The following is a 72,089-nucleotide window of genomic DNA, read 5'->3' as shown; positions in this document are numbered from 1 at the left end:
GAGGGAAATCGGGCAGGGTGTATGAGGGAAATCAGGTGGGGTGTATGAGGGAAATCGGGCAGGGTGTATGGGGGAAATCAGGTGGGTTGTATGAGGGAAATTGGGCAGGGTGTATGAGGGAAATCGGGCAGGGTGTATGAGGGAAATCGGGCAGGGTGTATGAGGGAAATCAGGTGGGGTGTATGAGGGAAATCAGGTGGGGTGTATGAGGGAAATTGGGCAGGGTGTATGAGGGAAATCGGGCAGGCTGTGTGAGGGAAATCAGGTGGGGTGTATGAGGGAAATCGGGCAGGGTGTATGAGGGAAATCGGACAGGATGTATGAGGGAAATCAGGTGGGGTGTATGAGGGAAATCGGGCAGGGTGTATGAGGGAAATCGGGCAGGGTGTATGAGGGAAATCGGGCAGGATGTGTGAGGGAAATTGGGCAGGGTGTATGAGGGAAATCGGGCGGCGTGTATGAGGGAAATCGGGCAGGCTGTGTGAGGGAAATCAGGTGGGGTGTATGAGGGAAATCGGGCAGGGTGTATGAGGGAAATCAGGTGGGCTGTATGAGGGAAATCGGGCAGGGTGTATGAGGGAAATCGGGCAGGGTGTATGAGGGAAATCAGGTGGGGTGTATGAGGGAAATCGGGCAGGGTGTATGAGGGAAATCGGGCAGGGTGTATGAGGGAAATCAGGTGGGGTGTATGAGGGAAATCGGGCAGGGTGTATGGGGGAAATCAGGTGGGTTGTATGAGTGAAATTGGGCAGGGTGTATGAGGGAAATCGGGCAGGGTGTATGAGGGAAATCTGGTGGGGTGTATGAGGGAAATCAGGTGGGATGTATAAGGGAAATCAGGTGGGGTGTGTGAGGGAAATCAGGTGGGGTGTATGAGGGAAATTGGGCAGGGTGTATGAGGGAAATCGGGCAGGCTGTGTGAGGGAAATCAGGTGGGGTGTATGAGGGAAATCGGGCAGGGTGTATGAGGGAAATCGGGCAGGGTGTATGGGGGAAATCAGGTGGGTTGTATGAGGGAAATCGGGCAGGGTGTATGAGGGAAATCGGGCAGGGTGTATGAGGGAAATCAGGTGGGGTGTATGAGGGAAATCGGGCAGGGTGTATGGGGGAAATCAGGTGGGTTGTATGAGGGAAATTGGGCAGGGTGTATGAGGGAAATCGGGCAGGGTGTATGAGGGAAATCGGGCAGGGTGTATGAGGGAAATCAGGTGGGGTGTATGAGGGAAATCAGGTGGGGTGTATGAGGGAAATTGGGCAGGGTGTATGAGGGAAATCGGGCAGGCTGTGTGAGGGAAATCAGGTGGGGTGTATGAGGGAAATCGGGCAGGGTGTATGAGGGAAATCGGACAGGATGTATGAGGGAAATCGGGCAGGGTGTATGAGGGAAATCGGGCAGGATGTGTGAGGGAAATTGGGCAGGGTGTATGAGGGAAATCGGGCGGCGTGTATGAGGGAAATCGGGCAGGCTGTGTGAGGGAAATCAGGTGGGGTGTATGAGGGAAATCGGGCAGGGTGTATGAGGGAAATCAGGTGGGCTGTATGAGGGAAATCGGGCAGGGTGTATGAGGGAAATCGGGCAGGGTGTATGAGGGAAATCAGGTGGGGTGTATGAGGGAAATCGGGCAGGGTGTATGAGGGAAATCGGGCAGGGTGTATGAGGGAAATCAGGTGGGGTGTATGAGGGGAATCGGGCAGGGTGTATGGGGGAAATCAGGTGGGTTGTATGAGGGAAATTGGGCAGGGTGTATGAGGGAAATTGGGCAGGGTGTATGAGGGAAATCGGGCAGGGTGTATGAGGGAAATCTGGTGGGGTGTATGAGGGAAATCAGGTGGGATGTATAAGGGAAATCAGGTGGGGTGTGTGAGGGAAATCAGGTGGGGTGTATGAGGGAAATTGGGCAGGGTGTATGAGGGAAATCGGGCAGGCTGTGTGAGGGAAATCAGGTGGGGTGTATGAGGGAAATCGGGCAGGGTGTATGAGGGAAATCGGGCAGGATGTATGGGGGAAATCAGGTGGGTTGTATGAGGGAAATCGGGCAGGTTGTATGAGGGAAATCGGGCAGGGTGTATGAGGGAAATCAGGTGGGGTGTATGAGGGAAATCGGGCAGGGTGTATGAGGGAAATCGGGCAGGGTGTATGAGGGAAATCAGGTGGGGTGTATGAGGGAAATCGGGCAGGGTGTATGGGGGAAATCAGGTGGGTTGTATGAGGGAAATTGGGCAGGGTGTATGAGGGAAATCGGGCAGGGTGTATGAGGGAAATCGGGCAGGGTGTATGAGGGAAATCAGGTGGGGTGTATGAGGGAAATTGGGCAGGGTGTATGAGGGAAATCGGGCAGGCTGTGTGAGGGAAATCAGGTGGGGTGTATGAGGGAAATCGGGCAGGGTGTATGAGGGAAATCGGACAGGATGTATGAGGGAAATCAGGTGGGGTGTATGAGGGAAATCGGGCAGGGTGTATGAGGGAAATCGGGCAGGGTGTATGAGGGAAATCGGGCAGGATGTGTGAGGGAAATTGGGCAGGGTGTATGAGGGAAATCGGGCAGGGTGTATGAGGGAAATCGGGCAGGGTGTATGAGGGAAATCAGGTGGGGTGTATGAGGGAAATTGGGCAGGGTGTATGAGGGAAATCGGGCAGGCTGTGTGAGGGAAATCAGGTGGGGTGTATGAGGGAAATCGGGCAGGGTGTATGAGGGAAATCGGACAGGATGTATGAGGGAAATCAGGTGGGGTGTATGAGGGAAATCGGGCAGGGTGTATGAGTGAAATCGGGCAGGGTGTATGAGGGAAATCGGGCAGGATGTGTGAGGGAAATTGGGCAGGGTGTATGAGGGAAATCGGGCAGGGTGTATGAGGGAAATCGGGCAGGGTGTATGAGGGAAATCGGGCAGGGTGTATGAGGGAAATCGGGCAGGGTGTATGAGGGAAATCAGGTGGGATGTATAAAGGAAATCAGGTGGGGTGTATGAGGGAAATCGGGCAGGCTGTGTGAGGGAAATCGGGCAGGCTGTGTGAGGGAAATCGGGCAGGGTGTGTGAGGGAAATCGGGCAGGGTGTGTGAGGGAAATCAGGCGGGGTGTATGAGGGAAATCGGGCAGGCTGTGTGAAGGAAATCGGGCAGGGTGTATGAGGGAAATCAGGTGGGATGTATAAAGGAAATCAGGTGGGGTGTATGAGGGAAATCGGGCAGGCTGTGTGAGGGAAATCGGGCAGGCTGTGTGAGGGAAATCGGGCAGGGTGTGTGAGGGAAATCAGGCAGGGTGTGTGAGGGAAATCAGGCGGGGTGTATGAGGGAAATCGGGCAGGCTGTATGAGGGAAATCGGGCAGGCTGTGTGAGGGAAATCGGGCAGGGTGTGTGAGGGAAATCGGGCAGGCTGTGTGAGGGAAATCGGGCAGGGTGTATGAGGGAAATCTGGTGGGGTGTATGAGGGAAATCAGGTGGGATGTATAAGGGAAATCAGGTGGGGTGTGTGAGGGAAATCAGGTGGGGTGTATGAGGGAAATTGGGCAGGGTGTATTAGGGAAATCGGGCAGGCTGTGTGAGGGAAATCAGGTGGGGTGTATGAGGGAAATCGGGCAGGGTGTATGAGGGAAATCGGGCAGGGTGTATGAGGGAAATCAGGTGGGGTGTATGAGGGAAATCGGGCAGGGTGTATGGGGGAAATCAGGTGGGTTGTATGAGGGAAATCGGGCAGGGTGTATGAGGGAAATCGGGCAGGGTGTATGAGGGAAATCAGGTGGGGTGTATGAGGGAAATCGGGCAGGGTGTATGAGGGAAATCGGGCAGGGTGTATGAGGGAAATCAGGTGGGGTGTATGAGGGAAATCGGGCAGGGTGTATGGGGGAAATCAGGTGGGTTGTATGAGGGAAATTGGGCAGGGTGTATGAGGGAAATTGGGCAGGGTGTATGAGGGAAATCGGGCAGGGTGTATGAGGGAAATCGGGCAGGGTGTATGAGGGAAATCAGGTGGGGTGTATGAGGGAAATCGGGCAGGGTGTATGAGGGAAATTGGGCAGGGTGTATGAGGGAAATCGGGCAGGGTGTATGAGAGAAATCGGGCAGGGTGTATGAGGGAAATCAGGTGGGATGTATAAAGGAAATCAGGTGGGATGTATGAGGGAAATCGGGCAGGCTGTGTGAGGGAAATCGGGCAGGGTGTATGAGGGAAATCAGGTGGGATGTATAAAGGAAATCAGGTGGGGTGTCTGAGGGAAATCGGGCAGGCTGTGTGAGGGAAATCGGGCAGGCTGTGTGAGGGAAATCGGGCAGGGTGTGTGAGGGAAATCGGGCAGGGTTTGTGAGGGAAATCAGGCGGGGTGTATGAGGGAAATCGGGCAGGCTGTGTGAAGGAAATCGGGCAGGGTGTATGAGGGAAATCAGGTGGGATGTATAAAGGAAATCAGGTGGGGTGTATGAGGGAAATCGGGCAGGCTGTGTGAGGGAAATCGGGCAGGCTGTGTGAGGGAAATCGGGCAGGGTGTGTGAGGGAAATCGGGCAGGCTGTGTGAGGGAAATCGGGCAGGGTGTATGAGGGAAATCTGGTGGGGTGTATGAGGGAAATCAGGTGGGATGTATAAGGGAAATCAGGTGGGGTGTGTGAGGGAAATCAGGTGGGGTGTATGAGGGAAATTGGGCAGGGTGTATGAGGGAAATCGGGCAGGCTGTGTGAGGGAAATCAGGTGGGGTGTATGAGGGAAATCGGGCAGGGTGTATGGGGGAAATCAGGTGGGTTGTATGAGGGAAATTGGGCAGGGTGTATGAGGGAAATTGGGCAGGGTGTATGAGGGAAATCGGGCAGGGTGTATGAGGGAAATCGGGCAGGGTGTATGAGGGAAATCAGGTGGGGTGTATGAGGGAAATCAGGTGGGGTGTATGAGGGAAATTGGGCAGGGTGTATGAGGGAAATCGGGCAGGCTGTGTGAGGGAAATCAGGTGGGGTGTATGAGGGAAATCGGGCAGGGTGTATGAGGGAAATCGGGCAGGATGTATGAGGGAAATCAGGTGGGGTGTATGAGGGAAATCGGGCAGGGTGTATGAGGGAAATCGGGCAGGGTGTATGAGGGAAATCGGACAGGATGTGTGAGGGAAATTGGGCAGGGTGTATGAGGGAAATCGGGCGGCGTGTATGAGGGAAATCGGGCAGGCTGTGTAAGGGAAATCGGGCAGGGTGTATGAGGGAAATCAGGTGGGGTGTATGAGGGAAATCGGGCAGGGTGTATGAGGGAAATCAGGTGGGGTGTATGAGGGAAATCGGGCAGGGTGTATGAGGGAAATCGGGCAGGGTGTATGAGGGAAATCGGGCAGGGTGTATGAGGGAAATCGGGCAGGGTGTATGAGGGAAATCAGGTGGGATGTATAAAGGAAATCAGGTGGGGTGTATGAGGGAAATCGGGCAGGCTGTGTGAGGGAAATCGGGCAGGCTGTGTGAGGGAAATCGGGCAGGGTGTGTGAGGGAAATCGGGCAGGGTGTGTGAGGGAAATCAGGCGGGGTGTATGAGGGAAATCGGGCAGGCTGTGTGAAGGAAATCGGGCAGGGTGTATGAGGGAAATCAGGTGGGATGTATAAAGGAAATCAGGTGGGGTGTATGAGGAAAATCGGGCAGGCTGTGTGAGGGAAATCGGGCAGGCTGTGTGAGGGAAATCGGGCAGGGTGTGTGAGGGAAATCGGGCAGGGTGTGTGAGGGAAATCAGGCGGGGTGTATGAGGGAAATCGGGCAGGCTGTATGAGGGAAATCGGGCAGGCTGTGTGAGGGAAATCGGGCAGGGTGTGTGAGGGAAATCGGGCAGGGTGTGTGAGGGAAATCAGGCGGGGTGTATGAGGGAAATCGGGCAGGCTGTATGAGGGAAATCGGGCAGGCTGTGTGAGGGAAATCGGGCAGGGTGTATGAGGGAAATCTGGTGGGGTGTATGGGGGAAATCAGGTGGGATGTATAAGGGAAATCAGGTGGGGTGTGTGAGGGAAATCAGGTGGGGTGTATGAGGGAAATTGGGCAGGGTGTATTAGGGAAATCGGGCAGGGTGTATGAGGGAAATCGGGCAGGATGTGTGAGGGAAATTGGGCAGGGTGTATGAGGGAATTCGGGCGGCGTGTATGAGGGAAATCGGGCAGGCTGTGTAAGGGAAATCAGGTGGGGTGTATGAGGGAAATCGGGCAGGGTGTATGAGGGAAATCGGGCAGGGTGTATGAGGGAAATCAGGTGGGGTGTATGAGGGAAATCGGGCAGGGTGTATGAGGGAAATTGGGCAGGGTGTATGAGGGAAATCGGGCAGGGTGTATGAGGGAAATCGGGCAGGGTGTATGAGGGAAATCAGGTGGGATGTATAAAGGAAATCAGGTGGGGTGTATGAGGGAAATCGGGCAGGCTGTGTGAGGGAAATCGGGCAGGCTGTGTGAGGGAAATCGGGCAGGGTGTGTGAGGGAAATCGGGCAGGGTGTGTGAGGGAAATCAGGCGGGGTGTATGAGGGAAATCGGGCAGGCTGTGTGAAGGAAATCGGGCAGGGTGTATGAGGGAAATCAGGTGGGATGTATAAAGGAAATCAGGTGGGGTGTATGAGGGAAATCGGGCAGGCTGTGTGAGGGAAATCGGGCAGGCTGTGTGAGGGAAATCGGGCAGGGTGTGTGAGGGAAATCAGGCAGGGTGTGTGAGGGAAATCAGGCGGGGTGTATGAGGGAAATCGGGCAGGGTGTATGAGGGAAATTGGGCAGGGTGTATGAGGGAAATCGGGCAGGGTGTATGAGGGAAATCGGGCAGGGTGTATGAGGGAAATCAGGTGGGATGTATAAAGGAAATCAGGTGGGGTGTATGAGGGAAATCGGGCAGGCTGTGTGAGGGAAATCGGGCAGGCTGTGTGAGGGAAATCGGGCAGGGTGTGTGAGGGAAATCGGGCAGGGTGTGTGAGGGAAATCAGGCGGGGTGTATGAGGGAAATCGGGCAGGCTGTGTGAAGGAAATCGGGCAGGGTGTATGAGGGAAATCAGGTGGGATGTATAAAGGAAATCAGGTGGGGTGTATGAGGGAAATCGGGCAGGCTGTGTGAGGGAAATCGGGCAGGCTGTGTGAGGGAAATCGGGCAGGGTGTGTGAGGGAAATCGGGCAGGGTGTGTGAGGGAAATCAGGCGGGGTGTATGAGGGAAATCGGGCAGGCTGTGTGAAGGAAATCGGGCAGGGTGTATGAGGGAAATCAGGTGGGATGTATAAAGGAAATCAGGTGGGGTGTATGAGGGAAATCGGGCAGGCTGTGTGAGGGAAATCGGGCAGGCTGTGTGAGGGAAATCGGGCAGGGTGTGTGAGGGAAATCAGGCAGGGTGTGTGAGGGAAATCAGGCGGGGTGTATGAGGGAAATCGGGCAGGCTGTATGAGGGAAATCGGGCAGGCTGTGTGAGGGAAATCGGGCAGGGTGTGTGAGGGAAATCGGGCAGGCTGTGTGAGGGAAATCGGGCAGGGTGTATGAGGGAAATCTGGTGGGGTGTATGAGGGAAATCAGGTGGGATGTATAAGGGAAATCAGGTGGGGTGTGTGAGGGAAATCAGGTGGGGTGTATGAGGGAAATTGGGCAGGGTGTATTAGGGAAATCGGGCAGGCTGTGTGAGGGAAATCAGGTGGGGTGTATGAGGGAAATCGGGCAGGGTGTATGAGGGAAATCGGGCAGGGTGTATGAGGGAAATCAGGTGGGGTGTATGAGGGAAATCGGGCAGGGTGTATGGGGGAAATCAGGTGGGTTGTATGAGGGAAATCGGGCAGGGTGTATGAGGGAAATCGGGCAGGGTGTATGAGGGAAATCAGGTGGGGTGTATGAGGGAAATCGGGCAGGGTGTATGAGGGAAATCGGGCAGGGTGTATGAGGGAAATCAGGTGGGGTGTATGAGGGAAATCGGGCAGGGTGTATGGGGGAAATCAGGTGGGTTGTATGAGGGAAATTGGGCAGGGTGTATGAGGGAAATTGGGCAGGGTGTATGAGGGAAATCGGGCAGGGTGTATGAGGGAAATCGGGCAGGGTGTATGAGGGAAATCTGGTGGGGTGTATGAGGGAAATCAGGTGGGATGTATAAGGGAAATCAGGTGGGGTGTGTGAGGGAAATCAGGTTGGGTGTATGAGGGAAATTGGGCAGGGTGTATGAGGGAAATCGGGCAGGCTGTGTGAGGGAAATCAGGTGGGGTGTATGAGGGAAATCGGGCAGGGTGTATGAGGGAAATCGGGCAGGATGTATGAGGGAAATCAGGTGGGGTGTATGAGGGAAATCGGGCAGGGTGTATGAGGGAAATCGGTCAGGGTGTATGAGGGAAATCGGGCAGGATGTGTGAGGGAAATTGGGCAGGGTGTATGAGGGAAATCGGGCGGCGTGTATGAGGGAAATCGGGCAGGCTGTGTGAGGGAAATCAGGTGGGGTGTATGAGGGAAATCGGGCAGGGTGTATGAGGGAAATCGGGCAGGGTGTATGAGGGAAATCAGGTGGGGTGTATGAGGGAAATCGGGCAGGGTGTATGAGGGAAATTGGGCAGGGTGTATGATGGAAATCGGGCAGGGTGTATGAGGGAAATCGGGCAGGGTGTATGAGGGAAATCAGGTGGGATGTATAAAGGAAATCAGGTGGGATGTATGAGGGAAATCGGGCAGGCTGTGTGAGGGAAATCGGGCAGGGTGTATGAGGGAAATCAGGTGGGATGTATAAAGGAAATCAGGTGGGGTGTATGAGGGAAATCGGCCGGCTGTGTGAGGGAAATCGGGCAGGGTGTGTGAGGGAAATCGGGCAGGGTGTGTGAGGGAAATCAGGCGGGGTGTATGAGGGAAATCGGGCAGGGTGTGTGAGGGAAATCGGGCAGACTGTGTGAGGGAAATCGGGCAATGTGTGTGAGGGAAATCGGGCAGGCTGTGTGAGGGAAATCGGGCAGGCTGTGTGAGGGAAATCAGGCAGGGTGTGTGAGGGAAATTGGGCAGGGTTTATGAAGGAAATCAGGTGGGGTGTATGAGGAAAATCAGGTGGGGCGTATGAGGGAAATCGGGCAGGGTGTATGAGGGAAATCGGGCAGGCTGTGTGAGGGAAATCAGGTGGGGCGTATGAGGGAAATCGGGCAGGGTGTATGAGGGAAATCAGGTGGGGTGTATGAGGGAAATCAGGTGGGGTGTATGAGGGAAATCGGGCAGGGTGTATGAGGGAAATCAGGTGGGGTGTATGAGGGAAATCGGGCAGGGTGTATGAGGGAAATCGGGCAGGGTGTATCAGGGAAATCAGGTGGGGTTTATGAGGGAAATCAGGTGGGGTGTATGAGGGAAATCGGGCAGGGTGTATGAGGGAAATCGGGCAGGGTGTGTGAGGGAAATCAGGTGGGGTGTATGAGGGAAATCGGGCAGGCTGTGTGAGGGAAATCGGGCAGGCTGTGTGTGGGAAATCGGGCAGGTTGTATGAGGGAAATTGGGCAGGGTGTCTGAGGGAAATCGGGCAGGCTGTGTGAGGGAAATCGGGCAGGGTGTATGAGGGAAATCAGGTGTGGTGTATGAGGGAAATCGGGCAGGCTGTGTGAGGGAAATCGGGCAGGCTGTGTGAGGGAAATCGGGCAGGCTGTGTGAGGGAAATCGGGCAGGGTGTATAAGGGAAATCGCGCAGGCTGTGTGAGAGAAATCAGGTGGGATGTATAAGGGTAATCAGGTGGGATGTATATGGGAAATCAGGTGGGATGTGTAAGGGAAATCGGGCAGGGTGTCTGAGGGAAATTGGGCAGGGTGTGTGAGGGAAATCGGGCAGCGTGTATGAGGGAAATTTGTGATAAGGGACATAGGACGATTATAGGAAAACGATAGTGGATTGTGGGATGGCGGAAGATTCTGGAATAGACGAGGATTGCGGGATAGAGGATGTTTGTGGGATCAAAGAATGTGTGGAAAATTGTGAGGAGAATGGTGGGAAAGAGGAGGATTGTGGAATATAGACGGATTAATTGGCGAAGTATAAAATGAAAATCTGGTGGGTTATATACAGAGCCAGCTGATCTGCTACTGCCTGTTCTGTGACTCCGCCAAGTTGAAACTTGCCCCCTCCCAATCTGTATTCATCAGCCATTCTTCGTACACAGCCTGCAGCTGTCAGTCATACAAACATCCCAAGGTCAGAGGGAAACAGGGAACTTCCTGTACTTAACTACAGATATGAAGTTACACTAATTCTGATACAGCTTTTGCAGTGCAGTTGCATTCGTCTTTTTCCAAGTTGCTAATACTCAATCCAACATCAGCACCAGAAATGTTTCTATTCTCTTTATTTAAACTGCTAAAGTAACACCCCTCTGGCATGTTATAAGCTTCAGTAAGTATGGCAGAGAACGAATAAAGTCAGCAAGAGGAAGTAGCGATTGAGACTGTGATCTGAATCGAAGCACTGGAGAAAAGTTATGGAGAGAGAAGGTGAAATGCCCAGTTTTTGGAGCAGTGAGAAGCAAGATGATGAATGAGATACTCACCTTTAAAGATCTCTGTTTGCAGATTTATAGAATCCAGCTATATTTAGACTCCATTTCATTGTTCCGACGTTCCAAGTAATCACCTATTCTTACCTTTTAAAATCTTTTAAAATGATATTTCTAAAAAGATTACATTGAAATTCCCTTAAAAATAGGCTTCTAACTGACTGCAACTTTCTGAGTTATGTAATGTGTCTTCTTTGCCTTTCCTCCATTTTATGTTTTATTGTCTTTTCCTCTTTAACCTCCCCTTCTCCATCCTCTCCTTCCCTTCTCCATGCCATCCTTCCCTTCTCCATCTCCCCCTTCCCTTCTCCTTTCCCCTGTGATCATACACAGAGTGCTGCGTCATTCCTCATTGGAGAAACTCCGTTCCTACTGATGCAAAAGCTTCTTCAAAACTGGATGACGTGTGATTTGGTCCTTTTATTCCAAAGAACAGCATGCCACCACTTAAGAATGGTATAAAAAGTGAGAGAGACTGGAGAACGAGATAAATGAAAACTTTGAACAATTGAGAACTTTTTAAATCGTTCACAAAGAAAATTCCATCACATCCCTGAAAATTAACTTCAAAAGTGCACACGTTGGGATTGAGGAGGAAACAACTTTCGTACATTTACAAATACATTTGTTGAAAAACAAGTGATGTTATTGTAGGGATGAGAAAGAATGGTCAAGGTTGAAAGACAAGACTATCAGCATGTACCATCATAAAAAATCATTATCATCCTAGATGTTTATCATACTGAAAGGACAGATGGGGAGCAACCTGTAATCATCTGTAGAACATGGCATGGAAAATGAAGTCATTTATTACACTAATTATGTGCAGAGATGACTAACAATAAAGCTTTCTCCCAATGACTGATTGATATCTGTTGACCATTCCATGTTAATAAACAACAAACACAATCCATAAACATCTACACATGGTACATAGCCTGTGAGGTAACTGCTTTCTGTTTGTGAAGCAAAATTATTTGATCAGCACAGATAGGGTTATGTAAGGAATTAAAGATGGAATTTTCTTCCCATTTGGCAACATATATTACTTTAAATTTGTATCATTGGATTTCTTTGCCATTGTGGAGAGTACAGGGACAAGCAAATCAACATTACTGAAGCTGGGGAAGTGCAGCAATATAACGTGACAGTATCAGGAGATATATGGACCACAGGTTCAACAGTATCACTGTTCATACCATGTTGAGATAATGGCTGAGATTTCCCATTCTGCCTCTGTCGACTTTTGGCACAATGGAGGCAGCTGGGGCATGAGAAAGGGGTGGGGAAGGCACTCCATGGCACGATCCAATTTCTAGACTCGTTGCACTAGATTGATTCCTGGGATGAGAGAGTTGTCCTAAGAGGAGAGATTGAGGAGAATGGGCCTATACTCTCTGGAGTTTAGAAGAATGAGAGGTGATCTCATATATAAGATTCTGAGAGAGCTTGACAGGGTAGATGCTGAGAGGCTGTTTCCCCTGGCTGGAGAGTCTAGAACTTGGGGGTATAGTCTCAGGCTAAGGCGTCGGCCAATTAGGACTGAGATGAGGAGGAATTTCTTCACTTGGAGGGTTGTGATTCTTTGGAATTGCCTACCCCAGAGAGCTGTGGATGCTGAGTCATTGAGTATATTCAAGGTTGAGATCGATAGATTTTTGGACTCTAGAGGAATCAAGGGATATGGGGGTCAGGCGACAAAGTGGAGTTGAGGTCAAAAATCAGCCATGATCTGATTGAATGGCGGAGCAGGCTCGAGGGGCCATATGGCCTACTCCTGCTCCTATTTCTTATGTTCATATGTTTATTGAAATCTCGCCATGGTAAATTGTGAGAATTGAATTGAATAAATCTGGTCACTTGTGCACTAGCAGTAGAAAGAATGGCCTCGATTTTATCCTCCCGATGAGTGTGATAGGATTGGGGGTTTTAAAATATCGGTATTGTGTAATTCAACTCCAATCCGACCCCATTCCCGGCTGCTGTAATATTTACGGTGGTGAGTCAGGTCCTGGATGAGGCTCCCACTAAAAGCAGACAGGGGCCTACTTAACATGCAAATATCGTGGCCTGATGATGTCATCGGCATCACAATGTAGTATTAACCTGACCAAAGGGGGAGTCCCACGCTGTATGTTGCCCGGTGGCAGAAACATGGCGGAAGGAGCCGACTGGCCAGAAGAGGCCCAGGCAAGATTTAAAACTTTGCATGTTTTTAAGCTCCTTGTGCTGCCCCTAGGACTCACAAGGAAGCCTTCGGCCTTCCCAATCCCGATTGTGGCCCCGATCTCTCAAGCTCTCACCCCACTTCCCCCCAACTAGGGATGGGCAATAAATGTGGCATTGATGGTATCACCCACATCTCAATAACAAATTAAAAATTATTTTGCAGAAGTGCATGTTTTACAAATTACTTTTTAACTGCTCCATCAACATCTCTATATTGTTGATTATTACTACATGTATCCCAATCAGTTGGTTTTCTGTCATTCCTACTAATGGAATCATATTGTACAAGATCACCCATTGCAAAATTGTGCACCTGTCATTTTGTTTGGGGGTCTTAAAAATGATTGAAAAGGATACTTATTTCCTTTTTCAGAGGAGAGGATAATGCAGTGGTTTTCCATACAATTGAAATCCGTCTAACAGATACTCTTGTTTAAACGCATATTTTTACACACAATACTTCACTTGAACTAACTTCTAAAAGTCTAGTGCAACAGCCACTATAACTGCACTGAGTACAAGCACACTGAAAGGTTAGAGTTAATTGGGATTTACTCTGAATTACAGGTCTTGGGATCACATTCACAATATACTTCATTTTTGATGACTTTCTTAAAGTGAAATAAATCTCACACTGAATTGCCTTTGTAAGTAGGTTAGTACAGAAACATATACATCACACAAATACATAAATTTTATAAATATAAACAAAACCGCCACATTTGGACTATTACAATTAGAAATTAAAAGGAGATTTAAAGCATGGAAACAGCTGGAAGAGTTATCTTAATCCTCCCAATGCTGATCTCTTCTGCTTTATCTTATTTTACAAAAATGTAATTTGCATTCACTGGAGTAAGATGATATCTCCTTTAACTCAGATGCTTTGAAGAAATAAAGACTTGCATTTACAGAGCGCCTTTTTATGACCTCAGGGAGCCCAAAAGCGCTTTATAGCCAATTAAGTACTTTTAAAGTTGTAATGTAGGAAACGCGGCAGCTCAATTTGCGCACAGCAAGGTCCCACAAATAGCAATGCGATAATGACCAGATAACTGTTTTGGTAATGTTGGTTGAGGGATAAATATTGGACAGGACAACAGAGAGAGCTCTCCTGCTCCTCTTCAAAATAGTGCCATGGGATCTTTTCCATCCACCTGAAAGGACCTTGGATTAGCATCTCATCCAAAAGATGCCACCTCTGACAGTGCAGCACTTAATCAATGTTGCACTGAAACATCAGCCTAGATTTTGTGCTTAAGTCTCTGGAATGGGGCTTGAACCAACAACCTTCTGACTCAGAGGTGAAAGTGCTACAGCTGAGCCACTTGGTCTCTGTGCTCTAAAAAGAATGCTATGTTTTAGTTGAAGTCAAGCCAATTCAGAGCATTTCAATGAGATGTTTTATTTCTTCATGAAGGACAACAATGAATAAATCAAACATCATAAAGGGCATTTACTTCAGAAACATGGAAAGCAGTGGGAGATGAAAATTCACTAATTAGGCAAGCTTTATTTAGTTATTTAGTTCCACAGTTATAGTGGAAATGCAGCCAAAATCCAGTGTGAAGGCCTGAGCTGACATCGGACGGAAATAAATCAAAACTCTTTGGAGGATTTGCACTGCACAGATTTAGCACTTATGCTAAACTTGGAGTATGAATGCACAGCATTATCTACAAAAGATAATTTGTAGATAATGTGTGTATTTCTACTACAAAATTACCCGGTCAGACAGACCATAAAGAGAGAGAAACATTTAAGCATATGTTTTGCTTAAATACCATTAAAGGCATATTCTCATTTGATAAAATATTAAAGATACTTGTTGAAAACAAAGTTGGTTGCAATAACATTACTCATGTCATAGTGTCATTTTGTCACATCTTCTGTGACAAAGTTGTAGACTTTAGATATATGAAAGTTTGTGCTGTAACAGATATGGGTGGAGGATTTCCCCTCTATGCTACGTGTAACTGAATCAGAAACCTAATTATGTAGAAAGTATTACAATTTCACTAGACACAGCCCAGAGACTCTCCTGCAGCACGGCGTTTAGTGTGCAAGCATATGGGGGGTGAAATTCGACTTGGGCAGTTACGCAAAATGTGCACTACTGAATTGGCAGTGTGTTTTCCACTCCGTCCAATTGAGGATAAAACAGGTGGCCGATTCGCTAGCACCCCATTTTTGCACCACAGCCCAAGACAGGTTTTGCCCCCAGCTACTTTTAGTGGAGTTTTCGAAGCAAACTGATCTTATTCCAGCAATTCTCTCTGAAAGTTTCCCATTTTTGCAGTGACTGTGGCTCTGTATTATTCTTTGACTGTAAGAATTTATTTTAATATCATTTCAAAAATATGATGTCCTTTTAAAAGAATTAATTGGATTCCAAAAACCCTTAAGCATGGCACTTAATTAATCAATCTATTGCATGTTAGCTTTAATTGCTTTCCCATTTTCCCCAATAATCTGAACTCCTATGGATCGAAATCGCACTCTGCAATATTAGTATCAAATGTGTTCACACGTTAGTATGAAATTCCTCTATCCATTATTTTAAAGAAGGCATTAAAATGAACAAGTTAATACCTTTGTTAAAATATTGGACAAACAGTGTTATGTCCCAGTGTGATTTCAACCGTGTTGTTGTATTGCAGCTTTTCACTCTCTCCATCACTTTGAGAAATGGGAACATTGGTTTGTTCGGGTTTAACATCTTTCCTCAAAAAGAAAGGGTTGTCATTTGTTCCCAAGAATCCAATAGGCCACAGAGGTAGTTGGTTGTCAATTTTTGATAGCTTAGCCAGTGGCATTCCTCTAGTCAGACCGTGTCCTGTTATCGACTCTGTTTAGTAGCATGGTTACTGTTGATTAAGGCCTTTTGTTAAGGAGCAGTACTATTACCAACAACTTTAATTAGCATAGGCAACTCCAGACAAATCACCCATGGTCTTTAGCAAAGGGCTAGTGATATCCACAACTATTAATTAGTATGAGGGCTACTGTTCATTTAGGTCTGTCACATTGCATCAATCTGCTAGTTATCATGCTATTCTCAACTTCCTTTCCTCTGATGCAACATACATCGCACCAAGTATGTTATGTCCCATTTTATGAAAATCGGATAGATTTTCCGATTGTGTCTCTGATAGAGTGTTGTTCAGGTGGTGCATTATGACTACCCACCCGACTGCTAGCCCCATTTGATTTAGTCGAGTCAGCTTCATTTACATAATGTGGATGAGCTACCAGCCCAGGAGTTGGTGTTAGGCGGCTGCCAGAGATGAGGGGAAGTTGGGAAATCATTATGGTGTGATGTGTAGAATTAAAAGTACGTGGCCACTTAAAGATAATTGTGCACATACTGGGACAAAAGTGCTGGTCAATTTTACAATGGTTTCCAATATTTCTAATAGTATGTTTTAGCCTTTGCAAAGGGTGCAAGGGTAACAAAAATGGCTGGCATAACCGTGTAACTCTCTTGATAAATGTGGAAGGAGGAAACAGACTATTTTGCCAAAGGATGGAGCAGCACAACACCGAAGGCTCCTGTTTGATGGATCGTAAAGAAGAGATGGAATGATTATTGGGCACAGCTGATTATTGCTGCCACTGGTAGTACCAGCTCTATGGTGCATGTTAGCTCCAGGTGTTCAGATGGTAGAGTTCCGTTTCGACCTTCCTCGTGACTTTGACCAGAAAATTATGTCAGCTGCTAAACAGGCAGAGATCTGGACATTTCTGATCATTTACTCCCTTTTATCAAGTGCTACAGATTGTAAAACCTACCCTAGTCTCTTTAAATCCATTTTTGGATGTGTGCGCTTACATTGTTTTAAGAATCAATACTACCATTTTACTGAATACTCTTATAGATACTAAGCAATATAAAAATTCTGCAACAAAGCAAAGAAATTCATTTATGTTGAAGAAAGTTGAGGAACCAAAAGCTTATGGCTTTTGTAAATATGCACTAAGCCCCCTATATCAGTGTATTTGTAATGTTAAATGTTATTATAATCTAAGTTATTATTGTAATGCTGTAAGGGAATTAGCTCAGCTTTACTATTCACAAACAGAAGACATTCAAAGAGTAGTATCGGAGACCTCCGGTCTCAGCCTTTAAAGCTGCACAAACATACAGAATACCAAATAATGTAATTTACTTGTTATCGTGGTCACAATAATATCCATGTAACAGTCTATGATCAATGCTTTCATAAGAAACTATTTAAAAACATGAGCCTCAGTTTGTTCATGCAGGTAGGCTGTGAAGCATGCACAGAGGTAAATTAATTGTGCCTGATTCTCCCTATATAGGGTATTACTACTGCATATTTACCATTGCTGCATTATCACTGGTAGGAACCAATAACTTATGGTAATAATGTCGCTGTATCCAACATTTTTCACGTTATTATTAGATGCGTTACATTCATATACCACACCTTGTCTAAAACAATAAATGGACAATAGTTTGATTGCAGATTGAATTAAAATAATGGAAAAAGCTTTAAGGGTTGGCCACGTTGCCTGATGCATCAGTCACCTGTTTGATACATGTAAGGGCAGCACACATTGACTGATACTGCAATTGTTTCCTATGCTAGCAGGGAAGAAGGTGGAACCATAGATGTTTCCTCCCCGTAGCCTTGTATCATCTTCTGCTTTAAATATTTAACTACTTTTCCCTTAAAAGATACCGAGCCAGTGGCAGAAAAGTTGAGGGCTTGGATGAACTTGATTGCCACTGGTACTGTGTTCCCTAAGGCACAGGTTGTCCTGCAGATGGCACATTTTGCAGCTTGCTAAAACATGGAGAGCCAATTCCCCTTCATCATTGCCAGCAGATGAGCCAAGCCTGCATATATAGTTTGTGGCATCATGTTAGATGCAAGTAGTCTAGTTCTGATGCCTATTGATCTCCCTGGGATGCTGTCTTTCATCTTGCATCATTTTAACCATGAAATACTATGCTTGGAGTGCTTCAAAACCACCCCATTAATAATTTTACATCTGTATTTTTCATCTGTCCCTGCACTGCTGAAGCCTTCAAAACTTGAATTACAGTTGGACCAAAACTTCCTTGATGTTACGACAAAATAAAAGCCATACCAGCAAAACAAAAAATCCAAAAACATATATTAAAAAAATTATCAAGGAAAATTAAAAACTAATATTAAAAACATGCCAATACATGAAATATTGATTAAAAAGATTCTTCTCCTTTAAGAGCTTCATCACACATAGAGATTCCCTTAGGGCCAGTCCAGATGTGCTCAGAAAGCAAACAGAAAGCAATCTGGCACGAAAAGCAGGAAATCGCACCTTCGGTATATTTAAATATTTTGACGTAATTTTGTATCCTTTAATGAGGCTTTCGCACATTTTGTGCTCACCCAATCTACGCCTGCACAACTGGCAAAGCAAATCATGAAATCTATCCTTTTGGGTTCAAATACATGAGTGCTTTTGAAACAATTGATGGTACAGATATGGAAAGTGACAAATGGCCCTTTCTTCTTGCAAATGACTATCTCCTGCATCCCAATATTACTTTTTAGTTGGTGACTGGCCCGAGTAAGAAAAGGTAGCTTTAAAATATTTTTCATTTACTTATCTTTATTGGTGGTAGTCTTTAGAGATGCCTGGACCTTGGTGCTCTCGTGGATCCTTTAGATTGCCAGTGGTCTACTGGTTTTAAGGTACCCAATTCGCTGTTTAGTGCTTATTTAATGTTAGGAATTCATCCCTTATCTCGGACAGTCGAGGTTAATTTGAGGGATCTATGCCAGGTATTTTCTGGTGTACTGGTGTTTGTAACTGTATCACTTGGTGTTGTCTTGTGAGATGGATGAATTTATGATTACTTACTGTTTGGTGTCAGCTGTGGCTCAGTTGTTCGCACTGTTGCCTTTGAGTCAAAAGGTTGTGGGTTCAAGTTCTACTCCAGAGACTTGAGCACAAAATCTAGGAGTGCTACACTGTCAGAGGTGCTGTCTTTTGGATGAGATGTAAACCATCTCAGGTGGACATAAAAGATCCCCTGGCTCTATTTCAAAGAAGAGCAGGGGAGTTCTCCCTGGTGTCCTGGCTAATATTTGTCACTCAACAAACATCACTAAAACAGATTATCTGGTCACTATCACGTTGCTGTTTGTGGGAGCTTGCTGAGTGCAAATTGGCTGCCGCATTTCCCTACATTATAGTGACTGCACTTCAAAAGTGCTGTAAAGTGCTTTGGGATGTCCTGAGGCTGTGAAAAGCACTATATGAATGCAAGTCTTTCTCTTTTTTTCTTTTTCTAAAGTTGCATTTACAGTACAAGTTTAGTGTGATTTCAGTTTTGGAGTGACACTAAACTTATGTGGTATAAATCGGGTGCTTTGTTATGGTGGTAGGTGAGGTCTGAACATTGGATTTAGGTTTCATTTACACTATAACTGCAGCATCAGTGTGAGCCAAAGCCACTTTGTACCAATGCTACAGTTGCAATTTAAGCGCACCTTAGGAAGACCTGCATGGCTGGTTGATGCTATCAGAATTGGTTTTAGCTTGACAAGTAGTTGAATCTTATGATTTCCAAAGTAAAACAGAGTTGAACTGCTCGTCTCTAAAACTGGTCATTCCTTTGGACGAAGCAGGAGCTCTCCTTCAGGCAATGCATGATAGGAAACAAAAACGTTTGAGTTGTAGCCTGAGAGTGAAGAGTAAAGAGCTGAACAGTAAAAAAGCAAACTGAAATTTCTATATAAATAAATATATATTCTGTATTATATTTTAAATGGCAGTCCAGAGTAAAACTATTTTACTCTTCCTATTGTCACTGCTGCGCCATCAACCAAAGGGAAAGAGCTGCATTAAATTTAAAGTAATCCACGTGTTTACAGCCCTATAAGTCCTCACCCCTTCCTATATCTGTGATATTCTCCAGCCCTACATCCCCTCCCGATTTTGGCATTTTGTGCACTCCCTCTCTTTTTGTGGCTGTGCCTTCAGTTGCCTAGGCCATACACTGTGGAATTCCCTCCCTAAACCTCTCCACATCTTCATATCCTTCTCCTTCTTTAAGACCCCCCTTAAAACCCATCTGTTTCACCATGCTTTTAGGCAACCCTCCTAATATCTCTTTTTTTGGCTCGGTGTCTATTTTTCCGATTATGCCTCTGTGAAGCTCCTTGGGGCATTTTTCCACATTAAAGACCCGATATAAGTTGTTATTATTCTGATTATTATTATTATTATTATATTGCAGGCAAACACAGCAGTCATCCTTCACCTGTCACAATGTCCCACAGACATTAATGAGGTGACTAACCAGTTAACCTCTTTTCTTTTTGGTGGTATTCGTTGAGAGAGGAACATTGGCCAAGATGACCGGAGCATTATTCCTCAAATAATGCTATGGCATTTTTAATACCTGCCTCATCAGATAAATAGGACTTTGGTTTAATGCCTTCCAGTTAGGCCATTTAAGTGACATGAATTATGTGGAACTGCTCTGGAATGCAGAGTAGGCCAACCCTAGGAAACCACACTACATGATGCGAAATTCCTGCTCCCTGAAGTCAGGAGGCTCTGGAGCACCAGATTAGCTAAATGAGAATGTTAGACAAGCACTGGCTGCTTTCAAAAGGGTATTATGTTTTGTTGGGGAAATTTGAAAATTACAAAATGTTTTCTGAAATCTTTGTGAGCAGAATGTGTTCTGAGTGTATTTGGCGACCCTGAAATATTAGTGGACAATAATCCCAATGTTGGTCTTTGGGCCAATGCAGTTCATTGGAGGGTGGTCATGAATGTTAATACAGGGGATCAGAGATTGTTCAGGCTGCCTATTTCGAAGATCACTTGAAGAGCCTCTGCCTTGATTTGAGCAAGAACTTTTCAGGTTTTTGTCCTATACATTCGCCCTCATACATTCTCCCAGTAACAACAATGCCTATTCATGTGGTGCCACGTGTACCTGACTGTTCCAGTAATGGACTCTGCCCACAATACTTTTCACTGAGAAGACAACACTCTTCAAAGGGTTATTATAGTCATGCATGTGCTTGCTAGAAGTGTATCAAAACTTCTTCAGAATCATAATTGGGTCATGTCATCTCCACATCAAACACAATACAGCTCTGTGAGAGATCAATGAGTTTCTTATGCTTAAGGCACAAAGTAGGAAAGGGACTACAGTTGATTTGACTCCTGCACACCTCCAGTCGTTACCCTGACTGCCATGATTGTTGCTGTCACAGACCAGAGAATAATTACGGCACATTTCAGCTCAGGTTGAAGATGGTGACTGTGTGAGGCTATCAAAGGAGGATCGCATCACAAGCTCTGTGATGTTTTCCATCAGTGTGCCCTGTTTTTTGATTCAAAATAATATAAACGTTGTTTGTCTTTAAGAAAAAGTGTTGAAGTCGAAATTTAAACATGAATATGAAATTCTTTTGGGATGTATTGTAGCGGATACGGCTAATAACAAACCACTGCATGAGAAGGAATAGGTGATTCATCTTGGGCCATTATAATCCTCAGTAAATGTGAATTCACATCATACCAATGTATAGACAGCAGTTGTGTGATGTGAATTCTCGTAGACCAAGAGATATTATTCCAACAGCACAGAAGTGGAGTCAGAGTTGAGAAGAGAATTTCTTTTGCATGTGACTCATCCCAGTGAAGACAGAAGCAGGAGGTGGGGGGTGAGGGGTGGGGGTGAGGATGGAATCACAACCACTTTACCACTAAGCTACTGCTGACATAAATGCCTCCCTAGTTAACACAAAACTGTACACAAAGAATCTGGGGTGTGGCATCAGTATTTTTTTTTTAATCATGATAACTATGCTTAACATATCACAAAGAAACATTTAAGCTAATAGTAGATCTCACTTAATGTTGCTCATAGATAGTTTGTGGTCTGGAACATGGTTCCCAAAGCTTTCCACCACTGGGGTTGGTCAGAGTACTAAAGGAAGTGGCCCTGGAAATAATGGATGCATTGGTGATCATCTTCCAAAATTTTATAGACTCTGGAACAGTTCCTACAGATTGGAGGGTGGCAAATGTAACCCCACTATTTAAAAAAGGAGGGAGAGAAAAAACAGGGAATTACAGACCAGTTAGCCTAACATCAGTAGTGGGGAAAATGCTAGCGTCTATTATAAAAGATGTGATAACAGAACACTTGGAAGGCATTAACGGGATTGGACAAAGTCAGCATGGGTTTATGAAAGGGAAATCATGCTTAACAAATCTACTGGAGTTTTTTGAGGATGTAACTGGTAGAATAGATAGGGGAGAACCAGTGGATGTGGTGTACTTGGATTTTCAGAAGGCTTTTGATAAGGTCCCACACAAGAGGTTAGTGTGCAAAATTAAAGCACATGGGATTGGGGGGAATATACTGGCATGGATTGAGAATTGGTTGGTAGACAGGAAACAGACAGTTGGAATAAACGTGTCTTTTTCCGGGTGGAAGGCAGTGACTAGTGGGGTACCGTAGGGATCAGTGCTTGGGCCCCAGCTATTCACAATATATATCAATGATTTGGATGAGGGAACTAAATGTAACATTTCCAAGTTTGCAGATGTCACAAAGCTGGGGTGGAATGTGAGCTGTGAGGAGGATGCAAAGAGGCTCCAATGTGATTTAGACAAGTTGGGTGAGTGGGCAAGAACATGGCAGATGCTGTATAACGTGGATAAACGTGAGGTTATCCACTTTGGTTGTAAAAACAAAAAGGCAGATTATTATCTGAATGATGATAGATTGAAAAAAGGGGAGGTGCAACGAGACCTTGTACACCAGTTGCTGAAAGCGAGCATTCAGATGCAGCAAGCAGTTAGGGAGGTGAATGGTATGTTGGCCTTCATTGCAAGAGGATTTGAGTACAGGAACAGGGATGTCTTACTGCAGTTGTACAGGACCTTGGTGAGACCACATCTGGAGTATTGTGTGCAGTTTTGGTCTCCTTATCTGAGGAAGGATGTCCTTGTCATGGAGGGAGTGCAACGAAGATTTACCAGACTGATTCCTGGGATGGCAGGACTGACATATGAGGAGAGATTGGGTCGACTAGGCTTGACTAGGCCTATATTCACTAGAGTTGAGAAGAATGAGAGGTGATCTCATCGAAACATATAAAATTCTAACAGGACCAGACAGACTAGATGCAGGGAGGATGTTCTCGATGGCTGGGGAATCCAGAACCAGGGGTCACAGTCTCAGGATACGGGTTATGCCATTTAGAACCGAGATGAGGAGAAATTTCTTCACTCAGAGGGTGGTGAACCTTTGGAATTCTCTACCACAGAAGGCAGTGGAGGCCAAGTCATTAGATATATTCAAGAAGGAGATAGATGTATTTCTTCATGCTAAAAGGATCAAGCGAAATGGGGAAAAAGCGGGAAGAGGGTACTGAGTCAGACAATCAGCCATGATCATTTTGAATGGCAGAGCAGGCCCAAAGGGCCGAATGGCCTACTCTTGATCCTATTTTCTATGTTTCTATGTTTCTATGTTTGCCGCGTGTCTGGGAGGCAGATTGGGGGCGGGTCTGAAATTGTTGCAATTGTCTGTGTGTATGTGTGCGTCTGTCTGTCTGAGCCTGTATGTGTGTGTGTCTGTGTCTGTGCCTGTGTGTGTGTCTGTCCCCTTCTGTGTGTGTGTGTGTGTGTGTATGTCTGTATGTATCTGTCTGTCTCTGCCTGTGTCTGTCTGTTTTGGGATGTTAATGCTTCCCAATTGGAATTGCACTGGCTGGCACAAATCTCTTTAAGCAACTGTTCTGAACCACGATCTAGTTATAGATTTAAATATTATTTTGCTGGGGGTACTTTTAAGGGGAATTTCACTTGAACTGTATTCTTGTACTGTGACTCAAGGAATGAGAAACGTGACTGTAGAGGTGTTTACTTGCATGTAATAAATCTACTCCAAAGAGAAGCAAAATGAAAATGTTAAATTTGTAGTGCCATTTCTAAAGTAAAATATAAAATAACTAAGCTGCTAAAGACAATGTGAGTCACTGGGAGAAAAAATTGACAGACAGATTGTGATAATACATAAAATGGAAGTGTGATGCAATAGATGACCTTTTCAACTTTGCACGGGGTCTGCCTTTCAATACCATAAATTATAAAATGCCCTCGTCTGTGGGTTATAAATTAAAACCAACATGACAGTCATGCGAGGAGTGCCATTTACAGGACTAAAGGAGTAATGAACATTAACGTTTATTGTAAGAGAACTTTACATTTTCCTGATAATTGCGTGCTTATTAAAAACATTAAGGGAACATTAATTTTGAACAGGAGCTTTCAATATGGCTAAAAATAATTTTGTGACCGAGTCAGAATGAGGGTGCGTGAAGCTTGACATCGTGGGCTCGATTTTCAAGCTGAAGTGCGGGTGCGTTGGGAACGGGGGGGGGGGGGGGGGTCTCTGAAAATCGGGGAAATTCCGAGCGGGTGAGGAAGCCGGCACCAACATACCGACTTTTGGGTTCCCCACATACGCGTCTGTGTGCGCGTGCCTCACGGATGCGGAAGTCCCACCGGCAATTAAAGCCGGCGGGATGATAGTCAACACAGTTATTTAGATAGTTTAAGTATTTGAAGTAGTTAATTTCATGGTGATTAAGGCAGGGGAACGATTTTAATTCAGCCTCAGCATGTTTCCCGTGCTGTGGGAAACACTTCATGTTTTAGGAGATGTGTTTCAGCCGGCAGCCAGTTGGATATTGAAATGCTTGTTTGACAGATGGGGATAAAAGGTGAGTTATTGCAGCAGGGCACTCTGGTCTTTCAGACAAACTTTTGGCTGGGAGATCTTTGTGTTTACAATGAAAATTCTTGGTTTCCACTCAGAATTGTTCTGTTGACACATACTTACCAACTTTTCGGACCCCCTCAAACTGACACCATCAGGATGGGGGGCGCCATGGCTGCATTCACCAGAACAACCCAGGACAAGCAACATTACCATCCTCACCAGGCACGGCGTGCACTTCTGCCACTTGGAGCTCCGCAACACAGTGCTGCGCCACAGGCACCTGCACAAGAGCACAGAGGGCAACAACGGAGAGCGCAACGTCGCAGGAGGCACCACCCTCGTCAGAGATCTACAGACCAAGGCTCAGCTTCCTGGACCTCTCTGAGGAGCAGTGCATACGGAGGCTGAGAGTGAGTCACCAGGTGGTCGCAGACATCTGCAACCTCCTTCATGCTGAGGCTGGGCCGAGTGGCATCTCATTACTCGTCGCTGTCAAAGTCACCACTGCCCTCAACTTCTTCACTTCCGGATCATTCCAAGGTGCCACCGGAGACGTCCCCGGGGTCTCTCAGTCATCTGTACACAAGTGCATAAGGCAGATCACCAACCGCTTGTTTTGCAGGGCCTCGCAATATGTCAACTTCCCCATGGACAACCTCGGCCAGACAGAGAGGGCAGTGGGATTCCACTCTGTGGCTGGTTGCCCACAGGTGCAGGGTGCAATTGATTGCACTCATATAGCAATCCGAGCACCTCCACACGAGCCAGGACTTTTCATCAACAGAAAGGGCTATCACTCCATCAATACTCAGCTCGTTTGTGATCACTGCAAAAGATTCCTTCACGTGTGCGCCAGATTCCCTGGTGCTGCCACGATTCCTTCATCCTCTGGGAATCCAACATCCTGGGGCTCTTCCACGCACCAAACAGCCTTAAGTGTTGGCTCCTCGGGGACAAGGGATATCCCCTGCACACGTGGCTCATGACACCTCCGAGGAACCCCATCACCGAGCAACAGAGTCGATACAATGACAGCCACGTCGCCACCAGGTCTACAATTGAGCATGCTATAGGGCTGCTTAAGATGTGATTTAGGTGCCTTGATCGTTCTGGAGGAGCGCTTCAATACGCACCAGACAGAGTGGGTCACATTATAGTCCTGTGTTGTGTCCTGCACAACATGGCACAACAGGGAGGGGTGCTGCTTGAGGAGGCCCCAACCACATCTGCCATCCACATTGAGGAGGAGGAGGAGGCAGAGGAATCCATGGCCAGAGCAACGGCTCAGCTAGCTGCTCGTGAGTCACAGGAGTATGATTCATATGGTTCATACTCCTGTGACTCGGCCAACGTTGTCTACCTCATACGTTGCAGGAAAGGATGCCTTGGAGCATGGTACATTGGCGAGACCATGCAGACACTGCGACAACGGATGAACGGACAACAATCGCCAGACAGGAGGGCTCCCTCCCAGTCGGGGAACACTTCAACAGTCAAGGACACTCAGCCTCCGATCTTCGGGTAAGCGTTCTCCAAGGCGGCCTTCGAGACACACGACAACGCAAAATCGTCGAGCAGAAATTGATAGCCAAATTCCGCACCCATGAGGACGGCCTCAACCGGGATCTTGGGTTCATGTCACGCTACATGTAACCCCACCAGGGGGGGAAAAATAAGTTATCTGTTTTTAATACAACTGGCCATTCTTTGTCTCTCTCTCTCTGTCTTTGTAATCTGACCGCTTGCGTATTCAGTGGTCTTAGGTGTAATGTTCCCCTGTCTGAACACCATCCATGCAGAGGTGTGATAACAGGCAGTTGGAAAGATTATCTGTAATCACCAGGCATTGTTCTGTGACTATATATGCGGTGCTTTGATGGAAACCTTCACACACCTGATGAAGGAGGAAAGCTCCGAAAGCTTGTGATTTTCAAATAAAACTGTTGGACTATAACCTGGTGTTGTAAGATTCCTTACTATTGTGGAGAGTGTGCGTGGCACCTGTTCTAGCACCTCGCAAATGTGCTGCTGTCCCTCAATCATTCTCCTTTTAAAGAATGGTCCCAAGGGTTCAGCATCTGCGTCCAGCTGAGCAGAGCCTGGAGTGGAGCGCGCCTACCGACGTGGACTCTCCGCAGCTGCCCCCGTCACCAGTGTCTGCTCATGCTAACTTGTGTGTGGTGACTCACCAGGTGTCAACCCAACTAACTGACTACTAGGACCCACCGAGGTGTGAGTATCTGCGTTGGTGGATGGCTCACTATGATATGAAGGTGCGCCCTCAGGTGCCGGGAGCTCCTCTGACGAATCACCCTCTGCCGTCACTGTGGTCGCTGAAGGCCCTGTAAGAGAACAGAAGGCAATATTAAGCATCATCACAGATGTGTCATGTTGTGATGAGCATACTGAGGTGTTGAAGATGGCAAGCATTGTTGACATCAATTCATGTTGTGTGATGAATGTTAAAGTTGTCTCACCAGACATTTGTGGGTACCAGTCTTGCCGTCCCTGACAGACAGGCACTCGAGGGTGCGGCTGATCTCCAGCGCCTCCTGCTCCACGTCTGCGAGGTCCACTGTTTGTTGTGGCCCCCTCCACTCCTCGCCCTCTCACGTGCATTTTGCGCTCTCTTCTCCGAGAAGGGGAGAAAGTACAGACGTGTGAGTGAGTGATGGTGAAGTGGTCAGCCGATGAATGAATTGCTTTGAGTGAGGCTGACCATGAAAGAGATGCATCAGAGGGTGAGTATGAGACAGAGACATCACATTGGGTGAGGATTGGGGTGAGTGGTGGTGGTGGGGTCACAAATGGGGAGATGAGGAAGTGCTGAGGAAGTGCAGGTAAGTTGAGGATGAGCCTTAAGTGGGTGTGAGGAGTGATGTGATGGAGTAGTCTTGGCAATGCAGAATAAGTTGGTGGGGGGAGGGTGATGTGGAACACGAAATGCAGGAGAATCAATAAGTTTACTCACTTTTGCTGACCTAGTTGGGTCATTGAAGCGCTTCCTGCACTGGACCCAGGTGCGGGAGATGTTGCTGCTGCTGGTGACCTCCTCTGCCACCTCGAGCCAGGCCTTCTTCGTGGTGGAGGCAGGGCACTTCCTGCCATCTGTGGGGTAAAACACTTCCCTCCTCCTCCTCACCCCTGCCAGTAGCTGCTGCACTGAGGCATCATTAAATCTTGGAGCAGCTTTGACCCTGTGCTGCTCCATTGTGCCTTTTTGGTCTTTGCTGCAGCAAAAGCCTTTGGAGCAATGGCCCTTTAAATAGAGACACTCCAGCTGATAGCCTGTCATGCGGGTGCGCAGTCCGCCCGCTGCGCAGCTTTCGGATGGCAAACCCAGAAGCCACGTTAAGGGCCACCAATTAACTCGCGATCACATGGGAAATGGTAAGGTTTTATTGGTTGGGTTACCCGTGCGCCCATTGACCCCCCCTTCCCCCCGCTGCCATCCCGCTGCCATTTGAAAATCGAGCCCCATGTGTTTTTCACCAAATAAAAAACTCTTGAATGGATGCCAATATTGGTGGAAAGCAGAACAATTTCAGATTCACTTGCAGTCTGTGCAACCATTCATTCTCAGAGCTCATCAATGAGACTGCATGTTTCAGTCAGCAAGCACAATATCTTTCTATATAAAGGCTGGCACAGCAGCCCAGAATAGAATAATATTTTTGCACTTAGTTATATCTTGATTGCAATGCAAGATACCAAATGATATTTACATGGTTCTGTCCACAAGGCCCTTCAGCCTGCTGCCATTAGAATCAGCCTTTTATATACATTAAAAGATAACAACTTAATGACAAACAAGCTTCCTCATTCTTTTTTTTTAAATGTCGAACTCTTCTACATTTACTCACATAACAACAATACTCCTTTGCTTAATTCTAATGAATATATTTTACAACCATTACAACCGCAGGTGTTTCTGCGGCCGCAGACTTGATTCCAGGATGGTATGTTGCCTCCCTGGTGCCAGGGTCAAGGCTGCAGAATATTCTAAGGGGGGAGGGTGAACAGCCAGAGATTGAGGACCATATCAGATCCAGTGATATAGGTAGAAAGAGGGATGAGGTCCTGCAGACCGATTTTAGGGAACTAGGAAAGAGATTAATAAGCAGGATCTCAAAGGTAGTAATCTCCAGATTACTCTTTGGGCCACATGCTAGTGAGTATAGAAATAGGAGGATAGTGCAGATGAATGTGTGGCTGGAGGTGCAGAAGGGAGGGCTTTAAATTTGTGGGGCAATGGGATCGGTTCGGGGGAGGTGGGACCTGTACAAGCCGGACTGGTTGCACCTCAACAGGACCAGGACCAATATCTCCATGGGCAGGTTTGCTACTGCTGTGGGGGGAGGGTTTAAACTAGCTTGGCAGTGGGATGGGAACCTGAGCGTAGATTCAGAAAGGAGGAAAGCAGAGCTGGAAATGGAAGGCAAAAAATTAGTAAGTGAGTTTGGAAGGCAGAGGAAACAAAGGCTGAAAAATTGACAACAATGGAGTTTGGCAGTGCTTAATGGTATATACTTCAATATCAGGAGTCTAGTGAATAAGGCCGATGAGCTGACGGTACAGATGGACACGTGGAAGTATGATATCATAGCTATTACTGAAACATGGCTTAAAGAAGGGCAGGAATGGCAGCTTAACATTCCTAGTTACAGGGTTTTCAAATGAGATAGAGAGGGGGATAAATAAGGAGGGGGTGGCAATATTGGTTAAAGAAACAATTACAGCTGTGAGGAGGGATGATATGTTAGAATGATCATCAAATGAGGCCCTCTGGGTTGAACTGAAGAACAAAAGGGCAATTACACTGCTGGGAGTGTACTATAGACCCCTGAATAGTCAGAGGGAGATAAAACATCAAATATGTCGGCAAATTTCTGAGAAATGCATAAACAATAGGACAGTAATAGTAGAGGATTCAACTACCCTAATATTAACTGGGATAAAATCAGTGTGAAAGGTATAGAGGGCGTAGAATTTTTAAAATGCGGAGAACTTTTATAGCCAGTACGTAGCAAGCCCAACAAGAGAGGGGGCAGCTCTGGACGTAGTTTTAGGGAATGAAGCTGGGCAGGTGGAAGGGGTATCAGTGGGAGAGGATTTTGGTGGTAGTGATTATAATTCAGTTAGATTTAGCATAGTTATGGAAAAGGACAGAGCTAGACCGGGAGTGAAAGTTCTCAATTGGGGAAAGGCAAATTTTACTAAGCTGAGATGTGATTTAGCAAAAATGGACTGGAAACAACTCCTTTGAAGGTAAATCAGTGTCAGAGCAGTGGGAGGCATTCAAGAAGGAGATAGTGAAGGTTCAGAACAAATATGTTCCAACAAAGAAAAAGGGTGGGACTCCCAAATCTAGAGCCCACTGGATGTCAAGGTGCATACAGGCTAGGATAAAGCAAAAAACTGAGAGCTTAATGCTGCAGAAAGCCTAGAGGAGTATAGAAAGTGCAGAGGTGAAATTAAAAAGGAAATTAGGAAATCAAAGAGAGGGCAAGTAAAATCAAGGTAAGCCCAAAGATGTTTTATAAAGACATAAAGAGCAAGAGGGTAACTAAGGAAAGAGTAGGGTCTATTAGAGACCAAAGAGGTAACCTGTGTGTGGAGGCAGAAGCCGTGGGTATGGTTCTTAATGAAAACTTTGTCTCTGTCCTCACAAAAGAGGGGGACGAAGCAGACATTGTAGTTAAGGAGGAGAAGTCTGAAATATTGGATGGGAAAAAAATAGTGAGAGAGGGAGTATTAAAGGGTTTAGCATCTTTGAAAGTAGATAAATCGCCAGGTCCGGATGAAATGTATCCCAGGCTGTTAAGTGAAGCAAGGGAGGAAATAGTGGAGGCTCTGACCATTATTTTCCGATCCTCCCTGGCTACAGCCATGGTGCCAAAGGAATGGAGGGCTGCTAACGTTGTACCATTGTTTAAAAAGGAAGAAAGGGATAGACCGAGTAATTACAGGCCAGTCAGTCTAACCATGGTGGGGGGCAAATTATTGGAAAAAATTCTGAGGGACAGTATTAATCATCATTTAGAAAGGCACGGGTTAATCAAGGGCAGTCAGCATGGATTTGTTAAAGGAAGATCGAGTCTGACTAACCTGATTGAATTTTTTGAGGAGGTAACAAGGTGGGTCGATGAGGGTAGCACGTTTGATGTAGTCTACTTGAATTTTAGCAAGGCTTTTGACAAGATCCCACATGGCAGACTGGTCAGAAAAGTAAAAGCCCATGGGATCCAAGGGAAAGTGGCAAGTTGTATCCAAAATTGGCTCAGTGGCAGGAAGAAAAGTGTGATGGTCAACGGGTGTTTTTGTGGTCCATTGTGGTCCATTGCTTTTTGTAGTATATATCAATGATTTAGACTTAAATGTAGGGGGCATGATTAAGAAGTTTGCAGATGATACAAAAGTTGGCTGTGTGATGGATAGGGAGGAAGAAAGCTGAAGACTGCAGGAAGATATCAATGGACTGGTCAGGTGGGCAGAAAAGTGGCAAATGGAATTCAATCTGGAGAAGTGTGAGGTAATACATTTGGGGAGGACAAACAAGGCAACGGAATACACAATTAATAGTAGGATACTGAGAAGTGTAGAAGAACAAAGGGACCTTATAGTGCATGTCCACAGATCCCTGAAGGTAGCAGGACAGGTAGATAAGGTGGTTAAGAAGGCATACGGGATACTTTCCTTTCTTAGCTGAGGCATAGAATATAAGAGCAGGAAAGTTATGCTAGAACTGTATAAAACACTAGTTTGGCCACAGCTTGAGTACTGCGTACAGTTCTGATCACCACATTACAGGAAAGATGTGATTGCACTAGACAGGGTACAGAGGAGAATTACAAGGATGTTGCCAGGGCTGGAGAATTTTAGCTATGAGGAAAGATTGGATAGGCTGGGGTTGTTTTCTTTGGAACAGTGGAGGCTAATGGGAGATTTAATTGAGGTGTACAAAATTATGTGGGACCTAGATAGAGTGGATAGGAAGGACCTATTTCTCTTAGCAGAGATCAAAAACCAGGGGGCATAGATTTAAAGTAATTTGTAGAAGGATTAGAGTGAAGTTGAGGAGAATTTTTTTCACCCAGAGGATGGTGGGGGTTTGGAACTCACTGCCTGAAAGGGTGGTAGAGGCAGAAACCCTCATCACATTTTAAAAGTACTTGGTTATATACTTGAAGTGCCACAATCTACAAGGCTGCGGACAAAGAGCTAGAAAGTGGGATTAGGCTGGATGGCTCTTTTTCGGCCAGCATAGACACGATAGGCCGAATGGCCTCCTTCTGTGCCATAAATTTCTATGATACTATGAACATCTAATTGCATATCATTGTCTATATTTTTAAAAGAATTTTCTGATATCCCCCTCATACTTATTACAGGATCACGACTGAGGCAATTTATCTACGCAAAAGAAAGAGTTACAATCACAGTCTTAAAGATCTGTCAAATGCCACTTGAAAGGAGAGACAAAATCACTCACTCTGGTTTAAAAATATAATCCTATTTTTTATTGACGTCACTCTGAAAAACAAACGCAGCTGAGTCTGTTTCAATGTGGTCAATCATAACTCTCACTCCTTAATATTTCCTTGACATTAATAGCTCTATTTTAGGTACACGTTCTTGAGTCATGTACTTCTAGCATACACCTCTCATTTCCTTAGTCCTTGTCAGCTACATTATCCCAATTAATGGTATAGATCTACGGAACTACTTTATGGACAACTTAAAATTCGAAGCGTTCACTTCCACCATTACTAATGCTGCAAACACAGTATAATATCTATTCATTTTAATATGACAATCTTATTATAGTCCCCATTGAATATCACAATAATGTCCTATGGAATGCTAATTTATATAAAGATTTATGGAAAGCATTTGTCTCATAGGACAATATCTGGGAGGATTCTGGTAGATTCTCTTGTGGTTTCCAATACCTCTTTGATAATCATCTTTTTTGTCAGAGAAGAACACAGATTGGTCACAGAGTGGATTTTGAGGTGGTGGGCTTCCAATTGCTGATTGTCTTTTTTGATCTTTTAATTGACCCACTCTATAAGTTTCATTTTCCAATGATCATTTAGAGGCTTTGGCAACCTTGCACAGCAGGCTTTATGTCCACTGGAGTCATACATGCCTGATCCCGTCGAATCCTCTGGGATCCAAACTCATTATCCATGCGTAGGAAGATCCTGGCATGTAATATGTCAGTGATTAGGAGCTCAGATCTGACTGGACCACCTTAATCAATGACATGTCACCCTCTCCATTGCCAAATCTTCCTTCTACTCCAAAATTATCCTGGAGAGCAAAGATAATCTCACCATCTCAAAAACAAACCATGCAGTCTGGGATAGAAATTGTTCCTCGTTACACCCATTTTCCAGGCAGCAACGGGGGTGCAAAGGAACAATTTGGGGGCGCAAAGTCTCATGCCCGATCAGCGCCTATGTTACGGACGGCGCTATATTAATGTAGGCCGCTTTGCAGGTGTTCCATGTGCTGCCTAAAACAGGTGTTAGGCCCTTTACATATGTAAATAAGGGGCCTGATACCTGTTTTAGTTCCAATTTACCAAAACTGTTTGCCGATCTGAGGAGCAGGTGCTGGGCCTTGCCTACATATGATTTTTCAGCGACCTCTGCCCCCACCACCAAAATGTAACTTTAAAAAAAAAGTATCAATAATCAATGCTGTGGAGCCAGGAAGGGCAAGAGTGCTCCCCTGACTCCACAGTGCTCACGATCGATCCCCCCATTAGTTGCCACTCCACCCATTTCTCCCAGGCCTCGTCAGCTGTGGACTGATAGTATTTTTTTCAACAGGACAAGCTGCTTGCCTCGATTATTGAAATGAGGCCCAAGGCCCAATTTCCGGCCATCCTGATTGTGACGTGCATTGTCGAGGCGGCACTGGTTATGAGAATCCCTACGTGGTCAGTTTTCAGTAAAATATTAAAATGCCTACGTAGTAAAGAAGCTGAATGCAAAATGGTTAGAAAGGGTTAATTAGTTAGTAACTGAGATTGATACAGGTGGCCTGGCCTCCTGCTGGGCCATATGTTTGCGTAGTCAGTAGGTTTGCATTGTCTTATCAATGTAGAGTCTTTGATGTGATTCAAGGACTGGTCTGAATGTCTCCATGTTTATGGCAGATCAATATAGGTAACGAGCTTAGCCAAAGTTGAAAGACATTCCAGGTTGGGAGATAAGGAACAGAAGGAACAGGGAAGAACATTCCAAGTTGGAAGGTGAGGAAGTATCCCCTTTGATGTCAAACAGCAGCATGATCAGCACATGGACGATTTATGATTGGCCGGAAATAATGTAACCTCGCATGGCAACCTACGCCCGGCTTATGATTGGTGTTGACCCTCGTTAAGTATGTTCCAACCCTATTGATTTGTATAAAAACGTGTGGATTTCTATATGTTTCTTGTTCTTGCTCTGCCAGCATAGAGGGACTCTATCAGGAGTCCAAATCAATGCTGCAGACTAAGAACCCTGCTATTAAAGTTGTGCTGAACTTTAAAATGTATTCGACTTCAGTTTTTACTGAACCAGACTGAGGGGAAAGAATCCGGATCGTCATTTGGTGGCCCGTACGGGGATCTTAACGGTCGTTCACCGAGAGTTCGCGGAGTAAGAGGCGGATTGTCTCAGACACGGAGGAAGGAAATGGCGCCCCGATGTAAGTAGTCTTAATTTACTACGTCGGTTTTCCTCCAATCCGTCAGTCTGACGACGAATCGTCCAATCGCTAACACTCGTGTGGCGTCCTTACAAGATTCAGGTCAGTCTGGAGAATACACAGAAATAGCAGGAAGAGGTCAGTGGTCGAATATCACTGAGGGAATAACTTGTAAGCGGTAGGTCAGTGGTTAATATCACTGAGGGTAGTCAGGGTTTAAGTTCCTGGTGATTGGATATAAACAGGAACTATTGATAAAACTTAGATGCCGCCAAAAAGGCTCAGGAATTAATTTGGAAAAATAACAGAGGTACCACAGCCAAAGAACTAACTGCTTTATGGAGACAGTACTGTAAAAAAAAATATGGATAGAATTAAGTGACTAGACAAATGTTTAAAAGACAGAGACCCGAAAAAGAGACGTTTTGTTGTTTAAGTGTACTGTCCCTTTAAAAAGCCTGTCTTGATCAGTGTTTTTTTTGTCGGTGTTGTGGGCCACGCCCCCTTCTTACTGTGTCTTACGTGTTTTCTTCCTTTGTGTAATGTATCTGTCTTGTCGTGTGTTTAATTCTGATACTGCCGAATTAAAATTGGAGTTATTGAGGTTAAGTGACCTATTAAATTCTGGTTCTTATAAAGTGTGGGCATGTTAAATTCTAGACATAGGATCTTCAAAAAATTGGCATTTTGAATGTTTATTTTGTGATTGGCTGTGGTTTAAAAAGAGGTTAAAAATTAACGGGATAGATTAAAAAAACTATCAGGATCATTGTGATAGGAAAAGTCGGAAAGCTGGAACAGCTCGGAGCGTTGATTATAATCACATCCACTAAAAGTATGTAAAAAATAGTGTGCAAAAATATAGTATAAAGCAATCCACAAATGTGAGAAGTAAAAAAATCAGTCAAACCTGTGTGAAGAGAAATTTTGAAGGTGGGAACTTAATCTCAAAAGGGAGAAGGATCAAGTTACTCCTACCACAAGAGCAAGTTAATGTTAACCCCTTCCATCCCAAGAAGCCAGACTGTCATGCCAAGAGCAGTTCAAACAGATAGAAATGACCCAGTCGGTTGAGAACTGTCTGAGGCTAACCATTACACAGGTGAACATGAGGTAACAATTGGTATAGGTTATATTAGTAAAATTGTCCCAATTACTCGGAAATGCCAAAGGCTACAATTGACTGAGATATAAGTTTTCACGCTACAGTCAAAAATTGATAAGAAAGGAATGTAAAACAAATCATATGAAAAGGAAGCATAGGTTAGACAATTGGAAGTCCATTACTTGAGCTATGTACTGACACAGGGTACTAAACACCTATCAGTTTTACCCTGCCACAGTATGATAAGGAAGTTTTGACAAGTTCTGGGGCTATTCAATTTTATTTGAAATTAATAGTAGAATACAAGATCTGACCAAAGAGGGGAGACCTTCCCTGACAAATTATATAACTCGCATTGAGACTGCTAAGAAAACTCAACAATTAGATCAACACCTCCTAACTCAAATGTTAAAACAAAGAGCGACATGGAATGGAGGTGGACATCGTAAAAAGAGATGGGCAAATATGGAGACGTAAAGATCTGTGATAAGTGATATAGCAACTGCCTTTGCCTCAGTTGTTAACACCATTGATTTGACGACATTAGATCAAAAGGTCAGAGATTTAGGGTCTCACATTAAAGATATATTAAAAGATAAATGAAAATACAGATAAGGAATTGTCTGAGGATCAAATGCTGACCATATATTTGCAAAGGATAGCTACAGTGCTAGAAACACATGCCCAAACCATTAATAAATTAATAAAAGAGGAATATAACGTATCTTAGCAGGCGGCTGCTAATGATATCTGCTTAATGTGGTTACATCTTGAAAACACAGAGATTAGGACTTGGAGTTAGAAATTCCAGTTTGCAGCCCTGCGTACATCTGTATGTGGGAGAGACAGTGTTTATTTCAGACAGGCTGCGTGCTTCAGAGAGAGAGCGAGAGTGGAACTAGGCAATTTCTCTCTCCTGTTTTGTTTTCTAAATTTGTTTCAGGTATAGGGATTATTCCTTTGGATAAATAAATAATAAATGAAGATTTGACAAATTAATCACTTGGGCTCTCAAGAAGAGCCACAATGGATTTTCTGTGTTTCTTTTAAAACAGGTGACCCTGTTTTTTTTTGGGACCACGTGAGTGTTGATGGTGCAGGATTACCAAGAGTAATTACAAAGTTACGGTGCAACCTTTGCTGGAGAAATTTGGTGCAGGAAACGATCCAGTGGTGTTAAAGATTTAAGACTTTAGCTGCAGACATCAGCGGATACCAAATGTCACAGCGTGGTGATATCAACCTGATTCTCTTCTTTTGAAAACATTTTGATTTGTTTTGTTTTAACCTATTTGTTGTCTTCCGAGACAGAATGCTCGAGGTGGGGAGATATGGGAATTTCTCTAAAGTCATTGAATTGGGCATGATAAAAAAATCAATCTGGCATAAATATACAATCTAGTGGAAGTCAGGAAAGTGTAGTTGAGAATAGTAAATTGATAGCTTTCTCGTGGAGATATTTGTGTCCTTGCCTATAATGAATAATGAGAAAACTACACTCAATAGCCTGGCCACTACCCTGACATCGGGACCATGCAGGGGGAGATAAGCACTCTAGACACCCCTGATCTTTTTGATAAGATAACCTGAAAACCTAAGAATGGCTACAGTGGACATAAAAGATACAAATGTATGTTGCCATCATCTGAAACAGAGATCAGGATGAAGAACATGATTACAAAGGCCGATGGCCTGGTGAGCTATTGCAACCACTCTTTAAACAAACCAGTTGGTTTTACAGGACTGAATCCTACAGGACATATGATGTGTGCCATGGAAAATGTTCGGAAATACCATGAGGAAGAAGAGACTGGCCAGCAGAAAGTTAATATCCAAGAACACTAAGCTCATTCCTATGAGATGCTGCTAGTATGCGGAGATACATGAAGAAGATACAGTGAAGAATGAGTCTCAGACAGGCTCAGTTACTTGACAACAGCACAACAGGAAAATGGTTAATGTGGTCCAGGCGAGTGAGAAATCCTTTTAAACAAGGCACTGACACATGGTCCATAGAGAAACCAACTAATTAATGAAACAGTCAGGAAACACTGGTATCAATCAAAAGGACTGAAATTAAAGTAAAGAGGGACACAGTAATTTGGATTTCCAAAATTCAGGGTTAGGTTCCCGTCAGTTAACAATAAAATTGGGAGAAACAATATTTAGAAGATATCCACACGATGGATACAAAATTACAAGATTATGAGGGGCCCAGATAAAGTAGACAGGAAGTACCTGTTTCCCCTAGCAGAGGGTTCAAGAACTAGAGGACGTAGATTTAAGCTGATTGGCTGGAACAAAATTAAAGGGATGTGTTACTAGACATGCTGTCACTGTATGTCCACATAGTGTTGGACACAGCCTAGAAGCACAGTGTGGGTTTAATAATACTGGTACCAATCCGGATATTAACTGTACCATGGAGGCCCTAGAGGCGGATCTAAAACCCACTTAAGTGGTATATGCCGGAGAGGGCGAATACTGTGTTACAACTAATTTGAAAACGTTTAAATATGCCAATCTAACTTGTGATATTTTAAGTCCAGAATTCTACTCCATTTCTGAAGTCCTGGTTCGGATTGGACCCGAGGAACTGGTAGAGATACACCGGCATAACCTCACCACCTTACAAGTTTCTGAGAATGTCAGAAAGGACTTAAAAGCATATCAGGACACATTTGGGTATCTGACACCCCTGTTGCCTAAATACTTGAAAGCATTGCGAATGGAGATACGCCTCTCCCAGAAGGTTTATTATAACCTACAACAGGACAATAACAACATTAAGCATGACATTGACCAAATTAAAGTCACCACCTGGTGAAATGACCTCTGGAATTTGGGACTGAATATACAGATCCATCCTTGGATTAGATTAGTTTCATATGTATTAGTCGTAGTGCAGTTTGTTGTAATGTGCTTCTTGATTTTCATTGCATGTAATAAATGTAAGCAGAGGATGAAGGGTTTGGCAAAGATAGTAAAACAGAGCCTGGGTGAGAATGTCCCCATTGTCTCTGTGATTTCAACTAAGAACACATCTTAATGGTACCGGGAGTAGCACCTGCTGGGGTAAGGTGCATGTAAAAGGGAAGACAATTATAGTTTGATAGGATTATCAGATGCTCTGCCTCTCTTCCACCCGGACTGGTGGCCAACACGAAGGGAACCTGGTTAAGATGAGGTACAGCATCTAACGGGATATTGTAGGGAGAATTTGGATTAAGGGATATAATGGGGAGGGCACCAATTCACAGGTGTAAAATGGTCTGAAAGGTACCATTCAGTCTAGTTAGGCTGGAAACAAAATATAAAGCACCATAAGACATTTGACTATGTTAGCCTTTTCAAACTAACATGAATAGGTTTAGCTGACCAAGGACATTCGCAGCTTACTTGAGAGATATTTAGAAGGAGTCTGTTCCTGAGAACAGATAACAGTACAAAGGCGTATTGATGAAACATGTCTGTGTTCTATTGGGGCTTCTCTAGTTCAAGGGCCAGTCATATTCATTGTTATGATTCTTATAGTTTATTGCTTACTTAAATGTTGCTGCGCTGCAGAACCTGCAGAACCAGTGAGCACCGTAATAATTGGTTATCATGACATGATAAAAGGGGGGAATGAGAATTCCTACGTGGTCTGTTTTCAGTAAAATATTAAAATGCCTACGTGGTAAAGAAGCAGAATGCAAAATGGTTAGAAAGGGTTAATTAGTTAGTAACTGAGATTGGTACAGGTGGCCTGGACTCCTGCTGGGCCATATGTTTGCGTAGTCAGCAGGTTTGCATTGTCTTATCAATGTAGAGTCTTTGATGTGATTCAAGGACTGGTCTGAATGTCTCCATGTTTATGGCAGATCAATATAGGTAACGAGCTTAGCCAAAGTTGAAAGACATTCCAGGTTGGGAGATAAGGAACAGAAGGAACAGGGAAGAACATTCCAAGTTGGAAGGTGAGGAAGTATCCCCTTTGATGTCTAACAGCAGCATGATCAGCACATGGGCGATTTATGATTGGCCGGAAATAATGTAACCTCGCATGGCAACCTACGCCCGGCTTATGATTGGTGTTGACCCTCGTTAAGTATGTTCCAACCCTATTGATTTGTATAAAAACATGTGGATTTCTGTATGTTTCTTGTTCTTGCTCTGCCAGCATAGAGGGACTCTATCAGGAGTCCAAATCAATGCTGCAGACTAAGAACCCTGCTTTTAAAGTTGTGCTGAACTTTAAAATGTATTCGACTTCAGTTTTTACTGAACCAGACTGAGGGGAAAGAATCCGGATCGTCAGTTACGGACCAGAAAATGGGCCATAATCAATTTCTACACGCTCTGACTCCCTTTCTCCGCTCCCTCTACCCTTACACTTGCAATGCAAGTTTCCAGTTCCAAACCCAGCAGTGCTTCGACAGCACATGTATCAATCTGGAGGCCCGAGGCCGGCCTAAAATTGGTCCTCATCAATATTTTTTTCTGTGAGTTGCCAAGGCTTGTCGCACACCACAGGCAGATCGTGCATTTTCTTAGGGGAAGCTAAATCCTTTAGGCGAGGTTGCAATAGCAACGGGGCGGGGGGTGGGGGGGAGGTAGTTAGCGAGGACTGTGGTGTTGGGGGAGCAATCCTGCTCCTCCTGGCTCCTAAGGAACTTCAAAAATATATATTTTTAAAATTTATCTGTTGGTGGTGGTCGCTGCTTAGGCTGCAACAACTATTTAGATAACCCAAGCAAAGCAGGCTCACGTCCTGCTCCACTCCATCCAATTTCTTCAAGGGGGCTTAAAACAAGTGTTCTGCCCCTTACTTATGCAAAGCCACGTTTACCAATATGGTGACACCCACTACAGGTGCAGATCTGGCACAGAACTTTGCGCCTCCTATTGATCCTTTTTAACCCCGTTTTCTGCTCCGAAGTTTTGAAAGGGTAAATAGTGAAAACATTCATACTTTTCTAAATCCCCAATCCTAACTTAGATCCCAGATATCATCCTAGTATTTTCATGGTTCCAATATCCACTTCAAAATGGGATGGCCAAACCTGCACTCAGTGCTCCAACTAGGGCCTAAAAAATGTTTCGTACAGATTCATCATTGCCGGTTGAGTGAATCAGTAACAAAGGAATTAATACTAAAAAGCATAAAGTGGGGGACAAGAAGGTTTCTTTTGAAAAACAGGGTTATTAGACTATGAAAGTTGCTCTTGCAGCTGCATCAATAACAGCATTTAAGAAGTAGTTACACAGCTGAAGAGAAAAAAACATTAAAGGACATGGGAAAAGAAAAGGAAAAGAACATGGGAAAGAACGGAATTAGAGTAGATTACCTCAATGTGTAGCAAACATTGGCAAAGGTTCGATTGACTGACAGGTCTCGTTCTCTGTTGATGTTTCTATGATTGATCATCCACCATCATTGGTCATTCTTTCTGTCACAAAGACATTAGCTTCTAGAACTATCCCAAAATCTCTTCATCTTGCCACTTCCATCATTATCTACCTTCAAAATCCTCTTAAAACTCTTCTTTTGCCCTTCTCCCAAATTCTACTTTTTCTCTTTCTAGCCCTCTGTGTGTCCACCTTTCTGCTTCATCCTGTTAAGTGCTCTGAAATATTTGCTTTATATAAGAAGCACTTCAGAAATGTAAGTTGATGTTGTACATTGATTGAAGTAAATAACACTACTGGATATCAAATAGAACCAGACAATTGTAAGCAGCAGTCAATTTTTGTCATGTCATTGACAGAAATCTATAAACCATTCTTTTAAATGAAAGAAATTAATTACTTATCTGTGTATAAAAATAATCACAGGCATCATATATTTTGTCATCTTAATAATATCCCAATGTTAAAAGCCATTAATTAAGACCCAGAAAGATGGTATGTTGAGGCCAGTTTCCTCTTGAGTCAGATTCCCATCTTGCATGCAAATATTGGTACTTGGAATTAATTACAATGTTAGTGGTTTACAACCCATCAAAATATTATGCAGTTTTTAAATTCAGATTGCTAAGTTAATACAAAAATTCAACAGCAAAACAAAAACATAATGCACACAAATGTAGTTAGGTTGTGCCAATCGAAGTGTAGAGAAACACTTTATTTTTGCCTGAATTAATTCATTGTCATATTGTTCTTTAGGTTAAATTTTCAGAAAGAAAAAGATTTTTTTTAGAAGAAAAGCATCATCATCGTGCATCATCTATGATTCATGGCAGAAAACAAACATGGATGGTCGAAGTGAATGAGTAGGGTGCTCTAACTAAAGAAGAATCAGAAGAGTTGAGAAGTTTGTAACAATTAAATGTAGAGAAGCGCGTGTTATACAGTGAAAGGGATGACTTCACCTTTGTCTGTTGCTTTCTTCCTGTACTTTAGTTTGGTGGTACCCCATGGATCTGCCAGGTTGCTCCCTCAGCCTCCTGGACCTGTTATCTTATGCTTTCAGTGTTCTAGTCCCACCACTTTGCATTCTCTACTTCCTTGATTTACTACTTAAAAGAAAGCAGGCTCTTGATTTGCCACTTCACTTTCTCAAACTTCAAAAACTTTCAGCTATCTTACCTTAGCCTGCTGACTCATTGACCCAGCCAGTTGGCCTTCAAACTCACTGCCTCAACCTCATAATTCTATTCTGCGCCAACTTTCCACTCTGCTGACTTATGCTCCCATCCTCCTGACCCTGTCAGTTCATTGACACACCTTTCCAACCCCTCTGACCCTATGTTACAGCCTGCTGACTCATTTAACCAGCCTTCAACCCTGTCAACTCGCCAAGTTTCCAGAATCTGCTGATTCGTTGCTTCTGTGTTCCTGACACTACTAAGTTGATGCATCAGCGTCATGACCCTGCCAGCTCACTGTTCATGATCCCTGATCTTGACTACAAACTCACTTTCCCAGTCTTCTGGGTCCTGCTGATTCTTTTTATTGTTTTCTTCTGACAAGGTACAAATTCAGTTCAAGACATGGTGACTAACTTTTCTATTTTTTTAAATGAGTGTTAGTAAAAGGAGAGACTTGATTTCAACAGCAAAATCTATGTTAAAATCTTTTCTCCCTTTGTGGATGCAGAAAGGACTTGAATCCAATATCAAAGTCTGTGTTAAATCCTCTTCCCTTGATGAAATATCTGCATTTAATCAAAATTTCATAATATGCATCAAAATGTAGATTATTTAATAAAGCAAAACAAATTAGATACATGAGCAATTTGTGAACCTATTTTTACAAATGAATATTACACTACTATTAAATCCATAGACACTGATGAGCATGTTTACTTTAAAAAGACATAAATGTTTGAAGGGGTGCGCAAAACTTGGAACTTGAATTATAAATAAGTGGAATTTCAGTGTATCGTTATGCTTCTTTGCTGTCACATAGTATTGAATAATAATCCAATATATAAACAATTACTTCAATCTTATCTAATAGCAGCATCAGCATTATATTGAGAGGGAGCTGTCAGTTCTTGCTGAAGGTGTCCCTCCAGAATTTGGTGGGGGGGGACTTTAATTCTCTCTGCCCGGCAGAAACCGGGCAGTACAGGAGTTAAAATCAAAGCAGTCCACTTATCACTCTTTCTCCCCTCTCCCTGCAGCTGTCTTAAACCTGGGCGGCTGAGGTACCCACCTGACCCAGGCAGGGGCCTCACGAATTGATGCTAATCGGGATCCTGTTATGTAGATGGGAGCCTGAAGCAATTTTTACGGCCTTCTAGATGAAGCGTGGACACTCCGCTCAGTGGAAGTTGTCGGACCAGATGAAGAGGCCCTCCGAGGGAAGCAAAGAACTTATTTTTGTGGTACCAGAACTTCTATAGACCCCAGAAAAATGATTTTGGCTGCTACTACTCCCAGGGTTTGCTCCCTCCATATTCCAAAAAAGCCCCATTGGTTGACGTTGCTGCTGGCTGGGCAGTATCCGGACCGTCCCATATTGCACCGGCCCAATTCCCGGTGAGCGGCCTCTAGACACCCTTTTGGGCGGCAAGCTCGCCAGTTCCATTTAAATGAGGCTCGGCCGTTAAGAAAGACATACTTGCTCTCGAGGCAGTACAAAGAAGGTTCACTCGGTTAATCCCGGGGATGAGGGGGTGGACATATGAGGAGAGGTTGAGTAGATTGGGACTCTACTCATTGGAGTTCAGAAGAATGAGAGGCGATCTTATTGAAACATATAAGATTGTGAAGGGGCTTGATCGGGTGGATGCGGTAAGGATGTTCCCAAGGATGGGTGAAACTAGAACTAGGGGGCATAATCTTAGAATAAGGGGCTGCTCTTTCAAAACTGAGATGAGGAGAAACTTCTTCACTCAGAGGGTGGTAGGTCTGTGGAATTTGCTGCCCCAGGAAGCTGTGGAAGCTACATCATTAAATAAATTTAAAACAGAAATAGACAGTTTCCTAGAAGTAAAGGGAATTAGGGATTAGGGGGAGCGGGCAGGAAATTGGACATGAATTTAGATTTGAGGTTAGGATCAGATCAGCCATGATCTTATTGAATGGCGGAGCAGGCTCGAGGGGCCGATTGGCCTACTCCTGCTCCTATTTCTTATGTTCTTATGTTAATTGACCTCCCCGGCGGCCTGCATGCGTGATCTGCTGGCTGACTGCCCAGCAGTCTGCCGAGGTCAACTCGGCCGAAGCTGAGGAAGGAACAAAAGAGGGAGAGTGAAAACACCAGCTTGTCGACGGAGATGCTCGGGATCAGTTGATTGCAGAGTGCATTTCTTTAGCTACTCATTCCCCTCAAACCTTCCCCAACCTCCTTCCGCATTAACAGTCCTCAGTACCTCCTCTGCATGCTTTCCATCCTGCAGTAAAGAACCTCCGATCTCTGAGCAACTATCATGTATATGAAATCCTGACATGGGGGACTCATAACCTGCTATGAAACCACACAACAGTAAAATTTGAAAAGTTAAAAAAAGGTGAATTTTTTAATGGCTAATACAGTAATAGCCTTAACATCATTCGTCACCCATGTGTCAACCCATGATGCTTTTCTTAAATGTTTTTTTCACTCTCCTTCCACACCTAAGAGGTTCTTTCCTGTGGCTTCAGCATGACTGGTGAAAGGCTGCTTGTGGTTGGCAAGTTCTGGGAGTTCGGGCCAGAGAGGCCTTAACTGCAGTCTGTAGCATCTCCGCTGCCAGGGCATCCTGGCTCAACTGGCTGTCCGTTACATGGCGGCAACCATTTCTAACCCACCCACCCACCCATTGACTCCAATGGAAATGAAATCCGTAAGAGATGTATAACGTGCAGCTGATTCATTATGGCCCATTTTACACTATCGGCCAAAGTCAAAATTACCTCCTTAAGCTCAAACTTCACTTTCAACTTTACATATGAGCAGATCATAGGTCTGAGGATCAGTGTGCATTATTCCTGTATACTTGGGCAACTCTTTGCTATCTATGTGAAGTGGTTAGAATGTGAAACTCACTAGCACAAGTAGTAGTTGAGGTGACTAGCATAGATGATTTTAAGGGGAAGTTGGATAAACACATGAGGGAGAAAGGAATAGAAGGATATGTTGATAGGGTTAGATGAAAAAGAGTGAGAGGAGGCTTGTGTGGAGCATAAATACCAGCATGGACCTATTGGGTCGAATGGCCTGTTTCTGTACTGTACATTCTATGTCTATCTACGTATCTGAGTGTACACTGGCTAATTATAGAGATACTGATGCATAATTCCTTCAGCGAACAAAATGTGGTCCATAAAGTCTAAACTGGATTTTTCCTCCCATGCAAAGTAAACTAGATGATGACAGGTGTTTTTTGAAAAAATAGATATAAAGTTTAGGTTTTCCTGAAGTATTAAGTTCAGAAATGGTTTAAATACTGACATCATTATTGTCATAGATTTCTACTATAAACATGTTAAAAAGCTCAGATTTTATTACAGAGGCAGCAAATTGAAAATCTTTAAAAAATGTATTAAACTTAGAATCACAGGATTCCCAGAGCTTTAAGTAAAAGACAGCCATTCAAATTTTATACAGATTTGCAGTCAAAATTAATAAAATTCTTGCAGTGACACCAATCCAATGATTTTTAATTTAATGATTCTGCTGTTTATGGAAAATCTTATAATACTTAGTAGTTTTCTCCTGAGATTAGTAGGTATGGAATAAAAAGCATTTATTTGTTTATATAAGGAATACGTACTGTGTTACATCCAGCGTTTCACTGATTTTATAAGTTTTCATGTGCTTCTCTCAGCTTTAACACAGAGCAACAAGATAATTTAATAAATGATACCAGAAGCTGCATTGGAGATGTCACTGCTATAACTACTACTGCAATACATCTATACACACACACATATATACATCGAGTTACATCGAAACTACAGCACAGAAACAGGCCATTGGCCCAACTGGTCCATACCGGCATTTATGCATCACTTGTGCCTCCTCCCTCCCTACTTCATCCAACCTTATCAGGATACCCTTCTATTCCTTTCTCCCAAAAGTGCTTATCTAGCTTCCCCTTAAATGCATCTATGCTATTTGCCTCAATGATTCCTTGTGGTAGCACATTTCACATTCTTACCACTCTTTGGGTAAAGAAGTTTATCCTGAATTCCCTTTTGGATTTATTAGCGAAGGTTTTATTTTAATGACCTCTAGTTTTGGACTCCCCACAAGTATCTACGTCTACCCGATTAAACCCTAGCATTATCTTAAAGACCTCTATCAGGTCACCCCTCAGCCTTCTCTTTTCTAGAGAAAAGAGCCCCAGCTTATTCAGCCTTTCCTGATATGGATATCCTCTCAGTTCTGGTATCATCCTTGTGAATCTTTTTTAAACTCACTCCAATATATCCTTTCTATAATATGGAGCCCAGAACTGCACACAGTACTCCAAGTGTGGTCTAACCAAGGTTCTATACAAGTTTAACATAGCTCCTTTGCTCAAAAGCAAAATACTGCGGATGCTGGAAATCTGAAATAAAAGCAGAAAATGCTGGAGAAGTTCAGCAAATCAGGCACCATTTGTGGAGAAAGAAACATTTCAGGTTGAAGACCTTTCATCAGAACTGGAGGACGTTAAACAATTAACTGTTTTTAAGCAAGTACAGAGCCAGGGGAAGGTGGGGGAGGGAGGGGAGGAAAGAACAAAGGAGAAGGTCTGTAATAGGTTAGAGGGCAAGAGTGATTAAATGACAAAAGGGATGATAGTGCAAGGCAAGGAGGGTGGTAATGGGACAAGTTAAGAAACAAAAGATGGGTCTAGAGGATCTGTAAATGGCTACAGCAGAACCATTACCAGCAGCTGCAGTGCCACAAAAAAAAAGTAATGAGAGCGGTGGTTATGGTCTAAAGTTATTGAAATCAATGTCGAGTCCTGAAGGTTGTAAAGTGCCTAAATGAAGGATGAGGTGCTGTTCCTTGAGCTTCCGTTGAGCTTCATTGAGCTTCACAGTGTAAGAAGCTGAGGACAGAGAGGTCAGAGTGGGAATGGGATGGCGAATTACTTGTGGACTGAGTGGAGGTGTTCAGCAAAGCAATCACCCAATCTGCGTTTGGTCTCCCCAATGTAGAGCAGACCACACCGTGAGCAGCAAATACAGTATATTAAATTGAAAGAAGTACAAGTGAACCACTGTTTCACCTGGAAGGAATGTTTGGGGCCCTGGACGGTGGGAAGGGAGGGGGTGAAAGGGCAGGTGTTGCATCTCCTGTGCTCGCACGGGAAGGTGCAGTGGGGAGGACAGCAGCTGTTGGGAGTGATGGAAGAGTGGTTGAGGTGCAGGCCATCCATCTTGAACAGATTCCTCCTGCCTCAGAATTGGTCCCATTGCCCCAGGAATCTGAAACCCTCCCTTCTGCACCATTCCTCCAGCCACACATTAACCTCTCTTATCCTACTATGCCTATACCCACTAGCACATGGCACTGGGAGTAATCCAGAGATTACGACCTTTGAGGTCCTGCTTTTTATTAACTACACCCCCCCCCCGCAATTTGGTGTCGTCTGCAAATTTTGATATTGTGCTTCCAATTCCCGAATCCAAATTGTTAATGTAAATTGTGAATAACAGTGGTCGCAGCACCGATCCCTGTGGAACACCACTTCCCAACTTTTGCCAGTCTGAGTAGCTACCCTTAACCGCTACTTTCTGTTTTCTGTTTTGCAGCCAACTTGCTATCCATTCTGCTCCCTGTTCCCTGACTCCACATGCTCTAACCTTAGCCATGAGTCTACAATGCAGTACCTTATCAAAGGTCTTTTGAAAATCCAAATATATTACATTTACTACAAGCGTGCGTGCGTACACACACACACATACAAGTATGTATATATATATATATATACACACACACATACATATACAGGCTATTAGCATGTTTCTTCTCATGTTTTTCTACAGAACTACTGCAGAAAAGAAGAAACTGCAACTAGGAATCTCCACATATAGTCAACTCCGCATAATGAATTCTTGTTCCAAGCAATGAATTCCAATGTACCAAACTACTTCTGATTCCTCCTGTTCCATTGAATTGTTGATTCAAACATTCAAACATAGGATTTATAGGAAAAGCTATACTGCTCCTCGTGTGATATAACATTTAGACACTTGAGTTAACTGACTGCATGCAAGTGACAACATTGAGGGAGTATCATGTGAAGTCCAATTGGGATGACAAGTTTTTTAAATGCTGTGTCACAACAGGTCAGAGTGCCATTCTATTTATACAATGGCATAAATCTGCCCTCTCTTTCTTTTATATATATAATTTTATTGAATGGTATTCCGGAATTGTTACCAGTGCTTTAGGGTTCAAATTCCATGGGTGTCCTTTGCCTGTACAATTAATTTTTATCCATTACCGTTTGTAAAGTAGAGGAAACATAATGGGATGGTATGCAAGATGTGCCACTGGAAGGCACATATCTGGTATTTAGCAATACTGAGGGATTGCGAAGTTTAAATGATTTTAGGGACGGTCCTATACTTTGGTAGCACATGAATGACCCTGGGCTTTGGTAGTAATTGGAGGAATGGCCTGGGAGTTTGGCAACACTGGGTTTTTGGATACAAGTGTTTGGCAGAATTGTGGGGGGGAACCTAAGGTTTGGCAGAACTAGGGGTGGAATTTGGATTTGGTTCACTCATGGATTCCTGGTGTCCATCAGCAGTCGGGGGTGAAGGGGAGTTGTGGGGGGAGGGGTAAAGGCATATGCCTGGCAACAATGGTTAGTAACGTTCTAAGCAATCTCTGGAAATAGTGAGTTCATTATTTTGTGATTGATTCCTGCACATGTTTCCATGTGGCTATCTATCTCTGCCTGTGTGTGCCTCTTTGCTCCACATATTTATCTTTAATTAGTGAAACCTATGAGACATAATGTTTACATTTTCTAACCATCAACAGAACACAGGTGATGCTAATCAGTCATGTTTTCTTGATTAGCTCAACTCATTTGTTAAAAAAACAAATTAGAATGAGGAAAGACACACACTTTCTCCCAGATTGATGAACTTTCTAAATTTTTTTTCTTTAAAACTTTACTCGAACACTGGCTCATATTCATTGTCCAGTTTGTATTCAATTCCTTTTCAACAGCAAACTGTTAAGAACAGAAATACAATCTACAACAGATATGGCACCAGTACTGGATGACATTGAAATGGGGATGTTTCTCTTTCTCTGTCACACACATACAAAAAGCATGTCCATAAAGATAACATATTTAATACCAACTTTACCCAAATAAAACTTTTAAATGTATCTAGATTTTCAAGCAATTTTGAAAAAAATCTGAGCAGAAATTACAGGAAGCTGAAAAAAAACATTACAATAATTGGACCAAATATTGGACCAAATAACTGGTGCATTCTGGGAAATTGTGCGCACTGCATATGCTCAGATTGCAGGATCTGCCTTTACCAGAGTCAAAACTGACAGAGGTCATGGTGTTAAGTTGCACCGTGATGGTATGCACTGGCTCGATGGGCCAGCATGTTTTTTTCCTGTCCATTATTCAGATGTTCATACGAAGTTTATCAGAGTGGCCTGTAAAGACTCAGAGAATTTTAGCAATGAAGCTATGGGTGTCTAACTGATTTCTTGAAGTCCACCAAAAGTCCCCCAAGAAACCAAGATATAAGGATTCTCCCTGCCATACTCAAAAAGGAAATGATAGGTGTTGTGACTGCCTCAGACTCATACCCCTGCTTTCCAGCAGACTGACAACCTCCACAACATAAAACCTTTGTTGTTAATAGTCAGTAACTGCAACCTCTATTGTGTTGCAGCTACCTATCTTAGCACAAACATGTGGGTAGAGAATACACAAGACATATGCCACTGAGAGTTGGTGATATTCAGTTAGATTTAAGTACTAAGCAGTCTGGTACTCCCTGCTGGAGCCCTGTACAAAAAGACTACAAACACACACACACACACACCCCCCCCCCAAGGAAAAGCACTGTAGAGCGAGGTGGTACCAAAAGGAGATAAAAGATGATAGGAGTACAACATCTATCACCTAAGCCCTTGTCCAGTTCCCTTTCCTCTGTGGCTACGACTGGCAAAACATCTGGCCTGGAAATTCTGTGCGGGTTCTTCCAATCTCCTGCCGGTAGCATCCCTTTCTCAGATGTTTACATCATTCCACCGGGGGTTCCGCTGTTCTCCAACTAAAATTGCAGCAGGAAATTGGGAGAACCCCCAGTGAACTTCCAGGCCCTGATCTCAAGTAATTAACATTACTCAAGAATGAACAACTCTGCCAACCGACTCATTGCATCAATGTCTGCTCCCGCAAATACCACGCAAGCAAATTACTTTCCCCAGTATGTAAACCATTGTAAAACACTGAAAAAATAGAGAATAATGAAAAAATTACAATTATAAAGAACGTACAGCACAGAAACAGGCCATTTGCCCAACAAGTCCACACCGGTGTTTCTGCTCCACGTGAGCCTCCTCCCACCCTTCTTCATCTAACCCTATCAATATATCCTTCTAATACCTTTTCCCTCATGTGTTTATCTAGATTCCCCTTAAATGTATCAATGCTAGATGCCTCAACTACTCCTTGTGGTAACGAGTTCCACATTCTTACCATTCTCTGGGTGAAGGGGTTTCTCCTGAATTCCCTGATTGGATTTATTAGTGACTATCTTATATTTATGGCCCCTAGTTCTGGTCTCCCCCACAAGTGGAAACATCTTCTCTACATCTACCCTATCAAACCCTTTTATAATCTTAAAGACCTCTATTTTCTACAGAAAAGAGCCCCAGCCTGTTTAGTCTTTCTTGATAGGTGTAACCTCTCATTTCTGGTATTTTTTTTATTCGATCATGGGATGTGGGCGTCGCTGGCAAGGCCAGCATTTATTGCCCATCCCTAATTGCCCTTGAGAAAGTGGTGGTGAGCTGCCTTCTTGAAAACTGGGTGGCTTGCTAGGCCATTTCAGAAGGCGATTAAGAATTAACCACATTGCTGTGGGTCTGGAGTCACATATGGGCCAGACCGGGTAAGGACGGCAGGTTTCCTTCCCTAAAGGACATTAGTGAACCAGATGGGTTTTTACAACAATCTAGTAGTTTCATGGCCACCATTACCGATACTAGTTTTTTTTTAATCCAGATTTTATTTAATTAATTGAATTTAAATTCCCCAGCTGCCGTGGCGGGATTTGAACTCATAACTCTGGATTATTAGTCCAGGCCTCTGGATTACTAGTTCAGTAACATAACCACTGTGCTACCGTACCCCCGTACCCATAATCTCCTAGTAAATCTTTTTTGCATCTTCTCCAGTGCCTCTCCTTTTTATAGCATGAAGGCCAATACTGTACACAGTACTCCAAATGTGGTCTAACCAATGTTCTGTACAAGTTTAGCATAACTTCTCTGCTTTTCAATTCTATCCCTCTAGAAATGAAGCCCAGTGCTTGGTTTCCTTTTTTTAATGGTCTTATTAACCTTTGTCACTACTTTTAGTGATTTGTGTATCTGTACCTGTTAATCCCTCTGCTCTTCTATACTGTTTAGACTTATTTTCCAAGGTTTCTATATTATTCCTACCAAAATTATACTGATAAGTGACAGGAGCAGTCCCAGAAAAAATAACTATTCCACTACAGAGGTCTGTAAGTAATATGAGAGGATTTTTTGATTTTCAGCATGTATTTTGTTCTGTATTTAACCAATTTGACCTTTTTATTTGTTTACCTGAAGGCTGACTGCTTGCTAGTTGTAGGTTGTAATTTGTGCAGGTCATACCCAAGGAGCTGTTGCCTACACATTGAAGAAGACAAAGACAGAAGAGGCTGAGAATTGTTATTTTAACCTTAATTGTTTTTTTTCTGCATCATGCATCACTTGAGGCGCTGCTAATGTGTCCCTGACCTGAAGTCATCCAAAGTAATTGTGGATGGAACGGCAATGCACCAATGGTGGAAAGCAATTCTTAGGGCTGAAATTTTTCCTGAAGAATGGATTGAGGCACTGATGGAATACTTTATTTCTGTTTGATTGATAGGGCGAGGCCTGGCAGGGGACCGTTGTAACACAGGGTTAGGGATTCCATCACTCTCGAGGAAAGGATGGTGACAGAACTGTACGGATTGGCTATTTGTGCAGAATATCATGTGCTGGCAAATGCCTCGTCCACAACAACTTCTGGATTGCAGGACATACAAAATGCAGGAAATTAACGTATGCTTTCCGAAGAGATAATGGGTTAGGGTTATAGGGTTAGATGAAGAGGGGTGGGAGGAGGCTTGTGTGGAGCATAAATGCTGGCTTAGACCATTTGGGCCGAAGGGCCTGTTTCTGTGCTGTGGACTCGAGGAAATTCTCTATGTATAATACCTGTCAATCATAGGATGGAATCAGACCCAATTGCACATCTGCCGGCCAGCACACTCCAAGATCGACAGGGTGCTAAGATCCATTTTCCACACCAATAGAGGAAATAGATGAATGTTCATCTCTGCATGGCCAACCCTAGACCCCAGGGATCAAATGGTCCACTCATTACACTAACAGGAATGAGATACCGCTCTCCGCTGGATCACTGGTGAACAAATTATTTTACAAATAATTTTCTTTTAAAACACCTTCAGCCACAGTCAACAATTGTTGTTCTGTGACCTGTTATAATGACAAGGTATTGCATCCTGGGATCAAGAAATAGGCAGGCTGCAATGCGCAGAAGATATGTTCTTATGAATGTGTGCTGTCATTTTTAAAAGGTACAGATCAATCTTAAAATGATTCAAACTGGACATAATTTGGATAGTCTTCAATAAATCTGAACCTCTCAATATGGCTCCCTTTTGAATTTTAAATTTTGGTTCAGATCTCTCCCATATTTAGCTCTGACATTTCACTGATGCAAATTTACTTTGAGACTTCCTTGCAAATAACAACAACTGAGGGTGAAAAGGTAAATGACAAATACAAACGGCTGAGCTGATTCCTTTAAAATGTTTCGACATTTTGAAGCCTACCTTTTGTTTGTGCACAACATCTGAAGCTCTATTGGAATTTTAATAGTCATAGTGCACGAGCTTTATGTTTAAGTGATCATCTTATATGTATAAATTAAGTAAAACAGCTAGTGCAGGGAGGTGATATGCTATTTGTTGGATTTCTCATTTATGCAGAGGATTGTGATCATGCCAGTTTAGTAGAACAATTTGTCGTAGCTCTTTAATTGTGATTTATGTGGCTTCATTTTCTTTTTTTTGAAGAGAAAATTTTCAAAATCTAATGTCATTGGAAGAATGGACTTTTCAAATTAAATTCAGTTGTGCTACCTTTACATGCAGAAGAAAAAAGTTTACAAACTAAAATTGGACTGACACTTTCTGCCAAAACATTCAAAGACCAATTAAGACTAATCACATAGGCATCTTAAACATAGCATGTGTTCTGGATGATAAATGATTGTTGGAGTTGGTCCATTTGATATGCTTGCATTGTGGCATTAGGATGGGCGTTTCTTGAATCAAGGATGGATTCCCAACTGCAGCAACAGGATTTCTAGTATAGCCTGCCATCTGTATACCGACTTAAACCAGTAATCAGACAGGTTACAGTACCATGCGCATGTTAACTCCATGCATGTGATCTACCAAGCAGTTCATTTGGGTAAAATTTTGATGACACCTAGCTCTCCATATCTGTCACTTATCATGGTTATCTTTGTGCTGTCATACTGTTTGGATGACATCAAATCCTGGATGAGTCACAAATTCCTTCAGTTCGCTATCAGGATCTTCATGGTCGCTGAATCAAAATCCTGAAACTCCCTACCCAACCCAACAGGTTCAAAAGGAAGGCTCATCGCCACCTTGTCAAGGGCAACTAGGGATGGGCAATAAATGCATGCTTTGCTAACAATGCCTATATCCCCAGAATTAACAAAAAAAGACCAAAGTCATCATATTCAGCCCCTGCCACCGACTCCATTCTTCACCCCAGCCACTCTTTCAGGTTGAACCAGGCCATTCTAAATCTTGGGGTCCTGTTCGACTCTGAATTGAACTTTCAAACCCTCATCCTATCCATTATGAAGACTGCTTACTTCTACCTCTGCAGTATTGTCGACATCTGCCCCTCTTCAGTCAGTTTGCTGCTGAAGCACTAATACATACCTTTGTTCCATGCAGAGCCGACTATGATTAATGCTGCCCTTATTGGCCTCCTATGCTTCACCCTCCATAAATACCAACTTGTCCGAAACTCTAGATAAGACATTCTTAGCTGTATAATATGCTGTCATGAATTTTTAATCTTCAAGTTCCCTGAAAATAGAATTACTTGATACTTAATCCTCAAGCGGAAAAGTGGCAACAAACTCTTTAACAGTAATTAAGAGGGAAACATGGAAATATAATGATGTGATAATCAATTATGTTTGAGCTGAGTAACAGCAAGAGGGCTTTATTATAGTTAAATATTTAAATTCTGTTTATCAATTATAACACCTTGAAAATTAGGTCTCCTAATTCAGGCTCCAGTATTCTAGCATTGTAACTACAAGGCATGCAACTATTGTTTTCCTTTCTCAACACAGTTTCAAATTTCTCTAATGTCATTTGCCAAATATCATGTAACCAACATGTACACAACATTCTTGACAGCTGCCTTTTGAATGAACACATCACAATATGAATAGCACAACATGAAGTGATACATAGCCTTTGTATGTAGCATCCAACTGTTTAAAAGATTGTTTTAGAATAGTCTTTTATTGTTAAAGTATGTCAAGCAAGATGACCCTTTATTGTACTAAAACTGTAATAGCTGAACAGATGCCTGTTTTACAAAGACTGATAACACATTATAAATTACATGAAACACTAGCCATTTATTTGTATCCAAATGATTTTGAATGAATTCTCTGAATCAGATATTAAAATGTAATTTTTCAGGAAAAGTAACATTAATTGTGTTAATCTTTAACTTAATTTTACGCTTAGATTTTCTGTTATGCGCTTTCGTACCTTTTTAAATAATTATTGCGTATTCTGTCGAGAAATTTCTTCTGTGTTTAACGTTGAAATACATTATCAGCTTTTCTTTTTGTGCATGGCTGCTTTGCAATTGTATACTCGGGCTGACAAACTGCACAGTAAGAAACTCTACTAATGACAGCCAAACAACTTAACAGCTAGCTCCAATGGTATGAAAGGGAGAAATGGGCACATATCAAGTTTCTCAGAGTTTTTGTTCTTAAGGTTTTTTGATTGATTATTTCCTTTTCTTGGACTGCCTTTTGCTAAGGCTGTAGCTGCCTTATATTTTACCTGGAAAGACCTGATGTTGACCATTGGGTAAGAGAAGGCTTGGACAAACCTGGATATCCAGCTTGGTCACAGCTAGTGTAGGCAAATAATCACCCATTTAACACAGGCAAAATGGATTGGGAATATTCTGAAACAGTAGGCAAACCAAACATGCAAACAGCAATGCTCTTATGATGTTCCATAATTTGTGACGGTGTTCAATATTTAAAATGGCATTCTTACAGTTTGTCACTACAATCCAGGCAAAATGTTTCTCCGGGTATTATCATAGCAAGGACTATCTATAAAGATGTATAGGTGGAATTAGAGACATTTGAAGGTGAGAGAATTTAATAGTTTCTATACAATTAACATAAAATGCAAAAACAAGAATGTTTTTATCAAATATAGTAAAATGGCACCCATTTGGAAGAACAGCATTGCTTGCTCCTTTCATTTTCAGCCCTACGAAAAATGCAATGTAAAATAGATCAGGCTGAAACTGAAAAGACACAACCCTAATATGATCTGATATTGATTTTCTCTATTTTAATACTTGAGCTGGGAAATATGTTGTCAAATGTTTGCATTTATGAACTGTAAGCACTATTTTTCTGAGTGTGGCCACATAAACAATTTTTATAAGATCAACTCCTGTATAAAGGTTGCAAGGATACTTTAAGATTGACCTTCGTGCTATAGTCTGCATCATCTATAAAAGTCCATTTTCTTCCCCTATCCTAGACCTTCAAATGTATTTCAAAAGTGAGACTAATATGTAGATATTTATCTCTTAATCACTTAATATACACAACTTATTTCATTACTCATATAACTAACTGGTCAATTTTGCTTCAAACAAATTAACTGGGAAGCTTCTGACAACCTGAAGTTTAAAACAGCTCCTAAATTTCCAGCAAATCTGGCTACATCTTCGGTTCTTCACCCTCATAAAATTTCTCAGGTTAGAAGGTTTGTTTTCCACCAACTCCCGCATCTTATGATGTAGAAGTATTAATTATTGAAACTCTTAGGGGTTTGGATGAATTTTCATCAGCAACAAAACTTAGAACTAAAAGCATTACCTGGATACTACCTCTGCTTCACTCTATTCTTCTCCATTCTTATTTTGGACTTGATAAGACGTGCCCTAATTTGGACTTGCCATGAACTGCCCTAACTAGTTAATAAGTTCCCTAATTCCTTAATTTTCCTACTAATTGCGTATTCTGCATTCAACACCGCAACACCCAAACTTTAGCCTCCTCAGGAAAGATAAATAGTGAAGTGCTAGATGTTTTTATACCTTCTGTGATTCACTGCTTGGCTTGAGTGTGTTGAGTCTTTCCCTCCTCCAATAGTGATAGAATGATCTCTGTACCCTGCCTGTTACTGGCATTTTCATCCAATCAAATCAATTCTCGCTGGCATGAACCCAGGAACTTTTGTTTGGGACGATGTGGTGTGGAGAGAGCATTTGTGGGAGCTGGGAGGAGAGTAGAAAGAGGGACTGTATTTTGGTGGTGCACTGTCAGGTTGCTGGGTTTGAACACTGTCACTGGTATACACACCTGAAATAGCAGAAAAGGAAAGTTACACAAGGGGAAAAAGAACATGAAATAAGAAGAAATTTAAAACAAAAGAGAAAAGGAATCAAAAAAGTTCTGGTTAGTAGTAAACCAATACAATAAACCCGTACAATAGATACTTTTCTACAACTTGGTCAATATTGTAGCACCAGATCTTTGGATTTATCTTAGTTGAGCGCCAATCTTTCCCGTTTAAAGGCATAACATACTTTACAAGTATCTGGATCAGCTGTACCAGTTCTGATTCCTTAGTTGCTTGCAAACCTCCTAATGGTACTGCTTTAGGACAGGGTGATGTAACAGTGCAGTTGAGAGCTTTGCCTGCAACATGTGGGGTGAGGGCCTGCATGTATGATCTGGGAGCCTCCTAATTATACAAGGAGACTAAAATAACCAAATCCAGGAGTATGTTTCTTGTAAAAGAAAAAAAAATTACAAAGTGCAATTTCCCCATGTACATTAACATTTATCTGCATCCAAGAAGATATTGATCTGAGTTCACTATACTTAAAGTAGGTAAGTCACCCGGTCCGGATGGGATGCAACCTAAGTTGCTGAGGGAAGTAAGGGTGGAAATTGAGGAGATACTGGCCATAATCTTCCAATCCTCCTTAGATATGGAGGTGGTGCCAGAGGACTGGAGAATTGCAAATGTTACACCCTTGTTCAAAAAAGGGTGTAAGGATAAACCCAGCAACTACAGGCCAGTCAGTTTAACCTCGGTGGTGGGGAAACTTTTAGAAATGATAATCGGGGATAAAATTGACAGTCACTTGGACAAGTGTGGACTAATTAAGGAAAGCCAGCACGGATTTGTTAAAGGCAAAATGTGTTTAACTAACTTGATTGAGTTTTTTGATGAGGTAACAGAAAGGGTCGATGAGGGCAATGCAGTTATTGTAGTGTATATGAACTTCCTAAAGGCGTTTGATAAAGTGCCACATAATAGGCTTGTCATCAAAGTTGAAGCCCGTGGAATAAAAGGGTCAGTGGCAGGATGGATACAAAATTGGCTAAGTGACAGGAAACAGAGAATAGTGATGAACGATTGTTTTTCGGATTGGAGGGAAGTGTACGATGGTGTTCCCTAGGGGTCGGTACTAGGACCACTGCTTTTCTTGATATATATTAATGACTTGGGCTTGGGTGTACAGGGCACAATTTCAAAATTTCCAGATGACACAAAACTTGGAAGTGTAGTGAACAGTGAGGAGGATGGTGATAGACTTCAAGAGGACATAGACAGGCTGGTGGAATGGGTGGACACGTAGCAGATGAAATTTAACGCAAAGAAGTGTGAAGTGATAACTTTTGGTAGGAAGAACAAGGAGAGCCAATATAAACTAAAGGGTACAATTCTAAAAGGGGTGCAGGAATAGAGAGATCTGGGGTACATGTGCACAAATCGTTGAATGTGGCAGGGTAGGTTGAGAAAGCGATTAGAAAAGCGTACGGGATCCTGGGCTTTATAAACAGAGGCATAGAGTACAAAAGCAAGGAAGTTATGTTGAACCTTTATAAAACACTGGTTCAGCCACAACTGGAGTATTGTGTCCAGTTCTGGGCACCTCATTTTAGGAAGGATGTGAAGGTCTTAGAGGGGGTGCAGAAAAGATTTACTAGAATGGTTCCAGGGATGAAGGACTTCAGTTATGTGGATAGACTGGAGAAGCTGGGGTTGTTCTCCTTAGAGCAGAGAAGGTTGGAAGGAGATTTGATAGAGGTATTCAAAATCATGAAGGGTCTAGGCAGTGTAGATAGAGAGAAACTGTTCCAATTGGTGGAAGGGTCAAGAACCAGAGGACATAGATTTAAGTTGATTGGCAAAAGAACCAAAGGCGATATGAGGAAAATATTTTTTTACACAGCGAGTGTTTATGATCTGGAATGCACTGCCTGAGGGGGTGATGGAGGCAGATTCAATCATGACTTTCAAAAGTGAATTGGATAAGTACTTGAAGGGAAAAAATTTGCAGGGCTATGGGGAAAGGGCGGGGGAGTGGGACTAACTGGATTGTTCCTGCAGAGAGCTGGCACGAATGGCCTCCTTCCGTGTTGTAACCATTCTGTGATTCTATGATTCACATACAGAACTAAAAATAAATGTAATTAAATAAATAGCATTTAAACAGTGTAAAGACACTTCGCCCTCTCTCTTAAATAAGAATAAAATGGCTGCAATCAGGAGCTCAGCCACAGACAAAAGAATCTTACTCAATTGTTTTAATTTTTTTCCCAAACCTCCCATTTCTCCCATCCTTTCCTGAAAACACTTAGTGGTGCTGGAGTCAGGTTCCTGGATAACAGCAACCCTCTAGAATTTTCCCGGACTAGCCACTCTTCACGTGTGAGATGAGATAGTCTGTTTCAGCAGATATTCAGCCATGAGATGGGGGTTGTCACATTCGAGTCTCACTCAATATCCATGCATGCACATTTTCAGGAGCTGGAACCTTGGCTGATGTTTCCCTTCGCTAGCCCAGTGATACCAAGGCGAAATGTAATGCACCGTAGAACAGGAAAAGACGCTCTGAGCAGAGAGGACAATCATATTTTTGTAATTGGATTCTAAATTTAAGGAATACATTGCAGAATAAGGCCATTACAAAGCCTCATCTTGGCATATATTTCTTTAGACATTTCTAGCGTCGAAAAGTGGAATCTGTGCAACTTTAGAGTGTTGACATTGTGTATGATTAATTCCATGACTTCAAGAACCAGAAACAAATCCACATATCGCATAGTATAAAATGAAACAATGGACAGAATACCTCTACAGTTTACATTCCAAGGTTTGATCCAAACTATGTGGGATAGTGTTAAAATTTTTATGAAAATATTAAACATGATATGGTGTCTAATCACGATCCTCCAGCTCTGCTATTTGACAGATAGGAAAGCCAGATAGTTGCCTATTACTCACAGCTAGAGTACCTTTTCTACCTAATTGGAAATATCTAATTGTTCTTGCATTTGGAATGTAGCTAAGAATTATTTAGGATATTGAACTATGCATTAAAACTGTATCAGTTTGAAGATATCTATTCCCACTTAGGCTAAAATTCAATTAAAAGGAAAGAGACATTGAAATATAAAAGCAATTTAGGCCTACTTTTTATGGAAGAATGGTGGTCATTAGCTTAATTCCAGTTCTAATTTTACCTGCTCCTATGTAAGGTTGATTAAGTGATCAGCTGCCTGTGCTGTCCATGTTCAGATTGTTGCAATGACTACTTTAAAGAGAGCATACTTTTTATTACTGTTAAGCGTGTGTATTTCTCGGGTTTTGATTTTCCTGTGATGCATTTTTTTTAGGACTTACTGAAAACTCGATGAGGACAATATATGAGCTTGCCTCACCAGTGGGGAACCTGTCCTGCCAATGGAGCGTTTTGGGAAAATCACAGGCACACTGCCCAGAATTTCCATCCAACCCTGCATGTTTCCAATATGCGCTGTCAGTGCTCAAACTCAGAAAATTATTGATGCCATTATAATTTTAGGGACTGTATATTTATTTCTACTATGGGTTATAGACTAACACTGATCTAGTTACCTGCAATGCTGGCCAACTGGTTATTGAGGTCCTTTGGACTTGCCATTGAACACAGTCCAGAGGTGCTGCTTAACCAGATCTTCTTTGCCTACCCACCAAAATGGAAACATCTGCAAGGATGATCAAAGCCTCAGGATCATCAAATGCACTGCTGAGACTTATTCTGTGAGCCACCTAGTCAACATTAGACAGAAGAGAAAGAAGAACAAACATTTATATAGCGTCTTTCATATCTTCAGGACATCCCAAAGTGCTGCACAGCCAAATGAATACCTCTAAAGTGCATTGCTGTAATGTGAAGAAATGTGGCAGCCAATTTGCGCACAGCAAAGTCCCGCAAACAGCAATGAGATAAATGACCAGATAATCTGTTTTGGTGGTGTTGGGATGAGGGATAAATGTTGGACAGGAGACCGCAAGAACTCTCCTGCTCTTCCTCGAATGGTGGCATTGGGTCTTTTACATCCACTCGATAGAGCAGACATCTGCTTGGTTCATAGAAACATAGAAACATTTATGGCACAGAAGGAAACCATTCGGCTCATCGTGAGTGCGCCGGTCGAAAAAGAGCTACCCAGCCCAATACCCAGGCTTGACAGGGTAGATGCCGAAAGATTGTTTCTCCTGGCTAAAGAGTCTAGAACTAGGGGGTATAGTCGCAGGATAAGGGGGCGGTCATTCAAGACTGAGATGAGGAGGAATTTCTTCATGCAGAGGGTTGTGAATCTTTGGAATTCTCGACCTCAGAGGGCTGTGGATGCTGAGTCATTGAATATATTCAAGGCTGAGAGGGATAAATTTTTGGACTCTCGGGGAATCAAGGGATATGGGGATTGGGTGGGAAAGTGGAGTGGAGGTCGAAGATCAGCCATGATCTGATTGAATGGCGGAGCAGACTCGAGGGGCCGTATGGCCTAATCCTGCTCCTATTTCTTATGTTCTTGTCTCACTTTCCAGCACTTGGTCTGTAGCCTTGTAGGTTATGGCATTTCTAGTTAACATTTCACCTGAAATACAGCACTCCCTTAGTACTTAGTAACCTAAAGCATGGTACCGGCAGCAGCCCTGAGTCAACCAGGACCCAATCTGACCATTTAGGAACATGCAGCAAGAGCTCCATACAAACATGGCCAAGAAGCACTGATGCCCCTCTTGTTTCAGAGTCCACCATAATTGTTTCAGCTATATCGAATCAGCTGATCGATTGATTGTTCTTCTTGGTTTGGTTCCTTTTAGTTCCTCTGTGTTTCTTTTCAGCTTTCATGTGCAATTATACCTGTTGTATTTCTATTTTAATCGCATTGGTAAACTTAATCATAAAGTATCCTTAAGAATGTTGTGGTCATGTTCCTATGCATTTTGTGACAGAGCAGTAGGATTTGAACTTCAGTTCTTTGATTTCCCACCTACCAAATTTCCAGTCTCAGCCAGACCATAGGCAGAAATTATATGAAAATTATGCATCCAGAATTACCTTGGAGGAGCTGCCGGCAGAGGGTTCCATAACAGTGATATCAAAGAGGTCATCTCTCGATTAGGGAATGCTATATAGAGTGGCATGATCTAAATAGGAGCAGGAAAAATAAACTTAAAATGGAAAAAAAAACTACTTTCTAATCAGTACTTGTGACAGAAAATTAGTAAAATATGGCACAATAATCTTAGATATTATAAAAGATAATTTAGGGTAGAGTATCATTTTTGACTGAATCATTATTTTTGGAGTAAATGAATTAGCTTTTCATCTAGAATTGGGCTTTTTTTATTCTATTAGACATCTGTTGGCCCACAATTTTGTTTGATGTTACTGAACAGTAATGATGACAATGGGGGAGGGGGATAATTTTCCCTGGATGTGCTGATGGCAGACAAGCATCCCTGTCCCTGTCGCCAGGGCTTAGTCATAAAATTACCCTCCAAGATTGTCTAAAATTACTGATGCATTTTGTTACCAAGAAAGAATGTCAGCCTAACCTTGCAAAGCATATGATTTTTTTTTTACTGTTGGTAAAAGGTTTTGTGAATCTATCAAAAAATAAACGGAGCAGTTTAAAATATTCCATTCCACTCTTAGAGTCAAGGTTGATGGCTGGCAAAAAGGACATGCTGCTGCGTGAGGTGGATGCGAGGAAAGTTGCCTCCTTTGGCACTCCAGAGCACTTTACCCTTGCATCTTGCCTGTCATCAGGTGGCAGACTGGCTCACCGGCCTGTACAGTACCTGGTGCCACCTACAATGCTCTGCATTCTTTGGAAACCTGCCAACTTGGAAAAGTTTTGTGTCGTGTCAAACCAATGCCTCCTTTCCATCAAGAGAGTGACCGATATGCTGTCCCTGCAAAGAAAGCTTCCTTTGCAGCAACTTTTAAAACTCCAGCTATAATATTTCAGCTTCTATAGGTCAGGCCCGATGATTAGTCAAGCGGCCATTTTGTACGTGTGATGCCAGCATCAAGAATGTGAAGCTCGGTGCAGGACCTGGTTAGCATTATTAAAACGAGCACAGCCTTCATTAGTTGCCTATTCTTTTGCCACAAGTGGTGATCAGTGTTTGCCCATGGTGAGCCTCCACGCTGCCTGCAGAGGCTCACAAAAATGAAGTTATAACCTTGTTTTTTTTTTAAAAAGAGAACAACCTGCAAATTAGCTGCTTCATTGCCTGCCTGCCTATATCCCTGATTAGGTATGAAAGGTGAGATTTCATACATTCATGTACATAAAGTTTATTTTTTCCTCGCTGGCCCTGCAGATTCTACAGATTACACACAACTGGGCGACATGGACATGTTGGGCCGAAGGGCCTGTTTCCATGTTGTAAACTTCTATGATTCTATGATTCTAACTGAGATGAGAGGAGGCAACCTGCTACCAAGGCCACTGGAAGGGATGAAGTGGTAAGCTAATGATGCTCCCTCCATTTGTTTACCCACACTGTGCCAGGGAGTTATCTGACATCCACTCAGTTGCTCCCCACAGCAGCACAGGTTGAAATCAAGAACTTGGAGCAATAATTCTCTGTGTGTCAGTGCTCCAATGTGCAGGCCTGCCAAGCTGGCTTAAGTTGCATTTTTACTGTTCTGATTGTGTATTTTTGACTACGTTTTAGATGAGTTCATATCAGCTTGTTCTTTCAACTGCACACGCAATCAAATCCAGCTTTCTCAGCTGGTACAGTCTGGGGACATGTGGTTTCATTGATCTTTTTGTCTGTGTGATAATGAATCCTTCCAGCAGTTGAGACAGAAATGTAAAATTGACCATAAAGCCTTTTATAAATATGCGTTGTTTCAGCAACCAATATAATTCGAATTAGTTGAGACTCATCTGTTTCCTTAGATAGTTCTATACATAAAATAAACCCAGAACCAAATTAGTTTAACATACATATTCTTAATTATATTAATGTGATTCCAGATAATTGCGATTTCTTTAAAGTTATTTGAGAGAAGAAGCTTCATGTTGTTCGGGAGGATAAAACTTGACCATTTGTACACCAAGCATTTTTCAATTTAAATTGGTATTCTGGCTTGATTATATTCCCCTAGCAATAAATAAAACATCTGTCTGCAACTTGGCTTTCTGGGGCCAGTATATCACCATTCATGTGAAATCTATGAATATGTTTCAGCCTTGTTTCCAGTTTAACTGTTTGAGTGGTATAGAGTTCACACCAGAAAGTAATACAAGGGGTCGATTTTTCAATGGTGGCGGGTTGGCAGCGGGGGGGGGGGCGGGGGCCGGGTGGTGAAGATGTGTGTGGTACACCCGCATGAACAAAACTTATCCTTTCCGACGCGGTCGCATGTTGATTGCTGATGATTAACATCCTCACTGGGTTTCGCGCCCGGCAGCCAGTCTGATTGACAGGCTGGCTGCCTTCATGAGCTGCAACGCCGGGGGGGGGGGGGGGGGGAGACAAAGAGAGCGAAACTTCATTAGCGCTGGAACGGAAGATTGTGGGGGGGGGGGGGGTGAGAGTGGAAAATCCAGAGGGAGAATGGAAGACTCGGGGGGTGAAGAGGGGGACATCAGGGGTGGGAGAGTGGAAGATCGGGGGAGGGGGTGAGAGTGGAAAATCCAGAGGGAGAATGGAAGACTGGGGGAGGGGGGAAGAGGGGAAGATTGGGGGGGAGAGTGGAAGATCGGGGGTGAAGAGAGGGACATTGGGGTGGGAGAGTGGAAGATCGGGGGTGGGAGAGTGGAAGATTGGGGGGGTGAGGGGAAGATCAAGAGGACATTGGGAGGTGAAGAGGGGGACATCGGCGGGGGTGGTGGGTGAAGAGGAGAACATTTGAGAGGGAGACATCGGACATCGGAGCAGGGTGCAAAGGTAGGTTCATTTTGTGTTTTAACTTCCTTCAATGGTCTTTTATGTAATTTATTTAGTTTCTTTTTCCCTGATCCGGCCCTTCACGTCTGGTTTCACCAGGCGTGAATCAGAAACGGTGGGCATGCCGCCCAGGTAAGTTAAAAATCGTTACAATTACTTCATCTGTCACTGGTAAAGTGCCTTAAGTACCTCAATGAGGTACATTTGGCTCTTTAAATGTCATCCCACCGGCTTTAATTGCCAGCGGGACTTCAGTTTTCGGGTGGGTCCCTGGGAAATTCGGATGTCGGCGGGTTGGAGCTGGTTTCCGAACCCGAATGGGATTTCCGTGATTTTCAGAGCCCCCCCGCCCCCAGTGCGCCTACAATTGCCCCCTAAAATTGAGCCCAAGATCTCTATTGAATCTTATGTGCAGTATTGAGTTTTCAATCTCCAGCCAAATCAAAACTTTGATATTTGCAGAAAGTGCCTGATTAATACATTGCTATTTATGACTGTATAAAACTTCTTGGAAAATTAGAATTTCTGAAAATCATCTTCTTACCAGCAGTGACTGAACCTTCAGTGGGGAACTATTCCATTCAACATTTCCTAATGTGTCATGTCCAACTGTTGGCTACTTTGGGTGATGGAGATAGGCTTCCAAGTGGCATTTAAACGACTGCCTCCCTTTCTGTGGACCCTGGATTACAAGGCAACACTTCTTTCATCTCATGACTCATTTTCCCCAGGACTTCAAGACCGTGTATGTCCTTCCCTTCATCAATCGTCCCTTCCTCCTACAATCTAGCTAAACCTAATCACAACTTCTCAATTTATCTGGTTTAACTCTTTTTAACTGTGGTGGTGTTGTGTACTATGCGCCTTGACCCTTCACAATTGAACAAATGACCTTGCAAAGGTCGAGATAATAGTTAATATTTTGTCATGTCTAATGCTCCTGCCACCTCCCCTGCTCTGTTATTCTTACCACTGATGATACTATTTCCTTTGATGTAAACTATTGTTTGGTTAACATGACTTCTTAAAATTGTAAATCTAACCTGTAAGCTCGATGTCCTCATCGTGTAGAGCTGTAGTTTGTATGTATCTACCAACATCCTGTTAGTTCTTGCTCTGTTTAATTCAGTATTTAACGTACATCCTATCTAGTTTATTTGTTTGCCAAAAAATGAAAATCTCTCAAAGATAATAGCATATTTCCGCTTCAATTCTTTAATCTTATCTTGTGACTAGAATTTGTTCATTCTTTTTTGTTCTGGCACAGGAAAAACAAATTATTTTTCCTTTGATCTTTTCCTTCAGCATCTCCCAGCTAATCATAAAGGAATCAACAAATCCTATATTCCTGTATTTATATTAAGAAATTCGTCTAGGTCTTCATAAATAAATTAGCAAAAATCATTACTCTGTAGGAAACAATTATTCACTTGTTAGTCTATATTTTGACATATTGTATTGGAGAATTACAGAAATAACAATAGAGCTTGATAATATGTTGTAATCAGTTATGAAGTTATTTCAACACAAATAGTTCTCATCGGTTCTGAATTTTTATATTAATTTTAGAATAAATCTAATGACCATTTCATAAGACAGAGTAATCTCTATCTTGGGGATCCAATATAATCTCTGCAAATATGTAAGCTCCAAATCTATATAAAAATGCAGTTCCTGTCCAGTACAACCACAATAAATTACCAGTAATCAGATTGTTCCAGCCACATTAGGAGAGAACTGAAAAACAGACATGGTATTAAAGTTGTCGCCCACTAACATATTCAAAATCATGAAGGGTTTAGATAAGGTAAATAAAAAGAAACTGTTCCCATTGACAGAAGGGTCGAGAACCTGAGGATAAAAGATTTGAGGTGATTGGCAAAAGGCTCAAAGGCGACATGACGAAAAACTTTTTTACGCAGTGAGTAGTTGTGATCTGGAATGCGCTGCCTGGGAGGGTGGTGGAGGCAGATTCAATTGTGGCTTTCAAAAAAGAATTGGATAAATACTTGAAGGGAAAAAAATTGCAGGGCTACAGGGAAAGAGTGGGGGAATGAGACTAACTGAGATTGCTCTTACAAAGAGCCGGCATGGTCTCAATGGGGTGAATGGCCTCCTTCTGTGCTGTAACCATTCTATGATTCTGTGATCACTGGTTAAGGCGAGGAAGCTCCATGATTAAAATCCTAAAACAAAATAAATGTATTTGTTGGAAAAACAAAAACAATCAAAAGGAAGTTTCTTCAAGTCCAGTTCATTATGTGTGTGTAGATATATATTTTCTTGTAAAACAAAACTACTCTTTCTTCATTCATAGAAGAATAAGAGGAAATGAACGGCCAAGCAACTAAAACCTTGTGGCATTTTATGTTGCAGTTATACAATAGCTACTGATTTGAGGCCAGCATTTACTCACTATCGCGTGGTGACGAGAGTTATACTGCAGTTTGACCCAAATGTGATGCATGCTTTGATGCTCACACAACATTCAACTCCTCCAGTGCAGCAGGTATGTCCCCTCTGGGCCAACATTAAAATGATTTCACATGAAGTTTTACGAATTACTGCGGAGCACTTAGGCACTTTTCCAGTGGAGCTTTGCACGGCACTTGAGCGTAACAGTACCGAATGTAACGCAGTGTGAGATGGCTTAGTTGAAAGGGTCTCACATTTCCTGATGTAAGTGCATGCAAGTGTCCATTGGGACCTGATATCCAACTTATACAGTTTCCTATTGTTTTGATGTGCAGCAGAAACTGCATTGGATTGATGAGAAAGTGCAGTGCAACTGCACCCTAAGTATGTCTACTTCTATAAGACAGGCTTTCTGTAGTGATGACTGGTTTCGTTAGATTTTAGTTATCTGAAGAAGGGGAATTCATATTTGGAATATCATATTACACAAAAATGCCAAACCAATGATGCACTTCAGTGAGGTATCAGAGGACATCTGACCCTTGTGGAAGGAGTCAACACCTTTAGGAAAGGAGGGGAAAGAAGGAAATTAGAAACAAAAAAAAGGAAAATCCGATGACATAATTGAAAACTGCAACTAAATTAAGGTTTAACAACTGCAATGATATATCTCAGATTCTATGTTGGTTCAATATAAAAAATGTAGAAAATAACTATAGCACAACATATGACAAATTCTATTTAGTTCATAATTATTCTGTATCCCTTGTAATTGATTTTTACGAATTTCTACACTGGAAATATGAAAACAAATTACATTGCTTATTCGCAACCAAAGTAAAGCCATCCAGATTGAATACATTTTTAAAAAATCCACGGTTTAGAGACCCAAGGGGTGAAATTTGTGTAAAATCTGCAAATCAGCAGCCCATTTTAAACTCCGCCCAAAATTATTTTCCATCGATTTTTCCTCAATCATAGAACACAGGTGAACCCCTTTCATTTTATCAGCTTTTCCTTGTCTGAGCATGCTTTTTTTTTGTGTACAATGAAATCACAAGGAACGCGTTGCCAATTTCACTAGACACAGCACCCAGCGAAAACTTTTCCCCAAAATTATTACACCTCTCCAGTTGCCTTGGTCTGTTCGCACTTCAATTTTGAAGCCAGTTGAATACTATAATGGCTAATAACAGTTATTATTATCAAATCCCCTCCAGCCAGCAACACAGTAATGCTCATTGCCATAATCTTCACTTTAAAAATAAAGTTCTCTGACCAAAGTGCAAAAAAAGTCTAAAATCATTTTGCAGGATCGAAGAATGGAACATGAGACAAAAAGAAAGTACATATAGTATGCAATCTTACAATGCATGAACATCTCCAAAAAGATCAAGTTAAATATTTTTCCTTCTGTGTTACACTCATTTACTGCCTATAACAATGCATATTTTGAGTTTGAAAATTAACAAGTCTTCCATGAACCTAGTTAAATACATTTAGATTTTTCTTATCATTGTCCTTATTAAATTTTAGTCTGTTACACTTTCCTATCAGTAGTGTTGGTAGAAATGTGAAGTGTGCACATATACAAGTATATTTCCCCAATCCAGCCTTGCATCCCTGGGACACAAATGCAGATGGTAATCTTGTAAAAATTGCCATGCATGCCACTTGCTATCTTCTGGACTCGTGTATGAAACAAAATGTCAAAAATTAGCAACATTCCAGTACAGAGAAGATCTAAAAAAGGGGCAAAGAGAGAGTATGAGAATAGATTAGCAGCAAACATAAAAGGGAACCCAATAGTCTTTTATAAGCTTATAAATAGTAAAAGGATAGTCAAAGAAAGGGTGGGACCAATTAGGGACAAAAAAGGAGATCTTCTTGTGGAGGCAGAGGACATTGCCGAGGTACTAAATGAATACTTCGCATCCGTCTTCACTAGAGAAGAGGATGCTGCCATTGTAGCAGTAAAGAAGTAAAGAAAGTGATATATGATAGGGTGAAAATAGATAAAGAGGAGCTGCTTAAAAGATTAGCATTACTCAAAGTAGAAAAGTCACCCAGTCCAGATGAGATGCATCCTCGGTTACAGAGGGAAGTAAAAGTGGAAATTGCGGAGGCTCTGGCCACAATTTTCCAATCCTCCTTAGATATATGGACGGTGGCGGAGGACTGGAGGATTGCAAATGTTACACCCCTGTTCAAAAAAGTGGAGAGGGATAAACCCGGTAGATACAGGCCAGTCAGCCTAACATTGACGGTGGGGAAACTTTTAGAGACAATAATTCAGGACAAAATTATTTGTCACTTGGAAAAGTATGGGTTAATAAATGAAAGTCAGCACGGACTTGTTAAAGGAAAATCATTATTGGCCAACTTGACTGAGTTCTTTGATTAAGTAATGGAGAGGTTTGATGAGGGTAGTGCGGTTAATGTCGTGTATATGGACTTTCAAAAGGCATTTGCTAAAGTACCACATAATAGACTTGTTAGCAAAATTAAAGCCCATGGGTTTAAGGGGTCAGTGGCGGCACAGATACAAAATTGGCTAAGGGACAGAAAGCAGAGAGTAGTGGGGAATGGTTGTTTTTCAGACTGGAGAGAAATATAGAGTGGTGTTCCCCAGGGATCAGTATTAGGATCACTGCTCTTTTTGATATATATTAATGACCTGGACTTAGGTATAGAGGGTATAATTTCAAAGTTTGCAGATGATGTGAAACTCGGAAATGTAGTAAACAATGTGGAGGATAGTAACAGACTTCAGGAGGACATGGACAGACTGGTGAAATGGGCAGACACATAGCAGATGAAATTTAACACAGAAGTATGAAGTGATACATTTTAGTCGGAAGAATGAGGAGAGGCAATATAAACTAAATGGTATAATTCTAATGGGGGTGCAGGAACAGAGAGACCTGGGGGTGCATATACACAAATCTTTAAAGGTGGCAGGACAGGTTGAGAAGACTGTTAAAAAAGCATATGGGATCCTGGGCTTTATTAATAGACATGATGTGGAGATGCCGGTGATGGACTGGGGTTGACAATTGTAAACAATTTTACAACACCAAGTTATAGTCCAACAAATTTATTTTAAATTCCACAAGCTTTCGGAGGCTTCCTCCTTCCTCAGGTGAATGGTGTGGAAAATCATTTTCGGAGGCTTCCTCCTTCCTCAGGTGAATGGTGTGGAAAATGATTCACCTGAGGAAGGAGGAAGCCTCCGAAAGCTTGTGGAATTTAAAATAAATTTGTTGGACTATAACTTGGTGTTGTAAAATTGTTTACATTTATTAATAGAGGCAACGAGTACAAAAGCAAGGAAGTTTGCTAAACCTGTATAAAATACTGGTTAGGCCTCAGCTGGAGAATTGTGTTCAATTCTGGGCACCACACTTTAGGAAGGATGTCAAGGTCCCAGAGAGGGTGCAGAAGAGATTTACTAGAATGGTACGAGGGATGAGGGATTTCAATTCTGTGGAGACACTGGAGAAGTTGGGGTTGTTCTCCTTAGAACAGAGAAGGTTAAGAGGAGATTTGATAGAGGAGTTCAAAATCATGAACAGTTTTGATAGAATAAATATGTTGAAACTGTTTCCAGTGTCAGAAGGGTCCTTAACCAAAGGACACAGATTTAAGGTAATTGGCAAAAGAGCCAAAGGCGACATGAGGAAACATTTTTGTACGTAGTGAGTTGTAATGATCTGAAATGCACTGCCTGAAAAGATGGTGGAAGCAGATTCAAAAGTAACTTTCAAAGGGGAATTAGGTAAATACTTGAAGGGAAAAAATTTACAGGGCTATGGGGAAAGAGCAGGGGAATGGGACTAATTGGTTACCTCTTTCAAAGGGCCGGCACAGGCACGATGGGCCGAATTACCTCCTCCTGTGCTGTACCCTACTATGACACTATGATTCCAAATTCCTTCAACTAATTTCCCATTGCTGCCAAGAAATAATTTCTCTGCAATTGCGTGTATTGCATATGCCTTCCTACAGATACACTTCCCATTATTGACTACCAAAAAGATTCCAATATGTGCAACATTATGTGAATATATATGCGTGGCAGGACACATACATGAGGACAGTTTTGGCCGTAAATATCTAAACTGGTTGTACTGATCAGGTTTGTGATGGGCATCCCATACAGAATGACTTCATTCAGAGAAGAAGGTGGCAGCTCGAAGCAGAATGCTGCTCAGCTGTTTAAAGTGATAGTGAGCAGTGCTGACTGGCAAGTTAAACAGCTGGTCGGTAAACTGAGTAAAAGCCCTAATGTGCCGCTCAGCGTCTCTTCTCCTTCGGTCTACCTGCAGTATTTTGGCTTTATCTGAATCAGAGGATTCAGCTGAAAGAGCATTCTTCCCTCTCAACATCAGAAAGTGAAGGCCACGTCTGGTGTGGGCAGTTTGGCTGAAGGCCTTACAACATATTTCTGCCTTTTGATAGCCTTTGTTTCTTAAAACATTCAAATCAAATTTTTCTCTCTGCTTTTTTAACAAAGCCTTTACCCATTGAAAATAAATGATTAATGCTTCCTTTAAGATAGCAAAGGGAGGAATTGAAGATTGTGCACAATAATTTCGAGGCTATAATTTAGAAATGAGGTCAACCATCACATATTTATTTCACGATATTAAAGGGTTCTCTTTATTGAAGACATGTGAGATTGTTTGACAACACATCTGTATTCAGTCCCCTTTTCATCATTGCAACAAGTCAGTTACTGTTTCATATTGTCAGAAGTATACAGATCATGTGTAATGGTGCTATATGCAGCACTTCTATTTTCTGGACTGTTCAGGCATTCTTTTATCTGTTATTTCCTTTATATGGCTTTCTGGTAGCACTTAAATTTTTAATGTTGCATGGTGCTGAGAAGTCGTATTATATTAAGTTGCCCTTTTCAATCATCAAATTGAAATTTTTAATAGTTCAGGAATGAATTAAAGAACATAAGATATTTAGCCACTGCATCAATGTGAAGGATAATGTAGGAATAATTAATGCGTGTCATGGACCCACGCCCCATTAGAATTGAAATCCAAATTTTGGACCCAAGTACTCGTTAATGTAGTGGCGATTAGCTGGAGAATCTTAATATTACTATGTAGCAGATATAGTGACGGT

The sequence above is a fragment of the Heptranchias perlo genome, chromosome 15 (assembly GCF_035084215.1).
Source record: "Heptranchias perlo isolate sHepPer1 chromosome 15, sHepPer1.hap1, whole genome shotgun sequence".
Lineage (NCBI taxonomy): Eukaryota > Metazoa > Chordata > Chondrichthyes > Hexanchiformes > Hexanchidae > Heptranchias > Heptranchias perlo.
The sequence above is the reverse complement of the archived record's forward strand: the minus strand, read 5'-3'. Positions refer to the sequence as shown.